Source organism: Parus major, chromosome 3 (genome assembly GCF_001522545.3).
Source record: "Parus major isolate Abel chromosome 3, Parus_major1.1, whole genome shotgun sequence".
NCBI classification, from domain to species: domain Eukaryota; kingdom Metazoa; phylum Chordata; class Aves; order Passeriformes; family Paridae; genus Parus; species Parus major.
This window is the reverse complement of record NC_031770.1, coordinates 50,372,864-50,444,952: the sequence shown is the minus strand read 5'-3', so window position 1 is coordinate 50,444,952 and position 72,089 is coordinate 50,372,864. Positions and strand designations below refer to the sequence as shown.

Here is a 72,089-nt window from a genome sequence, read left to right as displayed (position 1 = left end):
GAAGCTGTGTAAGCAGAAAATTAATCACAGCTTTTTGTTGGTTATAACTCCTTATCAGGTGACAGTGGGGTTGAATGAATGTCAGTGCTAGCACAAGAAAGTAGGCAGGAAAACCCTTTGACAGAGGGGAAGTAGAGAACTTTGTTCTAGAGCAATTGGATATTTTAGTTGAGACCTGGCATGGGGTTTGTGCTAGCTTAAACCTCTGGAAGATGGAACTGGCTCTGACTTTCCTGTGAACAGACAGTGAGCTGGTCCATGGAGCTTGTTCAGCCAAAAGTTAGAAGGTTTTGTCAAATGTAATTCTCACTCACCTCAGCTTGTGGCTCAGTTGCATGTGCATTGGTGTGTGTGCAAGCAGTGTGACGCAACAACATGAGTGATTCTGAGGAGCTGTCATCCACCGTATTTATGCACTTCAGGAGCTTCCCTTTGCTGGAGTTCCAGCCTGGTCCTGTGCTCTTGAGTGTTAGCTGAGATCCATTATGTGCCGTCCTAGGGTGTATCTTCTAGGTTAGCTTGATACAGAAGAAACGTAGTTACCTGTTCTGGAGTGGCTGCAGGGAGGAGTGTGCTCAGGGAAATTGCCTTCAAAGCCATGTTTCACATCTGACCTGAAACGCTCATGTATGTATGCTAATAAAGTCAGGTTTTGGTGTCTCTGCAGTGGTGTGGAAATTGCTTGTAAAAGGTACAGTTAGCCAAAATTTATATTGTGAAACTCATAACTTGTGCATGGAATGAATATAGTAGCTGTTCCATTTGTTTGATTTGTAGAATTCTTACTTAGGTGAGTTAATCATAGAGTGTTTTCTGAATTTGTACTCTTGATTATGAATCACAGCAACTTTACCAGACAAGAAGCAAGTCACTGGTGCATATGTTATTCATCTGAAATGAATGAGTCAAAGCATTTTGATTTTAAGTACAACATTACTATAAAACTATAAATATGTAGGCATGTATTGTCTCTAAAATGAATGAACTGTCATCTTCAGTGCTGCCATTGTACAGCAGTGTTACCTGACTTCTAATTTAGTGTTAAAAGTCTTTGACAGAAAAATCAAACAATTATGCCCAGTTACTTCAATTACAGCAGCCTTCCATTAGTCCAGTAAAAACCTAGTGAAAATCTGTTTTTGGCTCTTGTTAGCCACTTCAAGCTTTTTATTTATTTTTTAAGGAGTCTTTACAGACAAATTAGTTTTGCTTGTTCTTGTTTCATTGATGGAAAAAATTATGCTGTGGTTGTCTACCTCAACTCTCTTTCAGAGTTTGCTGCACTCACATCAAAAGTTGTAAGAAAGAGCGTACCTGTGATGCAGCTGCTTCACTGAGAAGTCCACAATGAGGTGCTGGCATGTGCTGCCTTCTGTTGTTCTTGGGGTGGTAGTTTTTGGCAGGTAGAGGGAACAGAAGATGCAGTGGTGGTTCTCTCAAATGCCAGAACTCATCTGCTGACAGGCAGCACAGTTATAAATAGAATTACAATCTATAGGCAGAACATGGCAAAATGAAATTGCAGATTCTTGATTTAAAACATTGGCTTCTTTGTTGGAAAATTAATGTAGAGAGGAAGGGATCTAAGAAAATTAGCAGCTTGTTCACAATTATTGTGTTGTTGCAGTTACTGTTTCAGTCACTTTTTCTACAGAAAGACTACCTGTTTTTCCAATCAGTAGAATCTACTAAATGCCAACTTTGAATGGAAGCTGAGCCAGTGTGTGCTTTGCTTAGGATTGCCTGTGTGGTGGAGACATGCAGAAGACTCAAACTCGTTTTGGTTAATTTGCTGAATTTACTATTCTTTCAGAACTGATGGGGTAAGAAATTAGAATTCCTTATACATGGCAAACTTCATGCCTTCCTTTCAGTCATACGAATTTGGACTTTTAGATCTTTAAAAAATGTGTGCTGTGTAAAAAGCTTTTTTCTCTAATATTGACCTATAACTAGTCTGTAACAAGCCCAAATGAAAAAAAATATCACTTTATTTAATCCAACTCTTATATTTTGGTGGGGTTTTTTGTTTTTTTGGAAATTATTATTATTTAAAATCTTTTATTAAAATGTAACATAGAAAAGATTTTAAAATTAGTTTAGATTTCTTCTCAGGCAATATTTGCCACAGGTCATTATCTAGGTATTCTTCCGGTGTAGATGCCTCTAACTATAGCAATTTTCTTTCTAATCTGTAGTATTTTTTCAGCCTGAGCACCATAAAATTTATGAATCTGTAGACTTATGGTTATAATGTTACCTAATTTATATATAATTTTTACATGTTTATATATTTTCATATAAAAGATGTTTGCACACATATATTATGCTGTATCCCAGTTCTCATTTAGTAAACAAGAGTTGTTAAAAACCTGTTGTAAGTGCCTGGATCTGCAGTTAAAAATATCTGATTTGTGAATCACCTATTTTTTCCCACTAAATGTCACTGTAATGGTGTATTCTTCTTTCAGCTGAGCAGTAGGTTAGCTTTGATTCCCTGTATTGATGAGGTACATAAGAGTGTACTTTCTGTTAGTGCCAGGAATGGCTTTTAATCTGTTGTTTGTCCTGTGAGTTATGCTTTAAGTTTCTGCAGAATTCTGGTAAAAATGTTTATTTAAGTGATGTTACTTTCACAGAGACTATAATGGGCTGAAAGTTAATTTCTTTTTACAATTAATTGTTGGAATGGTCTCATATGTCAGCAGCATTCAGGAAGAGAACAGTCACTGTTTTTTGAAACAAAAGACAGGAAGTTAATGGCAAAACTTCAGGACTTTAAATGAAGTCTATTAGACTTATATATGTTTTCAGTGGATTTATTGGTGTAATTGGTTTTGAGCCTTTGAAATTGGTATTTGTACTGTACAGTCACATAGCAAATAATTCTTTCATAATTCCGTATGCCAACACAGCACTCAGATAATTTCAAGTATCACAGCTCAGCTTAGTTTGAAAACAGTTTATTCTTTTCTTTTTAAACATGCTGTCAGATGACAGCAGGGGTGATTAATATCTTTTCTGACATAACTGGATATAATTCTAGAATCGGAAATTTCAGGGCCTTTGGCAAATGCAGCTGTCTTTGAATCATTGGCTGTACAAAATTATGGATTGTAAATTTGATCTTTTACCGGTAAAAGCAATTTCTTTTGTGTTAGAAATTTTAAGTACTTCACTGTGAAAAATGGCAAACATGCCTTCATCTTAGTCTAATCTTCAGTAAATGTTACTGCAGATACTGTGAAATTACAGGACTTTGCTGGCAGTCTCTGACTTTTCAATTGTATTTGCTAGCTTTCAAAATAATAGTACTTGCAGACAAGTTTCCTACCTATGCAGTCATAAATATTTACTGGTTTAGATTAGTCCTTCTTGTAGAATTCCTAGATGTCAGTTTGGAGTTCTGCTGTTCATTTAAATGAGTTTGAAGTCAGAAGTGAGTGTGAGAGAAATATGTTTACAATCAGATTTCTCTCACTGGAGTTCCAATAACGATTAATGTAAGAATATATTTCCCTCTTATTCTCTTTCCTTTAGCATTTTTGTTCAGCATAAGGTTATTCTCAAGCCAGCAATGTCATTCTTTCTAAATTAATGTACCAAGTTGATGATCATGACTTCCTTGTTTTTCTGCCTAGGGTTAAGAAGAGTTAAATTATCCCTACACTTGTTATACAAAAAATGCAGTATAACTTAGGCATGTCTGACTGTGTATAGGAACTGTGTTTTGAGAGGTTAAAAGACTTGGAAAAGATGACAGTCTGACCTGAATTTCTGGAATGATTGACTTCTGATGTCGAAAATGCTTCTGAAGTATAGTAACAGAGCAGTGAGTAGGCTCAGTTTTGAATACATCTTTCAACTTCCATAATCCTAGAAAAGCATGACCAGGAATGAGCCGTGTAAAATTTGGCATTAGGTACTGACATACTCCTACTGCAGACTAGTAGTTGGGAATTTTGTAGAGAAGTCTGTTGTTATTATTACAATAGTGTGAATGACTTGTTTTTTCTGATTTGAAGCATCTTAAATAATTTAAGACCTAATGTTAACAATGGAGTCTCAAGTGTAGCTCTGTAAATGTGCAGTATTTAGAACTTTAACCAAGGTTTGTTTAAACTTTGATAGACACATCGTTAAGGATTCTTGGCCTCAGTGGGAGAAGGAGAGCAGTGCAAAGCTAAGTAACTAATTAACAGTGCTCAGATTGATGCTCAGAGGAAAAAAGACTGGGATGGAAAGGAGTGTAAAGTAATGGACACAGTAGCTTCAGCTAAACTTACATGGATGTGCGCAGGATTAACAGGAACAGACCAGGACAATCCTATTTGTCCAGGCCACAGCATGACCATTAAAACTGGAATCAGAGAATGCCTTAATCTTTGTTTTACATTAGCAAAAAACCCAGAATTATGTGCTCATTCTTTGGGATTTTTCTCTGTTAGTATTGTTCTGGCATAATAATGGAAGGTGATGTGTGGGGAAAACGTTAAAACTGAAAAAGAAAGAAAATAATTAATAGCAAAGAGTATCAATCATTGGAATGCTTGAATTACAGAGAAGGTCTGAAAATAATGAAAATGTATAAATGATTCTCTCTTCAGCTTTTAGTATTAAAAAATACTAAAAATATATTCAATGCTGCATAGTATCCACAGAATATCTGTGAAGTATCTCTTCAGTGCCTGCTGAAGCTAGATGCTTTCTTGATAATTATATGCAAGTAATTCCATTCATTTGTTTATGCTAAGGGAGATAAATTCCATTTTGAAGATCAGTAGAGCTTCAGAAGCTATTTACTCACATAAACTTCAACCATAAGAACAAGCAAACAACATACAAAGTTAGGGCAAGCTTGGTTAGTCTTCATAAGTATTCAGTTGGACTTTTAATTATTGCAAGGATAAGACCAAGTGCCTCAAAAGATTACAGTCGAAGAATGTCATTCCATGTGTGCCAGATGGGGCCTGTTTGCCATTTCTGCTTCAGGCTTTGCTTGTCAAAAACATAAACTGCAAACCTTAAAACAAGTTCTAGCTATCTGATGTTGACGAGTGAGAGATGTATGCTACAAAATTCATTGTGGTTTGTTCATAAAAACTTGTACTACTTCTGTTGTAAGTAAAGCCTGTGAGTAAATAACTTCTGAAGCTCTGCTGAGGTGTTTGTTGGTTGTACAGTAGACAGATTCAGTTTAATAAAAGGGAAAATAATTAACACAGTAACTTCTTGTTGGCTTGCTGAGTGGGGTAATCACATTGTGTGACCAGACAGATAAGCAGCAGTTACTGCTCAGGGATGGAGAGCTGCAGCTGAGAGCAGAGGAGGGAAGAGCTTAAGCTAAATATGTAAAATTACATAGTAAGAGAACACAGGTATGTGGAATATTTCACTTTAAAAGAGCCTCTCTTTATGCATCAAAAATGAGAAATGGTTCTTGTAGTTCCCCAGGCTGTCTCTTGCTGTTTGAGATTTTATTTTTTTTTTAATTTCCAGTTCTTCTGGCTGCTTTATTACCATTTCTGCTTGTAAAGTGTCTTTCTCATGAACACATACTATGGCAAAAAAACAGCAGTAGAGAAAGTCTTAATAAAAGCAAAGAGCAACTCTGCCTGGAGGTCTTCCAGGTGTGACTTTTTACTTGGGAGGATGGTAGTTGCTTTCTAAGTGAGTGTTCATCTGGCTATCTGTATTTTCCTTTGTTGGTACTATGGAACATATCAGAAGGGTGTAAAATTCATTATTCTGCCATGTTTTTGAGGGCATATGACAGTATTTTCTTTGAGTTGTAGTCAAGTAGGGCAATCTGTTACTCTAGCTATTTGGAGAAGTGGTCTCCCTAAGTCATGGTCTTGTAGTTGCATGTAGGGTGCATTTGCCTCATCTTTGTGGATTGATGCGTGGTGGTTGCCATCATCATACCAAATCAGAAGGGAATTGCTGACCTCTGGAGAGCCATGGAGCTCTCCATGAGAGGCTCTGCAAGTCAGATTCATGTGTAGAGCTTTTGTAAAAGCTGTTAGTAAGACCACAAACTTTACAAATGGAAAAATCAAAGAAGCTACTCTACTGCATTAGGAAGTATCTTTAATATAGGAGTCTAATGCACTGTGAATCTGCATGCTACTAGGTACTGTTGCTAACTGCTTTTGGAATGGGTCAAGTTCTGGAATTACCTAAAGTATAACTGATTCAAAAAGCACCACCAGAAATAAAAGTTCTATGAGGTTTGTGTGTGTGTGGTGTTCTGTATATTCACTTGTGAAGAATTTATTATCTGTCATAAATCAGAGTTTTAAATTTCCAGTGCTTTTCACTACTTTTCTATTACAAAGTGAAAGCATGACTCCAAATCTGGCTACCCATACTCAGGGAGTGAGCATGCTTGTAAAACAGATCCCAGAGTACAGGGGCAGAATAATTCCTCTGAGCTTTAAAATACTGGGTCATTTTTTGAACAGCTAATTAGTTCTGATGTGATTAATTCTGAAATTTCATTTAACTGAAACAGATGTATGTTTGACCCTGAAATGACCTGTGGAATGGGAAATCTTAGAACTAAGTATCTATAGAGAATTAATTGTCCAAGCTGATGAGTAGCATTCCCGATGGCATTTTAGCGGGGTGCTTCCACTGTGGATCTGTGCAGTGTGAAAATCAAGGGCAGAGAAGTATTAGGAGAAGCTCAGACAATAAGAGACTCTAAATAGTTCACTCCCAGAGAGCATGTGTTGTCTTGGAAGTCCCTTCAGCACTATTGGTTTTATTTCAAAGCCTGTGTTCTGAAGCCAGGTTTGTGGAATTGACTGAGATATATCTTCGTGGAGCAATCAGTAAAACCTTACTATTTCTTATGCAGCAGAGAACAGAAATGTCCTAAATATACTCTGTTCCTTGGAATTCTTAGTATCAGTTGATTAACTGTATTTACTACAATGCCTAAATACCTAGTAAGATAAATGTATGTATTAGAGGTAATTTTATACTTGCTGTTCAGCAGCGTTTTTTGCTTCACACTGACTGAATATTAAATATAGCAGTATTCATTATCCTTCATAGATGCATTTTGCAGATGATCTTTGGATAGGTGTAAGAGTGTTTAAATGTTTGCAATGTGCTGAAATGTAGAATTCAGAGCAATACTTGGACTGTTTCTTTTAGTGGCATTCTTTTTTTATCTGTCTACAATTGTTTTTTTTATTTGTGTCCCACCTTGTGCCAAGCTTTGTGGAGCTGTGTGAAGAACTGGGTCAGAGACTCGACTTGGTTAAAAATAACTCATCAAAAGAAGCATCTTTGTCAGCTCTCTGTCTTGCTCCTGTTGCACAGTGCAACAACTGTTGCATCTCTGAAGCTACCTGTCAAGGGACATTTTTGAAGAGAAGTTAAAATTCTACTAATATTAGCAGACTAATCAGTATTGCTTTGTCCATTTGACAGTAGGTGAGAGACTGTAGTTGGAAAACTGTGCCAGGCTGTGGTCAGCAATTAGTGAGGTAGATTGAGATAAATGAAGTCACAGGAATTGATCTAACAGCAGCTGCAGAATAATGTGATTAGAAGATAACAAACTGGGAGGAAAGAAATGTATTCAAGCTAGGAAGAAGCAAGTGAAGGAGATTTTCATAGTTCTTAGGTGTTTAGGGGGATGGTGGGGTGTTTTCTGCTGCAATAGCAATGATTAGGAAACATTTTTTCAACTTGCGTTACACCTGAATCCCATTAGAGATGTGTCTAATTTTGGCTGTAGCTGTGGTGAGTGGAGTGCATGACTTCAGGAGAGTGTCGTTGGAGGACTGTTCTCCAACTCAGTTTGAGGTTGCATTCCAGTAAGCTTTTAGATTGGAAAATGTTCTGTCATGTGTTTTCAGTTTGAAGAGAACTTTAGACTTCTCATCAATGAACTACTGTGTATGAGATACAGAAATAATACTGTTAATATGATACATTTCAAAATTTTAAACCGTGAATTAAAATCAGTCCACATTTAAATTTTTATTAACTAACAAAACTGAAGCAAGTTATTATATTGAAAATTTTTTTTTTTATGTCTTAAGTAAACATTTTTTTAATGTAATGCCTGTTTTTCATTTGAAGGTTATTGTTAATATGTACAGTGAAACTCAAAATAATTTTTTTCTAAATTTTCTAAATATTGAAGCACAAGTATATTCATATGCTTTGGTTTAACTTTAAGTTTGTGTCAAATATATCTTGTTAAATGAATGTGAAAACTTGTTTTGTATTTCTGGTGCATGGTTTACATGGTATTGTTTGTGATCTTTGTTGAATTCCAACATAAGAGAAAACTTTGTTACTGTAAAGGTGATCACTCAAATAGGTTATCTAAGAGTGGGTTGTAGAGTTTCGCTACTTGGATATATATAGTCAAAATCCCAGCTGGACCCAGTCCAAAGCAACCTGCTGAGCCTGCTTTGAGCAGGGTGAGGTGGAGCAAATGATCTCCAGAAGGCCTTTCCAAGTTCAACTGTTCTGTGATTCTGTGTAGGGTTTCTTTGTGTTGAACAATTTTCATGTTTATATTCTTGGTGTAAGACTTCTTTTTTTTAATCAACAATGTCCTAGTTTGGATGAAATGATACAAAAGATCCTTCTTTAAGTAGGTTCACTCCCCCTCCCATTAGCACACAGCATGTATTTTGTAACTTCCAGCCTGCTGAAGTTGTCTTCAGGTCTTGCCTCTTGCCACCCTCTGGTATGGAACAGTAGGTACTTCAGTAACTCTCTTCAAGCAGATGAAATATTTTTATCTTTACTATGTAGGTGGCATGTATGTTGCTTCATTTATTGTTTTAGCCTTGAAGTCATCCCTGTTTAAATACTGTTGTACTTTTGCATGAATAATATTTACAGATAATGGGCTTCATTTGCCTTGTAGAAGAACCTGGGGGCAGGGAGACTCTGATATTCTGGAAGACTCTCCCTGGGAGATTTCCTGAGTTCTGGGAAGTGTGTTTCACTGCATTTGATAGAGAAATGATTTGTTCCACTTCATCTGGAATTTGTAAAGGTTCACAAACCTCTCCAAGTTCAAGACGCTCTTACTTGAAACCTGTAAGGGTTGTAGAAGGTATGTGCTTGAAACAGGGCCCTTCAACAACATAGTGCTTCCCAGCCATGTCTGGTTTGCCAACTCATGGTATTTCTGATGCTGTTGTTACATCTTTGCAGTATGATGACTGAGCATGAATTTAATAATTCACAGCTACTGCACTGAGGTGTGGTTTTGTGGGGTTTTTTGTTTGTTTGGGTTGGTGTTTTTTTTTGGGTTTTTTTGTTGTTGTTGGTTGGGGTTTTTTTTGCATCAACAGCTTTCAACATTTCTGGAGCTTTACAGAGTTGTTTGCCATACTCTAGTAAATTACAGTAGTGTTACCTCAGGTTCTTCATATCTAAGGAGATTAAAACAATTGTGAAGCATTTTATCTTGAAGATGGCTCTGCATTCCTTGAAGAGTTTAGGGAAATTCCTTATCCTCTCTCTTCTTAATGAGATGAAAGCCCTAAACTAAATCGCAGAGAAGAAATCCTTTGATTTTTTTTTTTTTATTATTATTCCCGTATTCAGTATAGCTTATTGCCTGTTTCATGCTTAAATCTTGCTTCAGGGAATTTCCAGGTACACTGTTTTGAGTATGTTTGGTCATGATGTCACTCAGCAGAGAAGTTTTGACTAGATGTTTGCATCTAATGATTTTTACTCAACCTTCAGTCATGTTTCTTATGAGGTTATATTCTGTATTTGAAACAGAGGACTTCTTTAGCTAGCTAGGAATGGACTTGACACCCCTTGTTCAGCAGCAGAAGAACATTCTTTTTGGGGGAGGATTGGGTGGGGGTTTTGTTTTTGGTTTTCTTTGGGTTTTGTTGGTTTGGTTTGGGTTTGGTTTTTTTTTTGTTTGGTTTTGTTTTTGTATCCTTATCTTTTTGCTTTTCTTAATACTTGCATCTGGTGTATTTATATATATTTCCTTTGAATACATGCTTGACTTTCCTTTCTCATACTTACCTGTCACAGTAGCTTAGTTATTAATTCAGTTTTTAAGGGAAGTTTTTTTTCTCTCTGGCAGTACTGCCAAGCTCCTACAAAAGGTAATTTGTAGTTCAGCACTGGCTTTGAAATTGCACAAAGCCATTACTGCCTAATGATTCCATAAGCTCAAAATGCCTCTATCATTGCTTCTTTTCTTAAGACTCATGAGAGTCTGGTTAACTCATCTGTTGGTGCTAGGCCACTGAATCCACAAGCTTTTTCTGTTTTGCTTGTAGTCAAGTATTTGGATGTTCCATCAATCTTCCGGCATACAGTACTTCAAAAATAATTACTTTTGCTGTCACACTGGTTTTGATTCCCAGCTGTCTCTAGAATCTCCACTGCTTTACCTCTGCTAGTTATTTAAACTTGGTGTATTTATTTTTGGCATTAGGTTGAGGTTGAGTAAAGGTTTAGATGTCGATGCCTCAGTTTTTATTTGAATTGTCATCTGTCAATTTACACTGTCATTTCTTTCCTGGTGGCACTTTTTGTAGTCCAGCCAACCTGTTGAAATTAGTGTGTTGCATTCAACTGGACTGAATTATTTTTTTATTCAATGGATTTTGGAAAATGCCCTGTGATCCACTGACTTCTCTCTGGACATCATGCTGCAGAAATACTACAATGGGAAAATAGAAATAACCGAGGAGCTGCGGACAACTGTGTCAAGTGTGATGCAGGCACAGACAACTGATCTAATGCAGTAGTTTTTGTCCAGCAGGATCTGAGCTGCATGTACAGCCCTAAACCTGCTGATCCTCTTGTGATTTATTTGTAACTGTTTGTCAGCTTCCCGCAGCTTCCCATGATAGCTTTTACAGCAGCTTATTGTCATGAGGTTCCAGAATCCTGGTGCATGGCAAAGTGATAACTAAGTAGCTCTTTGTTGAACTGTATCTGGCTCAGTTGTAGTCGATAAACTCATCTGATTAATTGGATGGAGTTACTGAAGTCTGTTTTCTGATCCAGTGGTGCTGAAGCACACAGGCTAACAGCTTGTGCATCGAGTGGCTCTGTTATTGTTATGTGAAAATATAGTTCACTTCTTCAGCTGGAACTTGATTGCAAGTAGGGCTTCTCTGCACTCTCAGTTGTGTTCTCTGAAAGCTGTGAAACCTTTCAGGACAACTTTCTCTAAGTCCGGTAATAGTACATCCCAGGAGTTAGGAAAATGAGCGGGTGTGACAAGAGACCAGGTTTGCCAACAAGGGAACATAACTGAGCTCAGGTGGGAGGGGTGAGGACAGAAATTAATGCCCATGGGTGTAGATTAGACTGAGATTCTCTGCACTGATGGTCTCTGCACTGATGGTCACAGGCAAAGTCTCATGGACTTCTGTGCCTGAGATGGAGAGAAACTAGTAGTATTAGAAAAATTATATTGGGTCTCTAGAGAAATATTAAATCCATTGGATTAGACGGGATTCTTCTGAGCATACTGAGAGAGCTAGCTAATGTTGCAAGCCATCTTTCTCTTCAAAAAGTTGTGGAGATTAGGGTTGCATCTCAATGACTGGAGAAAAATGTTACAGTCATCTTCAGGAATGTAAAGGAAGATTTAATTGTGGAACTGCATGCTGGTCAGCTGCAGTTTGGTCCCTGAGGAATTGTGAAGCCAGTCTGTTTAGGTGTCTGTTTAGATGGCATATGAAGGTGAAAACAGTAATTAGGAATACCAAGAATACTTGTCCACCAGATTTTCTGGAACTGTTGTTGGGAAGACTGAAGCTGTGATGCCGTCTACACTGACTATAACAAGTGTTTCACTGTGGTATTTCAGGGGCATCCTTGTGTCTCATTTAGAACATTGCAGTCTAGATGAGACTGCTCAGTAGATAAAAAGGCAGACTGGATCATTTGGCTTTGAGATCCTGATTTGGAATGTGTCATACTTAGTATCTTATCAGTGACCTGGCACAAACTGGAATGCCCTTGAATAAGATTGCGGGTCATCATTGTGGAGCAGGATGCAGTCAGTATGTTTAAAAACACAGCATGCTACTCTGAAATATATGAAATCTGTATAGCAGTTGTGTTTAAAATTTCTTTCTGTAAGTAACTGTGTTTCATTTCAGATTATGGAGCTCTGTGGTGCAACAAGACTTGGCTATTTCGGAAGAAGTCAATTTTACATTGCTTTGAAACTTGTTGCTGTGGCTCAATCTGGTCTCCCTCTAAGAGTGGAAAGCTTAAATACAGGTAAATCACAGGATGGGGGAGTGGGGATTGAGTTCGTGGTAGTTGGCTCACATATTCTTACAGAGTAACCTTGTAAATTAGTGTGATGTGTCTTGTTGCAAGGATGTACATGTTGCAAATTTAAAAAAGTGGAGAGACAGAGTGTTTTCTTACTGTGCAGTAAATATCAGTTGAAATTCTTCACTCATTGAAAAAGTATTGCATTCACTATGGGTCGAATGAACAACTTGTACCTACTACGTAGGAGCAAGTTGATTCTATAGATTACTGATGTGAGAAATTGTGTGCCATGTCCTCTGAGTAAAGTACTAAGAGGAGAATGTAAACTGGAAGAAGAATGCAGCATTTGCAGGCTTTTGTAGCTGCTGGGTTTCCAAAGCCTTGATTGTGACAAACGGAAGGTTATCTTTTCTAACATTACATTTCTTTGCACTTGGTTTGACAGTTTTTTCCCCGTCTAAGAACAGATATGAAGATTAGTTTAAGATTTTTTTTCTGAGTGAAAAGCCTTCCCAGAACTCAGCTAAAAGATCTAAAAAGTCTGTTACCAGCCAAATCACCTGTTACCCTACTTTTTAAAGGTCATCTGTGGTGTGGGTGGTGAAATAGGTGAAACAGGAGGAAGGCATCCAGGAAGATGGTTTAGAGCCACAGGAAGAGCTTTGATGTGAGGCTCTCCTGTTGCATTCTGAATAAGTAGCTCCATGTCCTTGTTGTTCTGTAAGATGAAAAGAGACTTAGGAAGATGAAGTAATGAGTTTTAAGACACTTTAGCCCTTGCATTATAATACATAACTCACAAGTTAAAAATATCTTTAGAGCACAGTTTTGCCTTAGAGTGACTTTCCTAGTAGATTTCATGTCTGTAGAATACTGGTATGATTTTTATATGCTAGTAAATAAAAGAAGTCTTAGGAGGTTTTTGTATCTAAAGGATATAGATTAAACAGCAGTTAAGGAGATTGTTAAAAACAATATGACTGAAGTGTTTGACAAAGCTATAAAAAAGAAAGGAATCACTGTGTATACATTCACAGTTGTGTTTATTCTAGGCTCATACAAACTGTTTATACTGCTTTCATGGGGTTTTGTAGCTTTTTGGAAAAGTGTATTGTATTAGTCATGTTTTGCTAGTATTCAAGTTCCTTTCTGTTTATAAGCCACTGTGTGTTTATAAACCATTTCCCTAGTTTTCCTGATGTGTTCCCTAATCTAAAGCTTTAGCAAGTTGTAGCAGAATGCCCTAAAATCAGAAGGCTGGAAGAAGAACTTCAACTCATAATACTGATAAAACTGGAACTTGATCAAACAATTACAGAATTTCTCATCAAATGCCTGTTGGAGAAGGGAAAGACATTTTTCTTGCCTGTATGTAGGCATTTTACAGGGATTTTATAAGCTTGGTGTTATTTTAATGCAAGGTGCCTTAATCAGAAAGAGCTTTTCTATTTTTATAAAAAGGAGAAATCACAATAATTTTGAAGGAAAGAAGTAAATGAAGGTACAGAGTTAACTTTAATTTCACATTGATAATTTCCTTGATTCATGACAGTATTAGAAATACTTGTAATGATTTCTGACCTTCTAGGAATAATTTTCTGTAACTGGTTCCAAGCCTACAAAATACACCAAGTACGATAGAGAGAACATTTATTTTTACCCTAACTGTTTTTAGCTATGGTCTGTTGCCTTGGTTGCAGTGGTTCCAGTCCTGTCTATGAATTTCCTGCTTCTAGAATGATTCAAGTGTTGTTGTAACAGCTAACTCAACAACTAAAATGCAGGAGGCTGATAAAATGATTCTGAGCTTTGCAAACTTAGTTCTACCCACATTACATCTCCAAGATGTTTTGAAGATGAACTGTTAGACTCCCAAACTAAGCTCTATATTCTTTCTCTCTTCAGACATTTTAAATTAGTTAAAGCTTATATTTTTGGACATCTACTTTTTAGCTCTCTGTTTTATGCATGTTTCATTGATTTTCTTAATTTTCTTCATTCATTTATCTTATCAATTTCTTTCACCTTCCTACTTGTTCTTTTTGCTTTTTCGTGTGTGTCTTGTCAGTAGACAAGAAATCTGCTTTATCTGAGTTGCTGAGTGGAAACTCAGTCAAATTTTGAATCCCAAGTCTGACATAAGTGCGGTCCAGCTGATTCTGAAGTGCTCTTTGGATTACTCAGATGGGCAGTAGAATTAGAATACTGGCATTAGTTATTATGCTACAAGCCTCCAAAGCTGTTGTTCCTTTGACCCAGAAAATCTTCCTTCCAGGAAGCTGAAAATTGAGACATGAATGAGCGGTGTCTATTTCAAAGCAATATATATTTTTTAAGTATGGAATGCAGGTTTTGGTAGAAATAAATATTAGGAAGGATGTGGGCATAAAAAGTACAGAGAACTCTTTAATATATTCAATATCAAGAGTTAGTTCCCTTCATGACAACTCTCACATTTATAATTGAGGGATTTCCGAATGGTAACAAATATTATAGTGTTGAAATGAGATTTTTCTGCTGTTACTGGAAAAAGTCAGGAGAGAGGTAAAAATAGAAGGTTAGTCATGTAGGAAGTTAGAAACAAACCTATATTTATCTAGTCTTGCTTTTAAAGAAGACAGTAGGGTATTTTGTGTTTCTTTTGAGTCCTCTATTATTTTGTGACTCGTGCTGGCACAGCCGATTGCACAGACTTCCCCTGTGTCAGTTGGATCATCTGGTGTCTGTATTTTCCTGGTTTTGCAGACATACACATTTTTGCTTGTAGGCAATGGCTTTTTCACTTTTTGCCTGGCTGTGGTTTGCTGTTTAGTTATGTTACTTTCCTGCTGCAGCATGGGGTACTATTCTCATGCAATAAACAGTATGCAATTTCATCTCGTATTTTAATATAGTTGTAGTACCACTGACTCATTCTCAGTACCAGGAGTAATTTACGTAAGCAGTCAGCAAGAGAAATTAAATTTGAGCCATGCTTGTAATTTTGTGTTGGAGACATAATTTCCAAGTAAGCTGTACAGCACATTCACAATTTATGTTTATTCACAGTGGAGCATGAAGAAGATTGCAGTTGGGAGAAAAATGGTAGAAACCTTGAAGTGGGAAATTGAAGGTTTACATAGTCTCATTTCTGTGTTGGGCTACTCTGAGCCACTGTACATAAAGCTAATGGGCTTCCTAGCATTTTGTAGAAACTTCGCATTTCAGTTGTTCATATCAAAGTGAGGTGACATTAAAATATTTGCAGTTGTATTTCTAGTATTCCCAATTAGCTAATTCAGCTTTTGTTGTAGAAGAGTATGCATAGGTGTGTTTAAGCAACAGTCACGCTCTGTGTTATTACTAGATTATATTATCTGTTGTAAATATGAACATGACATTATCTCACCAAAAGATGATGCTGAATATTCTGCAGTACTTTAGCATTTGTTTTGCTGGTAAACCATTCTATATGAATATTCTTTTTACGTGCTAGAAATAGTAGATAAATTTTGAAAATCATGCTTCAGTAATGAAATTACAAAACTAACAAAAAATAAGCTAAATCCAGGTTATCTGGTTTCTGCTGCATTTGATGCACTGTTGTGGTGCAAAGCTGTAATGGAGCAATGTGAAGCCACCTTGGTGTACTAAAGTCAGAACTTGGGTAGCAGAATCTAGTGCAGAATAGATATTTGCTTTTTCCAGCTGCCAGGTGTTGGCTTGACTATTGCAGAAGTCTCAGTGTGTAAGGAATTGACTCACATGTGAAATTTTAGCTTCAAAATAGAATAGTGTTCTTATTTTTAATTATCATGTATAGTAAATGTCCTGCTTTATTTTTTTAACAGTAAAGGACCTCCCTCTTCCCAGATTTGTTGTGTCAAAAAATGAACAAGAGTCAAGACACACAGCCTTGTATTCTTCAGATGCTGAAAACCCAGCTTCATATTCAGGTGTGATTCCTCCTCCTCCACCTGGCAGGATACAAGGCAAAAAAGGCTCTGTGAGCCATGATGCAGTTCAGCAGCGTACATCAACTGATCAACAGGTAAATTAACTTAAAAGATTAAATGGAATTCTTAATCACTACTTTGCTGTGTGGATGTCAGTTTGATAGCGCTTCTAAGCTAGTCTACTTTCAATATAGTTTCTTAAAAAATTATACTGATATATATTATACACAAAGACCATATCTGCCTCTGAAATACTTGCATGTAGAAGACATTTTTTTATGAAGTCTTAAAATCTGTGTTTAAAATATTGGCAGTAATGGACAAAGAATTGAGAGAGAAAAGAAAGTCAGTGCGTAAATTAGGATGGCAAATATATAGTTGTAGTCATTATGGTATTAATAGCTCAATTATTAAATAGTTCCCATCAGTTTCCTGGTCATTGGAACAAGTATACTGAGTGCCATGGAAGACTGAATTTCTAGTCCTTCAATATGCTCCAGTATGTGTGAATCTGAAATATTGCATTTAGGAAAAATTCTGTAAATTTTCACCATTGCTTTTCTCTGCCTTACATTTTGTTGTTCAGTGGTTTAACTCTTAAGGAGAGACAATGACAACCAGAAAAACAGACTGAAGTTTTCAAATAGCTTTTTCTTATGTTTTAATAATGAGAAACTGTTTACTTTTTTGTTCACTGGTTCTTTCATCTTCAGTGACAAGATGTCTGAATTAATGAAAACTGTAAAGACTAATAACTCTGTGCCTTCTCATGCATAACTCCTTGGTTTTACAGTCTTGATGCTTTTTTTCTGTGGGGAAATCCTTTCTGATTGTCTTCTCTACAAACAAGAGCTGAGTACAAATACTGAATTTTGCTGGATATATGTATTGAATGACCTGTTTTCTTCCCCATGGTATGCTTTTTTTCTGGGCTTATTTTGTAAAGAATCGAGGAACTTGCAAATGCCCCATAGTCACTGTGGGAATCAAGAAATCACTCATAAACATTTATTAGTCTCTATAGAAATAGCCCAGACTGATCCAGTATAAAGGAAAAGTAAATTAGTTGCGGAAATTCATAATCAGTGTTTGGCTGCCACTTCCTTTCTTCCAAAGGGGAGCTGGGGAATATAATGATGAAAGAGCTAGAATTAGGTCTCAAGATAGCTTTTTGCTCTCTAGTTTTATGTAGATGTATTTGAGAGAGCTACCAAGCCCTTTGCACATTGCAGATTTCCTACATCTGATTGTGAGGTTTTAGTTGGCTTGAAACTCTATTTTATATGCTTCCATAATGATGTTGAGTTTATTTGGTGAACATTTGTAATTTGATACCAGGAATCTGTAGTGGCATAATGTTAAAAAACAAAAAGAAAAATCTGGTGTTTGAGGTCTTCAAGTTCAGAATAAAGAAGCCACATATTCACAAAAGTGTATGTGCATCCCAATTAAATTTCTCTATCTTGGCTGATAAAAACAACTTGGTATCTCTCTTTTACACAAGTCTGTCTGGGATCATCAGAATAATGAAACTCTTTATCTAAGTAATTTGAGAGATCTGGCCCAGAAAGCAGACTTGGAAAAAATGTAACAGCACAGCGTTGAATCCAGCAGTTCTAAGTTGTATTCATGGTCTAGAATGTCCGGGAAGTATTGTCTAATTTTGCACCCTGTTGTAAAACTGACCATTCTATGGCTGATGCTACATTTCTGACTGTACAATGAACCCATTCAAGCACCCTGCTTGTCCCAGTCTAATACTTAGTGATTCAGATACCAGGCTGGAAATCGACTGAGAAAGGTGCTTGATCCCAGGTTTCTCACTTAACCATATAAATACTCTAATTGGGTACAGCTTTTATCCATGTTTCCATGGAAATTGCTGGTTTAGTTGTCTTCACCTGAAGATACCATTCAGATTTATAGAATCTAGGAAGAGTTTCAGATTCTGAATTCTCATGCCACCTTTTTGAGCAATGAGTATTCAAAGAGATGAAGCCTGACAAGTAAATCACAATCTTCCTAGGGATCACTTTTCTTTCTGGAGGAATATGTCAGTTAAGCTTGGATATTTCACTCATGGAGCTTATCATGTACTTGTTAGATAACTCCATTAGCAAATTTGGGATTTTGTTTTTTCTTAAACTTTTGAGGCTTTGAGAATGTAACCAGCGCTTGAAAATACTTTGATTTCTTAAAATGCTATGGCTGAAATATTATTTATATGAAGTCATAAGGTATCTTAGTCTTCATCTTTAAAAACTGGTTCATTTATATGTAGCTTTCCCTATTGGTTAGATTTGTCATGCATAGTATATCATAATCACAAATAATTTTCATAGAAGAGTTTTACTCAGTACATATTCTACTCAAATGTCCTAGCTAAAACTATTTATTTATCAATGCATTATTTCAGCAGTTCTCTCAATGAACTTGGAAGCAGGGAATCAGGAAATAGCAGTCAGGTTGTGTTTCCAAAGAGTAGCTACAAATGACTTTGTGGTAGCTTTTGTAGTTTATAAATATAGCACTGGGCAGAAATTTTTGTCTTTTAATATTGTTAGATGACTGAAGTCATGCCCAGCTGTCATGGAAGCTGCAGAAGTGATTTTAGGAGTCTAGCTGAGTAATGAAAGATGCTGTCACTCCCTGGACATCATGTTAACTGCGCATCCTAGTGGAGACAAAACACTGGGTGAAAATATTTTTTTGTTCTTCTGACAGAATTTCTTATTTCTCTGAAAGAGAGGCTAAGTAGATTTGTGCACTTCTACTGACAGTGTGACATCTATATGAGCACTCTGGTGACATAGGTATGCTACGACAGTGTATATACGTATCTTTACCTTGATAGTAGCAACTACGTTACTAAGTGTTAGTGTACTGAAGACTTTTTTAGAAGAAACAGCAATGTTGAAATTAGGAAGAATTTTGTGTCTTCTGAAAGTAGCTCATGAGTGACTAAATGTTCTCAGTGTTGGAAATGTTTTGTGTTTTGCTGTTAAAGCCAAAAAAATAACCAAACTTTTCTCAGTTTTGTTAACTATGATCTGATGTTGATCAGGTACTGCTTTAGGATACTTTTACCTCTTTTCCAGGAAAGGGGGCAAGCTTTCTAGCTTGAATATCTATTCAATAGATATTCAGACTTTAACATCTGACAAACACATATCTGACAAATGCTTACATTTGCTATATCCAGGTGAAAATAAAAGATGAAGCTGGCAGTACTTCTCTGCCCATGGGTGCATTAAGCATATTACTGGCACTCCAGATCATATTGATTTAGTGCTATGTCAGTGCAGACTTAGGAAGAGCAGCTCAAATTTGATACCTGTAGCAGCCAGAATTTTATCATTTCAGTTCTTTCAACTGTATGAAAACTAGTGTGAGTTTATTTCAAGGTTTTGCCAGTAGTTCATTTCTGTGGGCTTCTGTTTTGTAGATTGAACAGGTAATTTCAGATAAAACATACCTGGTATGAAATGGTTTACGTGCACAGAACTGGAAAAGATCTCATGTCATTTGCATCTAACCTTTTATTATTTTAAGAAGTTTTACTGGATGAATTTTAAAAAGATCAGAGTTCTCTCTTGAAAACTGTGAAGCCTTTTATTCCGCACTGGCTTTGTTGGGGAAAACTATTCCAGGGCCTTAGTAGGAATATTCATGGGAATATGGTGGGAATTCCCACTTAGCTCAGTCTGTTAATTTAACAACTTGGTCATTAGTATTTGCTGTAGGGCACTACCAGTATTTACTGGAAAACTATTGCATTCCACTTTGGCTCTGTTTTGCTTGACAAAATAATCCATAGTCTCATTTTCATTTCATAAAGTAGTTACCACTAATCCTTAATCCTTCTCTGTCTGTGATCTAATTTGAATTCACGCTTACTGAAAATATTTTGCTACATTTGTGTTTCTTGTTCCAAGTGATATTTCACCAGTACTAATACCATTCTGTAGGGTTCTTTCCTGGTTTTGCTTGATATGTCTCACCTTGTAGACTTTGGCAGCTGTGAATAAAGCAAATCTGTCATACTTGAGGGGTCTGATATTTGACCTGTGCATCCAGTCTTCTCTTTATGGGCCTTGGTATTAACATTCATTATACAAGAAAACCTGTATTTTGCATTTTAAAATTTGATAGCTGACTGCTTCTTATGTTCTGAAAGGGATCCATCTGTCTGCTGCCTTACGTTTGTTGTCACAATTCATAAGCAGGCTATGTAGTGTGCATAATCAGTTACCTAAATTATCAAATGAGGTTATTATCCAAATCAGTCATTCAAGAGCATTATTAGAAACTTCCCTTCAATCTTGTAATTCCCATTCTAATACAATCCAGTTTTGTCCCTTCTATAGCCCGTACTTTTACACCGTAGATACTTGTATTCATTTCCACATTGTGTTGGAACTGTCTTGCATGACACCCTGCTGAGGTATGCTCAGCTTCAGGTTAAATGTAGTGCAGTTCCTTTGTTGAGGGACTCACAAAGATGCAGTACCATATCTCATGTTATGATTGATCTCTTTTTCATTTGTCTCTGGTTTAATGATTACTTTCCTCAATTGGCTGAACCACCTTGAAAAATGTGTAGTGCTCCAAGTGGAAGTTCTCATTGAACCTTGGGCTGTTTTGTTCTTTGGTATGAAGGGCAGTTGATTACAGAAACATGGGCTCTGCCATGCAATTGCCATCCCTACATAAATCTTTTTTCACAATGGATCTGTTGACTAACTCATAAGCAGCCTGGGTGGTATCAGGACCTGGGTCACAACACCTTTAGAGCTACTCTTCAGATACCATGTCTGGCTTCATTGCCTCTAGAATTCTCCTTAGGAGGTTTTTTTCTGACCTGATGTGTGAGACCCATGAAAATTTATAATGTCATTTGTCTCATGAATGCTTATAAAATGCCCTTTTAAGGCTGAGATCTCTCTGGACAGTATTGTCCCTTTAGCACATTTTTGGGTTGCCTTATGCCAGTTTGACTTGTCTTCACGAAGGCTCTTCCTTTAGAGTCATATATTATATCACCTTTTTTAATTAACATGCTATTTTTAGTAAGTAATTGTCAGTTCAAAAATATCCAAGTTACAAGTACATCAAGTCTCAGTTTTGTAATTCCAGTCTGACAGAAATAATGCTTTTTTGTAATGTTTTTAAATGAGAATTATTTTTTTTTCTTAAGTAATATGTACTACTTAATTTTTGCCTGGTAGCTATAACTTTATTATTTAATTAGTTATTGACAAAGATGTCCTCATATGTTTGATTTAATATGAAAACGTTAACCATTTATGTCAACATGCTTTTATTTAGATATTTTCTGGAATAATTTAAAGAGCTGAAATAAGCCTAACATAGTAAAAAACAGAATGGTGTAATTGCTTTGATTTTTATTGAGATTTGTCTGGAGGGAAAATGAATGGTAGTGGTTTAAATATTTAAATATAATTGCATTGAAAATACTAAAAAAAAATTATAAAAATAAGATTTTTATAGTAGCTGATCTGATAAACATCTACTACAGTGTGCAGATGCTGAGTAAAATTTCAAAGAGATTAGGTGGGTAACTTCAAATGATTGAGCTACCAAGTAAGCTAAATAATTCAAACTGTTCTTACATGCTACACTTTGTACACTTAAGCATAAGTTAGGTTCTGTGTCCTAATTATCTTTAAAAAATCTGATTCTGGATGTTTCAGGCTTTGAAACTTAATTTCTTTTATAGTGATAGATGGGACAGGTGAAAGCAAACTTGCTGAGTTGTAACATGTTCATCAACTCTCAAAACACTTCATGTGAATGTGGCAGCTGAGGATCAGAGCTGGTTCTGATAAAACTACTCTGTCTCTGCTCACTAAAGTGTGAAGCTCTAGACAAAACTGAAGTGGAAACTGTAAAACTAACCATGTTTTCTAGGTAAAATTGTTCACTTTTTATCTAGTGTAAAGGCAGATACATAGTTAATAACCCGTATACAGGGGGTAAATGAACCTGTATGTAATTGCTGTTTCAGTAAATCACTACTCATTGTGTTTTCCCATAACTGCTTTTGAATGGGAGTCAGTATCTCTACTGTCCTGCCTCCTCCCCAGCCTTATTTTGGCTTTCATCTTCCTTCTTTACACTTGCATCCAGCCATAGTATTTTGGCCAAGATATTTGATATGTATGCACATATTTTTGTGTATAGATAAATGTGTTAGAACAACTGAGGGTTTTAGCTCTCTTAAGATTCTAGTAAGCTAGGTGAATGAATGCCATGAGTGGTATTTGTGAGTGATTAGGACTGCACAAGGGAAAGATGAGGCCACAGTAATGCTGTCTAAATTTGGTTTAAACTGGTTTGGGAATGTGTGCCTTATACTGACAGTAAAACCAAAAATGTGGATTGTCCCCCTTCCAGAAGTTTTTTTGACAGCAGATCTGGTGACATGCATTTGCTGTGTAGTAATTTTGGAGTCTCTAAGCTCCAAATCAGTGGTGGGAAATCTGTAAATGTTCAGAATTCTGATAAAATGTTGTTTTGCACACTGAGAACAAAGTTGATTATTTCCTACGTTTGTGCATCTGATGATCTGATTACTGTTACTACATGCTTTACAGAATCACACAAACCACATGCAAAGATTTAGAAGAATTGGAGTTGGGGATCATATTTACAATTTTGTCCTGTGCCAGCAGCATAAGACCAGCTGTTAGGCAGAGGCTTACTGAAGAGTGGCAGGGCTGCTTTATGGTGACTGTGTGTCAGGTTTTAATGTTCACATGCAGTTACTGGAAATAGTGAGTAGTTTCCTCTAGGTAGACTATCATACATTTGTGTGCCTCATTTTCTTCTGTGTCTTTATGGACCATCTGATTTGTAAGAGTACTGGATAAAATGAACAATATCTGTGTTCAAGCATAGCTTTCTCTACATTTACTCCATGATGCTTTGTCTAAAAATTGAAACATCCTTCAAATGTTTGGTAAAAGGTAGCTTGTATAAAAGCCAATGAAAAGCCAAGCTTTTCATTCAAGTGTCATGGTTTTCCTGTCAGCTGTTGCACAATGCTAAGCACAGTCCCCATTCAACTTCAGTTCCATTTTCCAGCCTGCAAGTGGCACTCCGGAAACCCTGACTCCTTCCCTTCTTGTCCCCATGTACCAGTGAAGATAAGAACGCCCTGCCATTGAAAATAAATCTGTCAACTAAATGCAGCAAGGGGAAATCTTCAGGCAAATTTCAGAAAGACATGTAGCTGCAACCAAAAAATAGTATCTTGAGTTGGAGGTACTGTGGAGGAGCAGTAGCAGACTGTGCAGTCAGCTGATCCCTCAGTTCGAAGCTGAAGTGAATTAGTATTGCTCCCAGCCATTCTGTAAAACTCTTTGCAAGTATGTATAAGCATGATCTAAATACTTGCAATGAAAAGTTTGAGCTCTTGTGGCCTAGAAACTTAGCTGAGGAAATCTGACTTGATGATCAGAACTTCCAGGAAATACCTCATCTGCAGGATCAGCCTAGGTGGCTTCACTTCACAAAGAACAGGAAAATCAGAGGACCGAAAAAAGGCAAATGTTTACATTAACACATTGTAAATTAACAGTCATTGTGGCTCTAAAGCTTTTTTGTTATATACCTTGCTTAGAGAAAATATACCTTGCTTAGAGAATATACCTTGCTTAGAGAAAAGCTTGTTAATGGCACTTTCTTTTTAAAAGAGACTTTAAGACTTTCATAGGTGTAATATTGTTTTAAAAGATTAATGGTCTTTGAATATTAGGCAAAGTAAATCAGTTTGAGTAGTTTTGGGGAAGCCTACAATCAATCTGTCTGTTGGTACCTGATAGTATGTTAACACCTATGTAAAGTACCAAATTTTCTGGTACTGCTGAAACAGAATTTGAAGTTTTTGGCTTTGTTATTACTTTTCAGGATATTTGGAGTTCAAGATTTACTTTATTTTACTTGTTTTCACTAATACAGTTCAGCTCAAACTGGGAGAACTGGCAAACAAGAATTTCAAAAGATAAAGATATAGGGAAGAAATTACTTTCTACTACATGAATACTTTGTACAATATAAATTACTTTTCCTTTGTATTTTATTTGAAATGAAATAAAGTGGTAATCTGAATGTCTTATGAGAACTGATTCCATGTAGAAATTGCACATGAGATTTTTGCCACCTGTTCAGGATGACTGTAGTACAGTATGCAATTAAAGAGAAGTATGAGTCTTAGCATCATGGCAACATTACCTTGTACAGCACAGAAGTTTATCCTGGCTGGCATCATTATTTTTTTAAAATTGCATCTATGTTTTTGCATACTAAAAAAACAAATGTCCTATTTGGTGAATTTTTCTTCCACCAATCCTTTATTCTGGTTTGTTTTAAATGAAAGTAAATAACTGTGAATCATTTGATTAACATTTGGTACGATAATAAATTGCACAGTAAGTATTTATTTTGAGACCTGGTTTCAAATGTAACTTTTATCACAAGTGAAAGTGAGTCTTATAATCTAGTTTCCTTTGTTGCTAAGTCACTTAACTCAGCATTGCTGTTGCTTTAAGAATGCCAAGTTAAAAATATATTAGATTACACTGTTTGATGTAAATGTGTTCAGTCCTAGTTATGCTGTTACTGACTTCTCCTGTTCTCTCATTTTAATAAGTACTAAAATTTTCACTCTCTAAAATGAGAGTTTAACTGCAGTGAAGGTTGTTTCTAGAAATAATGGTTTTAGATAGGCTTTTATGTATTTAGTTATGTAGTAAAAAACTTAAAAGATTGCTTTGTTTTATTAGGAGTCCACATCTCCAATTGTTTCACCACAGCAATCCCCACCAACCTCTCCACATACATGGAGGAAGCACAACCGCCATCCCAGCGGAGGGAATAATGAGCGACCTCTTGCTGGACCTGGGCCTTTTTGGGCTCCATTTAGTGAAGTACAACCAGGTATAAATGTCTTGTTATGCTTCAGTGGTAACCCAAAGTTGTGGAATTCTTAAATAAGTGTAATAAATGAGTTTGGGCAGTTTATCTTGGTGTTTTCCAGTCCTGGAAATTTTCTTGCAGATGCAAGTGTCTGTGTTGATAGCAGCACTGTAGAATCTGTGGTCTTGCGTATGGCAGATCCATTTGTTAGTGTCACATGGGAAGTGCTAAGGGTCTTGAAGGGAGGGAAAGAGTGTTTAAATTTTCCAGTGGAAAGTTTTTAAAAACAAAACTGATAATCCTGTTGAAATTGTGCAGAAGCTGTCAGTATACCTGAAAATGGGGGGACCTCAAGGGAAAGCAGCAGATAATATATTTTTTGCTTGAATTATATTTCTGGTAGATTAGCTGAATTGACAGAACAATTAATTCGATTTCTTTAAAGTTTATGTAAACAACTTTTTCTGCATTTCCAATCTGTCAAGGTAGAACCACTTGTTTCAGTGAAGCTTTTCATCCTTTTATAGTCTTCATTTAATATGAAGACCTTCCCAGTTATTGTATCACTGTATTCAGATTTAAAAGCTGTCCCCCTTAATATGTCTTACCTGAAAAAATTCTATTTTCTTTTCTGATACCTGGCAGTCTTAATAAATTTAGGAACAGTTGTAATTCAGGTTTTGATTTTGGTGGTAATGCTAAATAATATGTTGCATTTTGTAAGCTGTAGTTTGAGATTGAACTGTGATTGCTTGGTTTATTTCAGTTATAGACCAATTTTGGAATATCATTACCTTTCAATTATTGTCATTCTGTAATTATAATATCCATGAAGGAGCAGAGATTCTATTAAAATTGGTTTGATAAGAAAATAAAACTTTAGAAGTGAAGTGGGTTGTAGGCAGAGGTTTACACCAGTGTCATGAATGTAGTTTGCTAGTAAGTCCCAGTCAATATACAATTAAAAAAAAAAATAAAAAATTAGTCTGCTCATTACTTATATAATCCCTTCTAAGGGTTCAGTCCAAGCACTGTCAGCACTCAATTTCTCAACATTTTTTCTCCTGTAGTTCAGTTGACTTGTGTTTCTCTAAAGCTGAAATACATGTCTGATTTCTAACTTGTGAAGCTTTTCTAACTTAAAAAGTCACGGACTCCAGGACCGTATGCAAACTGTTCCTAGCATTCAAGAGTTCAATATTTCCATCTTAAAAATAAAGTTGTAATACCATGTTAATATTTCAGTTTGGTAATTGTTTCCCTGTGATGTTTAATGGGTAGATTTTTCAGAAGTTGTCTGAGCATATTTCTGAACTAGCTCAGTATTCCCTGATTTTTATATTCCATTCTGAAAGATATTCGTAATTTATTTTAAGGAATTTGAAGTTGCTATTATAGAAGGATTGTCAGTTCTGGCAATGCTAAAGATAAAAGTGGTTTTTCATATATTACTTTAAGAAAAATTGTCAGCATAATTTACTGTGGATGATCCTTTTGCACTGCAGATATTAATTATTGCTTTGAATTTCAGCTGTTGTAGGCAGTTCATAGTTTCCCCCCTACCTTGATCCTATACTTTTAATGACAGTGTTTATGAAAAAACAGTGTTTATAAAAAAATTATGTTTTCATGACATTTAGAACAAGATAGACAGTTGGTTAGTTTTCTTAAGATCAATACTACAAGCTCATCTTGATTCTAGTGCAAGATGCTTTTGAGAAACCAGGTGAAGTGTTATAGTTTCAATAGGGCTGTGCCATTTCACTTGTGATCCAAGCAAAATGAGAACCCAGGTCTCTCTGCTTGCATTTCACTTTATTCTCAGACATTATTGCACATAATGAGGTTGTCAGCTGTAATCTTGGAACCTTAAGTGTGAAAATGCTTCTGGCGGATCAGATATTAAACAGCATGTTGCTTAAACCAGCAGGGCAAAAATAAAACCTAATTTGAAAAAGATGTATTTAAACAGGAAGATTCTGACTTGCACATAGTAAACTTTCCATTGTATCCTCATACTCCCACCATGAAAAAAGTTAAACAGTGGATTGTGAACTCTATTGAATTGGGCTGTAGAGTAATTATTAGGTAATAAGTCAATTGTTGGTTTTAAAAATCTTACACGTTGTCTTGCATTAGAAATCTAATGACTTGTAGCTGTAGTTATGAATTTCTTGGAAGAAAAGGAAGTAAACGTGTTCTCATCTCAACAGAGCAAAAGAATTTGGATTTCACAATTTTTTGTCACTGTGTTGTCCAGTAATTCAGTTAGGATAGTGTTAACACTTCATATGTATATCACTGGTTTCAGAGGCACTGTCACACTAGCTCAATTTGCTTACAAATATGAAATCAGAAGCCCAAGGCTTGTTACCATCTCTCTTCAAGATTTTTTGTAAAGAGAGCCCCAAAGGATGCATTTATTTTACTTTAATATCAGGAATTAAAAGTCAGTGACAGACATTGATTACCTGTGTAGAATATTTATAGTCAGCTCAGGTCTCATCCTGAAATGTCAGAGTCAGGTCTGTTAAAACCTGAGTCTCTCAAGTCTCTCAGGTTCCTTTGATTTAGCAGTTTAAGATAAGATCATGATTTTTTAATAGCTTTATGTCCTTGCTCTGGCTTGTATCTCCAGTCTGGAAAAGTCTTCACAGAATAATCCAGTGGATGACTGAACACCTTGTAGGAAACAGAACTGTATATGAGATAAGGCCTTCCTGTTCCTATAGTTCCTGTTCCTATAGTTACAAGAGAGCAAAACCTAATAGACTATACCTTTTCATCATTTTGCACTACAATCCAACTGCTAGCACATTGCTGATGTTAACAAACTTGGGAGAAAGAACCCTTCCCTACTTCAAATGATAATTGAGTGGCATGTCAGAATGAAAAATATTTTTTATTACATTGTAGGCTGTTGGAACCGGAAGCAAAACTGAATATTTATGTTGGTAGTATCCAAATAATGTTCTAAAACAAGTTTAAAAAATCTGAGATCTTCTGTTCTGTCCTAGGATATTTGTTAGCTTTCTGTGGCATGACATCAGCGTTTTGTGTTGATATCTGGATATGTATGAGAAATTCCTGCCCTAAGCCACCGTTCTTTCTTTTTTCTTTGGGAGGGTTTTGTAGCAGTTTGAGAACACTTCAGGGACAGAAGTGGAACATGTCTACTGTGCTAACAGGTCTTTTGCATCTTCAGGGCCCTAAGAGATTTACTGGGCTTGCAGGGAACTGAATAGTCCTTTGTCCCCCAGTTAATGCTTCAATAACTGATGATAATTGGCCTTGTTATTTCCTATGGAATAATCTTACCTGGGCATAAAAGCTCTCCAGCATTTTATCTTATTGTCAGAATTGTATTCAGCTTCTGGTTTTGTTTCACTACAGACCGATGATAAGGAAAGCTCTTACTTTACAGAGTTAATTGAAAATTTAGTTCTAATAAACCCGTATGAAGTAAAAGTACATGTTAACTAGATAGAATATTTCTTACATTTCCATTTATATCTCAATATAAAGGGGGTATTATTCCACAGGAAATGAGATAATTTTCCAAAAGGTATCAATGTGTTGGTAAGATACTCAAGCTAGAGAAAGATATAGAGCAGCTACAGGAATTTGTTAGGACTTTGTACTAAACAGAGAATTAGACTTCAGCTTGTTCAAATCTGATAAATTGTCTTAGGCCTGTTCTCCATCTAAAGTGGTGTTGCAGGTGTTTTCACTGATGAATATGCACAGAGATGACAGAAGGTTTTCTTCACTGGGTTACAAATCATAAAATAAACATAGACCGATGACTTTGAATCTTCTCTGTGACACAGTTTTCTTCCAATTTCACTTCCACCTCTCTGTTTCCAGAGGTTGGAAGAGAGGTTTTTTTGTTTTTGTCAAATTGAGTTATTGGCTGGTGGCAGTCCATGAGTGTGTGTGTAGATCCAGGTCTTTGTGGTTACTGGTAATCTTTCTCCAGTGTTCTCCAGCCATCCCATCCTGTGTCCTAAAATGTTGCACTGGAGAGTAAATAACAAGAACAGTAAAGCAAGAACGTTCTTGCAGGTATTGATTGAACAGGGGAGAAAGGAAACAATTCTTGCAATACCTGTAAAGTATTCTGAAGGTATCACAATTGGATGCTACTGGCATTTCCATTGCTGTCAAAGTACTGCTTTGGAGCAGATACTGTGCTCAGTGGGATATGAATTGAATTGTACCAAGATTAGTTATTAGGAGAAGTGAAGGAGGAGTAAACATATATGAGGTTAATGGTAATAGTGTCAGTGTCTGAGAAGCAGAGAAGGAGAAAGTCAGTGTATCAAAAATAAAATTTGAGTGTCACATATCAAAAGGACTGATGGGAAGGTCTCATCTGCTTCTGACTGTTAGTCCTGATAGAGACAAAGGGGAAAGAGACTGAGCTTTTTCTCTTGAGTTTCTTTCTGGTGTTTGAGAGTTAGGTGAACTACTGAAGAAAAACCTTGAAGCAAATAAAGCATTGTCAGATGCCTTACCTTTATTCTCAGCGCTTTTGGATAAAGTTACTAGAAGCTCCAGGCCACATCAGGAGCTTCCAAAAGTAGAGGATGAATTTTAAACAAAATGAGTAGTTAATAGTGCCTTTTGATCATATTAAAGCTAACTTAGAAAGAAAAATCCTCCATAAAAAATAATTTGATTAAATTCTCCTCCTGCAAATACTGCTTTTTACTTATGCAAAGATTAAATGTGTTCTCCACAATTAAGACTACTGTATGTAGTCACAGAGCAAAGATAAACTGGTTCTAAGCATTTTTCTTATTACTTTTTGTTTATGGAATGAAAGGGTGATTGCATTTTGCCAGGTATTAGATAGCAGTATTGTATACTAACAATTATACTGTCACTTAAGATGTGTCATAAAGCCTTCAAGAACCTGAAATTGTTGATCATCAGCTTGATAAATTGATTACTTGTATATGAATGCACTTGTCATAGCAGGGTTTTTAGTCAGCATCATGACAAGACATTCACGGTTTTTATTTCTTGAAATGAAATCTTACTAGCAGGATTAAATTTATGACGTCTGTGTCCTATTTCTTGTTGTGTGGGGGGCTTACAGAAATTCACAAGAAGCTGACCTGTCTTTTAAAAGGAAATCTGTTTCTGCCTACAAGGCAAGATTCTAATCTAAGTATGACTTTATTTGGCATATTTCAAGAGAAAGTATTTAGTTGTGCAAGAAGAGTAGGTTGATCAGTTGCACAAGTGTTGTTTTGATTTAAGGAGTTCAGCATTTCTTTCAGGAATCGCGGAGTAGAAGGGAGTCCTGGGATTCTAGACTTGTTCGAAATGGTTTGTGTTCTCTCTGATCTGAGTTCCTTAAATTTTGAATTTGCAACTGCAACTTTAAAGAATTTTGATGTTTTTGTATGTGGAGCAGCAGATGGCCATATTTTTCTGCAGCTGCTTCATGGTTATTTTAATATTAAGATATTGAACATTGGCAATTGTTCAGAAGTAGATTATAGCAGGGCATTGGGTGAATCTTAACTGTTGTGTTCCAGATAGTTAATATATAGCAGATATAAGCATTCTGTATGGAAGCTTTTTATTATTCTTGGCAAAGTTTTTAAGCAACTGAGTTAAGTTAGTGTAGAAATGATGTAGAGGAAAAAGATTCTGTGCCAAAAACCCAGATTCTTAAAAGGAATTTCCAAGACTTTGTTCTTTGAATGGCAAACTGAAATGTGAAGAGAAAAGTTTAATGTTGATAATGAAGTCAAATGCTAATATCACATGCCACTTTTAAATAGTATTTGTCCATACAAGTGTTGCTTATTTCAATTAAATGAAAATGTGGAGTGTTTATTAACTCATCCAAAACCCATTAAATGGGTAAAATCCAATTTACATTTTGCATGTGTTGCAATAAGCTCAGTCCTCACTTCTGTCTTTTTAGTGCAGATTGAAGCTAGAATAATGTAAAAATTCACTACAGGAGTGAATGTCAGTAGGTGAACTCTGTCACCTTGGTGCACTTTGGTTTTCATTTTTCTCATTCGATAATATATCTCCCTGACAGGAGATATTTCCATATCCACAGTTCTTTCTCAGTTTACAAGGTTGTCTTTTGAAAAGGAAATGTTTCTTCTAATTTCAGGCTCATCCACTTCTAGTGATCCCATATGGTCTGGCCATTCACCACCACCCCATCAAGAAAATTGGGTCAGTTTTGCAGATACCCCACCAACCAGTGCTCTTTTAGCCATGCATCCTGCTTCTGTCCAGGTGTGACACTTTATTGGTATTTGATTTGCCTCATTCAAATTGATGTTGCAATCCTTGGGGTTGTTTTTTTTTTCTTTCATAATTTTCATTGCAGATGTTTACTGTGTATCTGTGCTGTAGTCTTTTCAGTGCTATTTGCCCAACAGATACTTGTTCTGTTGAGTTGCCTTAATTTGGAATGATTAAATGAAATCTACTAATTTTTAAAATGTCAACAATGTTTTATGACTTTAAAACATTTGTATTTAGCTTTTTATGCATATGTGCCATATTTTTTTTTTTCTGCTTACATACCTGCGGTCATTCCATATTGTATCAGTGTGCAAAAATACCGTCATTATCCTGGAGATGCCATCTGCTGATGGTTTCCTGCAGTTTTTAAACTACTCTGAGTTTTAACTATGCTTTGTTTTGAAGGCAAAAAGTTGAGAATTCATAGAAGCATTTTAGGTAGATAATACTGAGGAAAAATATTTCATTTCAGGACCAGACAACAGTACGAACTGTAGCATCAGCTACAACAGCAAATGAAATTCGTAGGCAATCAAGTAGTTATGATGACCCCTGGAAAATAACTGATGAACAAAGGCAGTATTATGTTAATCAGTTTAAAACCATTCAACCTGATCTAAATGGATTTATACCAGGTAAGTTATTCTTTACAAAATATAATTGTGGGTGCATCAATTCTGCTACGAAGACTTTGTTTTGTACTTAGGTTTGCATACTATTTTGAAGGAAATTCTGCATTTTACTGATCACATTCTAATATGATATATTAGATCATATTCTAATATGATATCTAATATAATAGTTCAATGTAATTTAAGAAAGACTAGAAACCAGTTTGCCTTTTTCCTTCATTTAACCCTAGTGATTAGTGCCGTTTTTCCCACAACCTTTGCTAAATAACTTACCACCTTTACAGTAGGTCTGAGTCTTCTAATGATTTCACTTGCCTTAAATATTAAAAATGATTGTTGCAATATTTTAGGATCTGCAGCTAAAGAATTTTTCACTAAGTCAAAACTACCTATTCTTGAACTTTCTCATATTTGGTAAGTGTGATGATTATTTAAAATAATTATTAATTATAAATGTTTAGAAGTATGACAGCTGTCTGATAGACATTTAATAATTACTTACTAGAAAGTGTTAAATAAAATTTCACTACTACACTAGTATGTTCAGTCCTGCTCATATTTATGCCAGTATTACTTTAGTTGGTTTTAGTGGGTCTGGGCTGGTACTATTTACAAGACACCTTGAGTAAATGTCAAACTCTTCAGAGTTAGAAGCAATTTATTTGATATTTTCATTTTTTAAAATGCATTTAAATTTAAATAATTATTTCTTTATCTATATTTATTTATTAATTTATGTCTAAGTAAATTTAAATGAAATGTATGCATTCACACTGACAAATTCAGCTTTGAGTTTGTGCAAATCTTCTATTTCATTGTATTCTGGAATTTGTACTGCATCATTGCATGCTGTCATTAAATGGTTTACCTTGTCAGGTGCTATCTTTCAGTGTAATGATTTCTGTTTCAGGTGTTTTCCCATTTAAAATAAATCATATTGTACTATAATTTCAGTAGTATACTTTGCCAAAAACCTCAGGCAAATAATTTTGTGTAGTACTGTCTTAAATGGGTTAAAAACTGGGAGAGATAAAAGTAACTTTAAATGATCTGTAAGCTGTTATTAATGAAGGCACATCATCTTGAAGAGTACAGCATGTAGCACTAATATGAAGTGTTTAGTAAGATAAAGTGAACAGGGAACTTTGCTCATCCAAGTAGCAAAATGGAAGCCTGTCTTTTGGAAATAAAATAACCTTTAGAAATTTTATTTATGCTAAGTTTTCCTTCTTAGGGAACTGTCAGATTTTGATAAAGATGGTGCACTGACATTGGACGAGTTCTGTGCTGCATTTCATCTGGTAGTTGCTAGGAAGAATGGGTATGATTTGCCAGAAAAGTTACCTGAAAGTTTAATGCCCAAACTGATTGATTTGGAAGACTCAACGGGTAAGATATGGGTTCAACATAAATGTCACTATTTAAAAATTGCAGTCAAATTGTTACAGCAGATACTTGTTCTTATGAGCAGAAAGCATGCTCAAAGCTAATTTGAGCATGTACATATTTCTGTAGAGGGCAGTTATTTAGGAACAGTAGACATGCACTGTTACATTTGGAAATACTGACTGTGTCCTGTAAAGGTTAAGGAAAACAAAATTGTCACAGTATGGATTTTATTCATGACCAGCTATTGTATTTCAATTTCCCAATCCAGCTATATTTTAGACTTGCTTTCAAATGAGTATGCTTTCTGTTCACCCTCATTTGTGAAAATATCAGTTTCTAAGTATCAAAGGTACTTGAAAAATATTCCCAGATTCAATGCCAAGGGCAGGATAGGTATTTAAAAATGCAGGATCAGTACCACAGACCTTTTTTTTTTTCAAAAATTCACCTCCTGGCTGGAAAGCAGGTTTATCCTTCATTGTGTTGGCACCTAGTTGTTCTGTGCATGGTCTTTTACCTTTTAGAACTCCCAGAAAAAACCACTGCATGTATAAGTTCTGCTTGTTAATATGTGCCAAAAACTCAGTCCCATAACTGAAAAAGAAGCTACTGTTCCATGTTCAATTCATGTTCAAAAACAGGATGTCTGTGGCCATCTTATTTTTTCTATTTTAAAATAGATAAAGGAAATGGTATTTTAAAGCTGCTTTAGATTTCTTTGTAATGAGCAGACTTTGCTTGGAAAGTCACGTTATATTCTGAGTGCATAGGTACTATGATTTGCTAGAATTTTATTTATTTTCACTAAATACTTCAAGGAGACTCTCTTCATACTGTGTTTGTAGGTTGTCAGAGACTTTAATCTCAAAACTATTGATGAGTTCTTAAACTATATTGTGTTTAACTAAACTGTGTTTCTTATTATCTCTGCTTTAATAATGAACCCATTTTCTGTGGGAGTAGGTTGGCTCTTCAAAGAGCTGCTGCTGAAGTGTTTTCAGTATGAGTAAGCATTTTGCTGTGATGAAGACGTTTGTAAGAAATAGCTGCAGATAACAGGGATAATACCTAGCAAATGTCTAAAACCTTCCCATTCTCTCCATTTTTATGTTAAAGTGGTGATCAAGCAAAAACCTTGGTGGGAAGTGACATAACATTTATTTGTATAAATAGTTGTTACTAAAAAAACAAAACTAAACACCAAAAAAAACCTCAAAAAACTCCACACCCAACAACTATATTTGTCTTGATCTTCTATTGCCATTATTGGTAAGTAGATTTCAACTAAAGTTGTCTGGAAACTTTATACATCAGACACTAAACCAGAAAGTGTTATGTGTATGTGTATTGTTCTTATTTTACAGGCAACTTCGTTAATACAAAACTTCTGACTTATTTTCATGAGGTACAAAGTGGTCTTTAAATCTGAGGGAAAACGGCTTTTAAAAGTGTTTTCCTCTGGTATTAAAGGGAAGTTACCCTGTTCTAGCAAATGTTAAAAGGTTACCTTGCTATGTAAGCTGCATATGTCAGTAGCATTGGAAATAGCTCATCTTATCTATCACATAACATGATTTATTGCTGAAACTTCTATATTGAATAAAGTATTTTAGACTAAGTTATTGATGTGGCTATAGTTTTATGTTTAGTTACAACAGTCCAAATCTCCAGCATATATTTACTAATTTAAAAGTTAGTGATAGGTTTGTCTAGTGGACATGATGAATTACAGGAGTTCATGTTAAGAACTGTAAATCAGCCTAGAAAGGTGAATCAGTTAAATTTTGGTAATAATTTTTCATTTTGGTTCCTATAAAAGTTGTATTTCAAGAAAGCTTTCTTCCAAAATTGTCTTAGAAATAGAAACTATAAAGTATGACACTTTTTGAGTGCACTTTTTGCATGGGATAAAACTTTCTCAAAGAAAGAAATGGTTGATGGTCTGCTGATATGCCTCAGTATGAATAATGTACAGTCAAACTGTTGAGGAAGATGAATTGCTTGAATGCCTTTTAAACCAATGTGCAAGATGGCAAATTTTATTTCAAAAGCGTTAACAGTGCCATTATTAGTCCTGTTCTTTTTTTACATTTTCCCATTAATCTTCTGCACTTCTCCTCTGCACTTGAAAAGTGCTGCTTTTTTCCATTTTGACTTCTGAACTAGCGGGCAGCAGGAGGAGGAGTAACAGAGGGCTCCTTGCACCCTCTGGCTGGACAGGAAAGGATGAAGTCTTGTGAGCTTCTCTGTCAGCCTCTCCCTCATCAGCTCCTGTGAATCCTGTGTGTGACCAGCTGCAGGTGTTCAGACCTGTTTGAAATATGGTCTTGCTTTCCATCTGGTTTCATAAGTAGAGATACATATTTCTCTCACATGGCACAGACTTACTGTATAATTAAGCATTTGTATAGTTGGTCATTTTTACCTCAGTTAGTAAAAGCTACAAACCTTTACAAAAAAAAAGTTGAAAAGCAAATTTTGCTTTTCTGTGAATTTTTGTTTGGATAGGTGCCACAATGCCATTTCTTTCTAAGAAGCAATCTGCCATGCCTTATGTCTTATACAATTACTTTACCCTTAAAATTTTCCATAGAATGTCATATGCATGTTTCATGTAGGTATTTGCAGAATTCTTTTGAGTTACAGGTAGCTATGAAGTCTATCCACAGTAATTTTCAGCCTTATCTTTTGACTTTGTGTTTAACACTGGAAGTTAGTTCAGTTATTTAGAGTACTATCAGTGAAATGAGAATTTTTAGGTTTTTTACTTAGTAGAAATTTTTTATTCTTATTACAATTCAGAGCAGTTAACATACATATATATTTCCAAAACATTGCCACTGGCATATTATTTTGTTTACAATGACCACAGCATGTCAGCTTGACTACTTGGTGACTTTGACACCTCAATGTAACCTATTTTTATTGCTTTCCCTAAAGGAAAACAGTTCAAGATGCTAGATGTTGGACATAATTTTGGAAACATTATGGAAACAGCCTCATGTCTGGTTATTTAAAGGAAGTTTACATGACTTTTGAAACTCTGATGAGTTACTGGTTTCTGTGTGTGTTTTTTTTCATTTTAGTACTATCTCAGTTGCCCCTGACCTCAAGCTGGCACAATTAATTTCTTTTTGGACTTGAGTGTTTTGGCTATGCCTTTTGCTGTCCCTGGCAGCTCTTTGGAGACAATAATGGGTTGTTACTTTTCAGAAGTATTGGTGGTCACCACTGACTACTCAAGTATTCAAGTGTTCTCAGTTCAGTCTGACATTGGATTTGTTACTAGCTTCTTCTGAATGAAAATTAGCAGGCAGAATATTGACTTGTCTTGGTTCAGCTCTTTAGGAGCCCAGTCTGTTTTATAATTTTTATAATTTTTTATAAACTTCAAATAAGTTTTGGTGCAACATACACTTGTGGCAGTCATCTTCAATCAATCATATATCCATGAAGGAGTCTTTCTTAATAATAATTTAATTAATTTTTTGGTTTGTTTTTTGTTTGTCTGTTTGTGGGGTCTTTTTTTGTTTTTTGGGGTTTTGTGGGGTGTTTTTGTCTTGTTTAGTATTTTGTCTTGTTCAGAGTTTTAATTATGTGGATTGTTGACATGTTAATATGTCTAGCTACTTATCAGTCATTCTTTCAGCTGTTGCTGTTACTTATATACTGTACAGTTGTAATCTGAACTTTCAGTATTTTTGAGGCTCTTCATGCCTGGATTTAGCTTGAATTGTGATCAGATTTACTTCAAAAGAAAACTCAACACTGCCAAAGGACAGTGTCAGTGTGCCAGCTATTAGACTTACTCAATTTACAAAATGTGAATGGAAACACCACTGTTTTAGTAAGGAGGCTTGAAACTAATATTCTTTGGGGACTAATCTAAGGGAATAGTTTTCTTAATTTGTTGTCATATTTTTTTGTGTTTGCACTGAGATACTGGTTTTGCTCTGACCTTACTGGTGTGAAGTTATTTTCTCATGCTGTAAGAAAAACTGTTTAATTCTATATGTAATCAAAATCTTAAAAAGCTACTTAAAGGCTAAGTACTGGGAAGATAGGATGGTACAGAGTAATCTTCAAAGTCTGATTTTCAGAAACATCCTTAAAACAAGAGTAGTACCTGATAAACAGTATATTTAACTTAATGACAGTTCTTGGGTTTTTTTGGGTTTGTCTGCTGCTAAGTATTTACTTGAAAAAGATGAAAAGAAAAGGTACTTTGCACTTTCCATGAAATGTGAGCAACATTTTAAAAATAAACTGAATTTATTATTTTTGTTCATAGTGATTCCTGTCGTTTCAGAAGTTGGGGAACAGACTGGTGAGGTAGGTTACTCTGGCTCTCCAGCAGAAGCACCTCCAAGCAAGTCTCCATCAATGCCATCCCTAAACCAGACCTGGCCAGAATTGAATCAGAGTAGTGAGGTTAGCGCTTTTATATAAGAATTATTTCACTTCCATTCAATAAGTAAATTGTGTATGCATCCATAATTTGTCATAAGTGAATTGCTGATCATGAAACAGCAGGATAATAGACACAAGAAGGTTCTGTGTTAAAATACAAAATTAAAAAATAAAGAAAAAAGTTTTCATTCTGGTTTTTCTATCTCATTGTGAGATACTATTTAAAATTTTGTCATTAATGGTAATTAAGCTTTATATTAATCACAAAATTTATCTCATAGCATGTTCATAATTTTTTGAATTAATTCCTGATTTTTTTCATTTAGGGCATGTTTTTGCTTGGTGTTTTTTGTTATTTCTGAAGACCTTTTTTAGTAGACGCTTTTGCTAAACTACAGAGTAAGTTTCTGACAGATCTGGACACTGAGGCTTATTTCTGGAGGTGATTTTAGCATGAAATATCACATAGAGAAGTCATGACCCTGTTGCAGAAGCAGGGACTCAGAGCTAATTTGAAGCCAGCCATTGGCTAAAATTATTTAAATCTTAAATTTTTACTGTTATGTACTTCTGCCTCATCATCCTTAAGCATATCTATTTGCTATATAAAGCAAAAGACTGCTACCACAGTCTTCTGTGGTAGAGCTGTATTTTCTCAGAATTTGAAAGTGAAGTTAGCGAGCATTATTTTTATATTACTTTTTTCCAATAAATATCCTTTGCTTAAAAAGTCTGTAATGGATTGATTCCTAGATTTTTCTGGTTGTTCTGTTTTAACATTTTTGTCTCTAACTTAAGAATAAACAAATGTTTCAAGACCTACTTCAGATTCACAAATTAGTTTCTGACTGCAGCCATATACAAAGATGATGTAGGCTTGCTTTTCATTTTGAGAGGGGGAAAAAAGAATGAAATTATTTTTGGAAAACTATTTTTGATTATCTGTGACTCAATAACAATTGAAAACTTGTTTTTAACATGTAGGATAGTTCTGTCAGTAGCTGAGTATTGCCTTTGATTAAAGGAGCTTTCTGTGGCTCTTTTTCTTTCTTCATTAGACTTGCCAGTGAATAGAAAATTGATAGTAAAAGATTTAGACAAACCAAGGAAAGTCAGCATGAAGCAGAAAATAAGCGCATTTTTAGGATTAAAGTTAGGAGCAGAGGAAACTTCATTTCTCGGGAGGGAAGGACTTGATAAAGTCGGCTGTTCCTTGTAAGGGCAAATGCTAGCCTCATAGTCACATCCTTACAAAATTTTAAAATGCTGGAAATTATTTAGTGATTCTTAGTTGTTCTATTTGACAAAGTGACTCAGTGTTGGTAGGAAGCTATGTTTTAAGAGGGAGTTGGAGCAGATATTCATTCAGTTGTTGATAAAAAGATGTAAATGTCTGCATCTGTATTAAAATTTGCACAGACACATTCCATTGTGTTTGCAATAAAGATTTAATCAGCTAATCATTTGGTAACCTGCATGATAATTGAAAAGCTTCCTTTAGTGTCTAATGCAACTCAAACCAATTGAATAGGGTGAATTACAAAGTGAATTACAGTTCTGTCAGCCAGAATCTTGATTTATGAAACTGACTATCTATTCACATAAAGTGGTATTTTCTTTTTGAACGTCTACTAAAACTTAAGAGATTTGGAAAAGTTCACACAGAGTAGCTATACTACTGGATACTAACTATACTAAAATAAGAGTTGAACTAAATGTTTAGTTTTTTGTTTTGTGTTTAATACAAAGGAATTTCTGATTTTTCAGATGTGTTGCTGCGCATGTTTCTTTCTTCTCAGCACTTTCTTTTCAGCATGAGTCAGGTCAAAGTCCTCAAGGTTTTAATTCCATGAAAAAATTTCTGGTATTGCTGCAGGCACCAGTCTAATTGTTTCCTCTTTCAGCCTCTTATAAGTGTCACCAGCAAATGAATTGCTTGTAAAAGCTCTGCATCTTTATATTATCTGTCATTCCAGACAGTCTCATCCTGTTAGTCTCAAAGCAGATGGTTACTCTGTTCTTTCTAGCTCATAGTTGATTTATAGAATACAGTTGCCAGGCCCAGTTACTGGAGGCTCCCAAGTATAGACCAAGGCATCAGTTTAAAACTTCAGAATAAAGAGCACCATGAAAATCTTCCTTACTTAGGACATATGACATGGCTTCACATTCTCATCTCTTCACTCATCACTTCTTTCTTGCTTCAGATGTCTCTTCCATCCAAGTCTCAAGGCCAAGCATTTAGTTTTCAAAGCTTAAAAGAATAGAAAAGCCAGTAGGCTTTTCAAATCTTTTCTTGAAAACTGCCTAGTGTCTTGCTGTAGTCATAGTAGCTTTAACACAGATATGGAGATTTGCTTTTAAATTCACAACTGTTACACCTTGTTTCAAATGTCTTGGCGTTCTATTCCTAATGGTTCAGGTTGCTGTGAGTTTTAGTTTCAAGTAATTAAACTTTTAAGAGTAATTTTAAAACATTTTTGCAATTCTACAAGTCAAATACTTCAGCTTTAGCTAGCATGAGTTTTACCCTGTCAATGCTTTTAAATTTTGCAGTGTTTGAGATGCAGTCCAGTAGATTCCTAATATATTTAGCTTTCTGTTAGCTGGGGAATTAGCAGTAGCAGGCTTCTGGTAGTATTTCAGGCTGGAGCACAACAGCATTTTTGCTAGAGCAGTCAGGAGATGTTGGGGTTTATCTGTCTTGTGTCTAGCTAGGGAGCCCAAGGACAAGTAATAAAGGTACCTGCAGTTTGGCTTCAGAGCAGGGCAGTAAGATAAAGCATCCATCTATAACAAATAATATTTTACCATTTATCTTAACTATAAGTGCTGTGTGCCCGATGGAATTTTTTTAAAAATTAACAATATTTCTGTAATCAAATGGTCTGTTTGACAGTGTTACTAGTAACTGGGAAGCCACTGGCCAAATCAAGTTTAAAAGGGTAGTGGCAGACCTAAAATAAATGTTTATATGTTTCATGAAAATGTGACTGTGCAAATACAGGAGGCCAAATCAGGAGAAATACTCTGGCTGAATTTGGCACTTCAGTTTCTGACTTAGTAAAAACTGGCTCACTAACAGGTTTGTATAGCTCCAAACTGCTTTCAATGCTGCCTCTTCATGAAGGGGTGGAGTAACTTACAGACAAACTGTTAAATACAGGGAGTGTTAAACAGAGCAGTTGGGAATCCTTACTAAAAAGGTTCTGTTAGATTCTGTCCATGAAGTGGGTAATTTTCTATGTTAAAAACAAATACAAACAAACAAAATCCTTAAACCAACAGAAAACCACAACAAAAAACAACCAGAAAAAGTGCCCACCCCCATGTGAATAGAATTCCATAATGTTTGCCTTCATAAGGCTCTTTCTCTACAAGAAGTTTTACCACACATGATGGGAATTACAAATTTAGTTAATATTTTTCTGAATTTCATTTCATCTGATTGTAAACAGTTATATAGGAATTTCCATAAGCAGTTACTGAAGTTACTGAAATAACTGTTTTAGACTTGGTTCACATACGGGCTGTTCACTGAATATAGTTTGGTGTAGGGGAGAACATGAGATTAGGTTGACCAATACCACATGTCTTATGTCTTCTGGGATCCTTTTGAGTGATTTAGCTATAGACATGGGACAAGAATATCACACACAATATCCTGAGTTGGAAAGGACCCACAAGGGCCATAGAGTCCAACACCCAAGTTGTTTCCACAACTGTAACGAACATAATTTTTGTCATCTTCTGAGCACTAAAAATTTTGTATTTTTAATTTTTGAAACTTGTATTTGTAGTGTTTGAATCTTGCTTAATATTTACTTGTTATTTTACCAAAATATAACAAGTTTATCATTCTTGTTGTGATTTTTCTATCTGGTTTCTGGATCACAGACCAATTTTATGTACTTTGATGCTTTGTTGATCCAGTTGTGGCTGTAACTTGAATCAGTTTACATGAGGATTCTTGACAGCCATGTATTGATACAGCAAGCCCATATCTTCTAAAATTGTTCAGAGATTGACTTATTTGCTTTTAGCAATCAACAGCATATTTGAATTTAATTCTTTGCCTTGTCAGTGATTTAGACTTTTGAAAATGCTCTTTTACAGTGTAGAATCACTTCTCGGGGGTTGCACTGGCAAGCTAAAGTGGTGTGATTTGAGTACTCTGCTCAATGTTCATTGGCCTGGGATTTTGTAAGAAAATGAGCATTTACTAAATAGGTTTGAAACTTGGCAGCTACAAAGCTGAGTAACCTTTCTGTGGGTTTTATGACTACAAATGCACCACATGTCTCTGATTTTTATCTTTAAATTGTATGAATGGCTTAACCAGTTCTTTTACTTATATGATGCTCATAGGCAGGCATGAACTCTGAAGGTACTTTTTCGGTTGCCTGTGCACCTGTATCTTCATTATAAAATGTGAATAAAAAGATTGACAGATAACAAACTTGGTTCCATAACAATCTGACTGAAATAGAAATACTTAATGTATATTAGTGTGCTTCCCAAGTGAAGTACTCTCCTGTGCAAATATAGTTCTTTCCAGTGCAACCTCTGAACTACTATGCTAAATCTCCTCAGTGATCTTTTACTCCCATCTTCCTCATCATGCTGACTTCTCTCCTCTGTCTGTTCAGCAGTGGGAGACATTTAGCGAACGCTCTTCAAGCTCACAAACTCTGACCCAATTTGATTCTAACATTGCACCAGCTGATCCTGTAAGTCAATCACTTAGCTTGCTTGTTTGAAATTAATTTTATTAACACTGAATTTCCATTCATTGTATTTAGCTATTATGCATGATTCCATGGACTGCTTTTTGGGGAATGGTGGCAAATAGCTTGTTTGCTTATTTTCAGAATATGAATTTTCTAGTACTGCTCACATTTAATCTCTGATTGCAAAGAATGCTTTTTCCTGTTGATTTTGACCTAATACAACACTTCTGTCAAAATCTGTTGTATACAAAGAATTTAAACACAATGCGTTTTTTTGAAAAAATGTGTAAGTTGATGCAAGGGCCACTCCCTATGATAAGCTCTGACAAACAAGTTCTGTTGTAGACTTTGTCTTTGGTGTTTTGGTTTTTTTTGAGTTGCAGAGCCTGATTTGCACAAAAACAGTGCCAGCTTCTGTGAAAGAAAGCTACTAGGCTTCAATGGGTGTGGTATTTCATATTCCAAATGTTTTTACCAAGTTACTAATTAATAAGACTTTTAGTATCTTTCCAGTTAAACCTGTGGTGTTCTAAGGCTTTACTCAGTGAGGAGTGCTCTGAAGGATTATGTAGTTAAATATCTTGCCAAGTTTGGGAGCCAGAAATACACTACAGTGTTTCAGGTTCTGCTGGTTTTAAGCTTTACAGCATGTGACATTAAAGCAGTTCTGAAAGGCATTATGAATGCAGTATTTAGCTGCTGCTTTCATCCTGCTTTTTTTTACAGAATTAATTAGTGCCAAGTGTCCATTTTAATTTAATTAATTACAGTGTCAGTGTCCATTTGATTGTGTAACAAAATATAATAGGTGTGCATAATACGCATTTAACTGCTTTTAGTATTACATCTGTCATTTCTGAAAAAATAGAATACATAAATATACATAAATTTTCAATACATCAGCACTCCAGTCTCAAATTTAACACTAATTTTCACGTAGAAATAGTATTTCTAGATGCTGAAAGCTAGAATTCAAACTGCACTGTTCCCTATGCTCAGAATTAACCTTTAATAAACCTTCAAAACAAGTGAAAATGTCCTACTTAAAGCAAAACCCACCCCTCTTTCATCTGAGATTGTTTTTGTTTTAAATATACTGGTATTTTAAGTTTTAATGAGGTAAACATGATGTAAATTAGTTTATAGTTGTTACTTGTGTATAATTGCGTGACAGTAAAGAGCTATCACTGTCTTTTTTCTGCAATAAGACAGTAATTTATTTTTACATAATTAGCAGATGACAGAAATCTGAAGTTTGAATTTATTCATCTGCTGATAAACTAAAAAGTAGAGCAGTGATCGTATATGAAAGATAGAGTATATGTTTGTGTGTATGTATAAGGAGAAATTCACTAGGAAGACAAAATTTTTAAGGCTGATCAGATTCCTGAGTCCTTTTCTTTAAATGCTTATGCTTTAGAAAAGAATGGTGAGAATCTTTGATACTTGCTAAGGTAACAGACTTTGAGGTTAGAGTCTTTGTTTTCCATATTAGAATAAGAACAAATGATGACAAATTTTCAGTTAGCTGAAGGCAGACTTTTTGTTTTAGCAGTTTCAGTAGTGATATAGAGGAATGATTTATGGAACAACTGGTTCCCCAGAGGAGAGAAAATCAGCTTCATTGAGAAGTTGCTAATAACTATCTAAAGAGTAAATTCACAGACCTGATCTTTCCTAGTTGGAAAAGCAGCTGCTTTGGAGGTAAAATGTAACTGGAAAGAGTAAAACAGTACATCTATCCCTTAGTATGCCTTAGCCTTTTGTAAGTCAAAGTTGGTAACGTCTTGTTTTATGTAAAATTAGGTTAATGATGTAAATTAATGCATTATATACAATCCATTTAACTATTTGAGGCATAACTTCTGTACAGCTGTACATTAGAGTACTGAAGGTAGAGGTCTGAAGCAGCCACAGTTAAAGTGATCTTTGCATGATAATCTCATTACAGAGGGAAGAAAAAGCAGTATATTTTAAAGTGGTAACAATTCCTAAAAGCTTCCTGCAAAGGGAATGTTTGAGCCAGGACTAGTAAGTGGTTTTGCTTGCAACAAGGGTAGTGCAAGTCATTGAAATAGTTTCAGAAAGTACCAATATATTACATCTAGTGAAATTGATTTACTTGAGTAGTCAGAACAGATTAAATTTGTGATATGAAGGTAGTTTTGAAACTTCTTGTTATTTCTAGGATAGAACATAATATAATCTGGGGTGTTCTTGTGCTGTCATTGGCTCACCCATTTGTATATTCTGAATATGGATGACAGTAAAAAATCTCAGGCAGCCATGTCCATATTTTAAGCTGCTTCTGAGTTTTGAGATTATTTTTTAAGCTGTCTGCAGTCAGTCTCCAAACCAAATGGAAAGGATTGTCTATAAAGTACTTTAAATGGAGCCCCTTGTCTGAACGACTAATGCCTAAGCATAAGGCCAATGTCTGTCTAGAGTTATATTCCATAAGGCTTATTATACTGAAGCATAGAAGATTTTTGTTATTTTAAAGACTCCAGAAAATATCTGAAATTACTACAAAGTACCTATTTCATTGAGCATTACTTATACTATTTAGAGAGGCCATTTTTTTTGAGTCATTATAAATAAAGCTAAGGAGCCAGGGTTTAAAGTGTAATATTTTTTTTTTTTTGGAGATGTGCTCAAAGGACCATATGTCTGATATGCCAGAAATGGTGGAAAGCTGGTAAAAGTCAGGTCTTTCTTGCAGTTATCTATAGAAACATATTCTATTGCCCTTTTAAGTAGCTAAGTTAACATTACAGAGACTACAGCTTAGAGAACTTAGGTTTTTTGGGTATATTCAATTCCCTGGCACTGTGCAAATAAACTAAATCTACAAAATTTTGTGTAGAATCAACATTGCACATGGTGTCAGAGACTCTTCTAAGAGTGATTTAAACTAGGTTAACATAACTGTGATGTCTTCCACAGGACACTGCAATTGTGCACCCAGTTCCTATAAGAATGACGCCAAGCAAAATCCACATGCAGGAAATGGAGCTTAAAAGAACTGGAAGTGGTAGGATATTTTCTCTTGCTAATTGGAAAGTTTTATACAGTTAGAGTTGGCCTTACTTTCTTGAAGATACTTTTTTTCCTTCACCAAGGATGAATAAATGAGTTGTAATGAGCATCATTACTGAGTTAAGAATTGCTGTTCAGATAAGTGCAGAGCTTGAATTGGCCATTTGCTATAGTGAGGATTTTACCATCTCTAGCAGAATGGTTCTTGGAGAGTAGTTCGGGAGCATCTTGGTAAAGATTGGATTTGGGCCTGCAAGTGAATGAATGTCTAGATTTCCTTGTTAAACACTGAAGGAAACTGAACATGGAGGTCATAACCTGCATTCATAAAGCAGGTTCTGTTCTTCTGTGGTCAGAAATACTGCATTTATTATTTTAAAATTTGAAAGCATTTGGGAATATTGGCAGGTTTTTTTTAATACTGTGGTCAATAATAAGTAAGGTGGTTTGATAAATTTTCTTAAAATAGAGGGGTCTTAGTTTTCAGTAGTGTGTCAGTGTTTCCTAAAATTATGGAACTCATGCAGAGTCTTCAGCATAGGATAATAAATAGTATTGACAACATATTTCTTTTAAAATTTCTTTGGCCTTATAAATAGCTGAAAATTCACAGCTCTTAATGCTGAAAAACTGGTGTTTTACATTGTAATAGTGTTATTTCTGAGTTAAAAATACACCAGTTTTAATATTGACTGCAGCAGTTAGGTAAGGGCAGAAAACCAATGTAAAGTGCCAGAAATAAAGGCTAGTTTGAAGAAGTTCATTTATCTAGATTTGTTTCTCCATCCAGATCATGCTAACCCTACTAGTCCACTACTTGTGAAACCATCAGATCTCCCAGAAGAAAATAAAATGGGTTCATCTGTAAAATTTACATCTGGAAATACAGTTAGTAAGTATCAAAGTGCTTTCTGGTATCATTTCTTACATTACACAAAATGTGGATCTGATATATCCCTCAGTGAATGAAAACTGGCTGGATAATAGGAGCTCTTAAATGAGACAAACTTGTCCTAAGAACAGAAACATGTCTGATAAAAAGTATTAGAAACAGTAATTAATAAAGTTCTACTGATGTCACTGAAATTGTTATCCTACCCAATGTGCTCAAGAGAGTTCATTTTTGTCAGCTCTTTTCTATCCTCCTCTTTTCTCTTTGAATCGTAGAATGAAAAATTCAATGTACATGAAGTGGAATTCACTAAGTAGCATTTGATTGATCTTCCTCAGAACCATGTAACATATTTTCTAAAGAGTGAAAATGTGTTGACCACAAAATTTCCAGGCAATTCTCATCTGGTTTAGCTACTAAGAAAATGCAACAGACTCCATTTTTAGTGGAACAGCTCTTCAACTCTTTATTTCCTTCTAATAGCCTTTTCAATTTCCAATATGCCCTGTGTCCAAAGCATATTGCATTTTTTTGATTTTGTTTGATTAGTCCACTTCTCTAATATTGAGAGAGGTCCAACATTATATGTAGGCTGAATGAATCTCTGGAGTCTTTCTGAGAGTCTCTTTTTGTTTTCTTCAAGTTGGGAAGTTTTCTTCAGTAAAAATAAAATTTCAAGAACTCACTATTTTAAATCCTTTGTAATATTAAGACCAGAAGTATTTTGACTGGTTTGTAATACAGGAGGAATTCAGAAAGTACCCTCTTGCAATGTGTTTTGCTTTTCTCGTGATCTCTGTTTCAGTGGCACTCTTCGTTCTGACCAGTGTCCTGACCACGTCTAAGTTTTACTTTTTAAGTAGAGTTCTGTTTTTACTAAGAAGTTTTCTGATGCAAAAGAAAGAATGAGCAGACTTTTTTTAATGTGGAACTATTACTGTATGCAGGATCTAAGTTCAAGAGCCTTTTGGTGCTCCCTTTTCCTTATCTGAGTGTAGCTTTATCTTTTATGAAGTGTTTTTCCCTCAGATGAGGAAGATAGTGAAATAAAACAAATCACATTGTAGTGTAAGATATAAGCACTGTGTAGTACCTGCAGTGTTAAGGAGAAAAGGTATAAAAAATGTAACATGTTAACAATGTGCCTTGCTGATCAGGAAAGTCATCTCTGCAGGATTTTTATTTCTGAGATCTCCTTGATGTGTCTTACCACTTTTGAAAACTCCAGTGTCCTAGGTGATTAAAGTAATCCTTTGAGAGCAGGTAATTCAGAAGAATCTTGGTGGTTTTGAGTAGAATTTTCCTCTTCACTGGTAACAAATCATTTGAGTTCCTTTGCTCCAGTGACTTCCACCTTGAACTTTGATTTACCTGGTGCTCTAGAATAATTCCTCGTGATAAATTTTTCTGAGGTCAAATTTTCTATACATTTATTCCATATAAATCTTGTGATTTTTGTGAGGCTCCTCATTTCTGGGGAAGAAACCCTCAAGCTTTGCAGTTTTTAAGGGTAAGGGTGTCTTTAAGAATCTGTCTATGATGCTTTAATAGCATCTTTTATTTCTGTAGGTTTCCTTAATCAAATGCTGAAAGTTTTAAAAAAGATTCAATCTAAAACAAGGTTTACCATCAGCCTCGGTGGTACAGAAGTTACAATAGGTAGCAAAGTGACTGTGTTCATCTGTGTACTGTGCATACCCTTTCCTTTTTCTGATTTCTAAGGTTGGTGACAATCCTTCAGCACTTGTAAAATTAGGCATGTTGCTTTTTTTACCTTGCTTTTTTTACCTTGGATGTCCCTTACTCTTCACAAGATTGTTGAAGTGATAGAATGTCAGGTGTTTAAAAATTACTGTTTATAAAACTTAAGTTTTGTATTTTAAATACAACATTACTGTCATTGTTTATTCTTCAGTTCATGCCACAGGTAACCAACAACTGATGGTGTTGGTTGAGTGAAGTTGGTTTGTATTGCATCCCTCAATTATTCAGACTCGATGATTTTGAACCCTAACCAGATTATACCTTACAGGGAAGCAATACATGGACATACTTTTTTTTTTAACAAAAGAAATTGGATAGTTGGAATTATTTGTTTCTTCTGTCTGTTAGAGTATGCTAATGATGCAAAGCAATATGAAACTGTACTTTCTTTTCCCAGCAGATGGTTACAGCAGTTCGGACTCTTACACTTCAGATCCAGAGCAAATCGGAAATGCTGTAACACGGCAACGGTCAGTAGAGTAGCAACTGAAAAAACACAAGTAAAAGGTGTTTAAAGAAGCCTATTCTCAGCTCCTGGCTATTTGACACCTAGCTTATAAAATGGTGGCAAAATAGATTCCTAACTTGAACACTCAGGAATCCGAAAGCAGTCTGTTTTCTAATGCATTAACAATGTATTTTGCTTTTGTTAGTGTGTAAAGTAAAAATTAAAAAAGGAAAGCTGTCTAAAAATTTGTTTGAGATTGGCCAATCAAGTGTTCCATGTGAAGCTCCATGTTCAGTTGGAATCTTAATACCTTCCCCTTAAACACAAGGGAATGTAAGCACACGAGACCAGGCTGTTACTTGAAAGCAATTTTTTGTATTTTTAAAAATACCCATTAGGCATTATTGGAGAAGAACCTTATGACACCATAGCCTAAAAGAAGAATTAAGCACAAATTAGGAATGCCATGGCAGTAATGCAATCTCTTTTAATAGTGGACTTATATAGAATAAAGGGCAGTCATAGGCCCAGTGTAAATTAAGGGATTGGAGAAAGCTATGCAAGCACAAAACCAACAATTGCATAATTTCACTCCAGAGAATGTGCTGTACTAGCTGGTGCTAATTGTTCCCGTTAAATCTGCCTGAATAGGATTAAAACCAGCTACGCCATTAACCATCTTACAATCAGTTTCAGAGGTAAGTTTCAAAACAAATAATTAGAGTGACTTCAGTAACAAAGAAAGATTTCCATTTGCCTGTCAGTACAGCAACTTGAAAGATTCTTTCCTCTATTGTTACTTAATGGAAAATGTGATTCTGTCGTGCTTTTATGTATGTTTTTGCACTATCGACATGATGATTTCAACATGTTCTTTTACTCTTTGACTTTAGGTTAGGTTCTCTTGCTGAACTGGTGTAGATGAATGAAGCTTTCTGTTAAGTTCCCATATCATGGCACAGGGAGCTTCTGTCCTTACCTGGTAGTTGTGGCAGTATGCACACAGGAAATTTATTGTCCCACTTACTCTTTTACTTCCTTCCACTGGCATCACTTCTACCAATTGGAATTTTGTATAGAGATGACATTGGCCTTAATCCTACCATTAGTCAAGACAACTTTTATGTATTTTCAAAAAGCAAAAACTGACAAGGCTGTGTCAGATAATGATACTTCGGAATTCTTAAAATATTTTTTTCCATTTTTAATTATTCTTGTGGTTTTTTGATTATACTAGCTGGAGGGATGACCCAAGGAGTCAGTATAATTAGATTTTAATTTCATCAGCTGGAGAGTTACAGTGTTAAAGAAGCATTGCCATAGAGAATATATTAAGAAAACAAACTTTTCTATTGTGATAACTCAGTTTTCTGTCTGGACTTAAGCATTCAGGAATTCCAGGTTTTCTGTGAAACTTGGGTACCCTTTACCTCTCCAAGTTGACATCTTAGGATAGTTATAGAAGAATGTTGCAGAGGTCAGTCAGAGAAAAGATTTTATCACAAGTTGAATAAAAAAGCAGCTGTATTCATGTCAGTGATTCAGTAAATTTGTCCTGTTCAAATTAGACAAATTAGGAAGCTTCTGCAAACTGAAGTTTTAAAAAGTTCTATATACAATAAATCTCACTTGAATGGCACTTAGTGCAATAATTTATCCTTGTCCTTTCTGCGTGTGCTCTCCATGAATTTGCAACAGGTATCCACTAGATGGTGATCCTACCTAAGAATGAGTCAAAATTTCTGAAGATTCTGCCAAGTGTATAGATTTGGAAGATTTCAGTCAGAGAATTCAATTGCTATCTCATAAACTGAGATACTTCTTGAGCTCAGTATGCGCAGAGACAGGCCCAACAAAAACCCAGTATTCTTCTTTAATGAAACAGGATGTTGACTACACCTTAAAAATTATAGTGACTACCATCTGAATGGAATTACCATATTTAGCATTCTCTGTTCCTGAACTATCATTGTTGGGGGTATGCATCAAGCTCTTGGTTTCATAAAGATGAATTACATGTGATAATTTTAGAATAATTTGAATAAGGGATATTTAAGTAAATGAAAATACAAAAACAATTGTAAAATCAAAGAATACTGGAAGTTTAATTTGGCAATCTTGAAAATCAATGTCAATCAGGAGTTTTTACCTCTGTCAAACTTGTTTTTTTAATTGCATGCTTTGAAGAACTTTTGATTTTAGTTCTGTTGTAGCCACCTAAAATCACTACAGAAGCTTATGTGTTTTGCAGATCACATTCAGGAACATCTCCAGATAACACTGCACCACCACCACCCCCTCCAAGGCCTCATGCTTCTCATTCTCGGTCCTCATCTTTAGATATGAACAGATCCTTTTCAGTTACCCCAGGTACAAATATGCTGTGTTCTGAGTGCGTATTATTTTTCAGCACAGGTATTCCTGAAGCAGACAGTGCTTTTTTTCTATGAGGAATGATTTAGAATGTTGGTTTATAAAGCACCACTTCCGAGTAAAAGAAGTCGCAAATGTCCTTCTTACTGTATTCTTTGTATTAAAATTTATATTGCACTTTACTTAATTAGCTAATCTAAAAGTCAGTTCTGAATTCTGGCATTGTAGTTTTTTGCATGAATGTGGGAAGCAAAGTCAGGAAAGAATATTCTGGCTGTATACCCATCTCCAATAAATTGCATCTGCCAGTAAATTTTCAAGGGGAGTATTTTTTAATGTATTAAAGATGGGTTAGTATTTGACTTCAGAGGAAACGATTAAAGGTCACTTCTGCTGTTCTGCTTAAGGAGTTTTATCGGACTTCTGACTTGTCATTACTTTTAAATTCAGGATCACAAAGGATTTAAAAGTACTAAGTGCTTAGAATGAGGGAAAAAAAAACCCCAAAGACCAGGATACTAGAACCAGTAGAGTATGACCATGTCTATACAAGATCCATGTTCTGATTAATCCTGTTTTTTTCTGTTTGCCAGTTTGAAAGGATGTGACACTAGAATTATGAGCCCAAATATGACAGGTTAATATGTGGCAAAATGGTTTCTTCATGTTGATAGTTAAGAAAATTTGGTATCACTGAAATGTACAAAGTAACAATCTTGGCCAAATGTGGTGTGTCTTTTACAGGACAGCAACAGGCTGGAGTTGTTGCCTATCCCCCTGCAGTGCCTCCAAGACCACAGCCTTCACAGGTGATGTTGCTTCTGAAAAATCATAATAATGCACTCAGTGCATTATTTTTATATAACTCTCTATATATCTCTACAATGTACTATTCTTGATATATTTTTGACAGCCCCAGGATGTGAATGCAAAACCTAGATTATAGCCAAATGCTAGTATTTCCTGAACAAAAAAATACTTTTAGTCGAACCATGGGTAGGGGATTAAGGTAGATATTGAGGACGAATGAATGGCTCTGGAGCTCTGAATTGTGGGAAAGAAAGAAAAGTTATCCTTTCACATTTCATTATCTATTCCTGTAGAGTCCATAGGCCATAACAAAGACTGTGAGAGCCATTTTCCAGTTTTGCAAAATAACGGTTTGTCTTCCATTTGTCTGGCACAGGGTAGAGCTTTACATAATATGTCTGCCCCTAAAAGGAGTGATTCCACTTCTTCACTTGGCACAGATTTGCTGGTCTTTTCAGTTGCAGTCTTAGTGATACCACTTAGCTGATTTGGTAGAAAGCACATCTTGAAAAAGTTTTTTTCATTGTGTCAGCCAGCTGAATCCTTCAACTGCTGTGCAAATCTGACATGGGATAGATAAAATTGCTTTTCAGTTGTTTCTCACCAGTAGCTACTTGTTAGAATCTCAGTTACCAGCAATTGGAGTCAGTCAGTGATTCAGAAATTATCTGAAGGGATAATGGGAGTGTACAAGGACAGACTTATTCCACACAGTGATTACATAAGCATGTTTCCCTATGAAACTAGACTAAAAGTCTTCATCAGGGCCCCAGAGCCCAAGTGTCTCTGTCACAGCAGAAATATCTATTGTTCAGTGAGTCTGGCTAGTGCTATATTACATCCCTCTTTGGTCTTATTCCCTAGATAATAGCATATCTGAACTTCCTTTCCTTGAAATATTTCTGCATTCATGTCTTGCATGAGATGCACATTGTCCTATTGATAGGAAATAAATTTTTGTCCACTAAAAAGGCAAATAATCCTTAACATTCTGTCCCTTGATATTTTTGTTATTTTATTGCAGGGCACAGGTCCTCATGTGCATCGCTCAGTGGATGCTGATGGCCTAATAGCTCATACCAGTACCTCACCTCAACAAATACCAGAGCAGCCAAATTTTGCAGACTTCAGCCAGTTTGAGGCATTTGCCGTTTCAGGTGTAAACAAAGAGGAAGAAGACGAAATTGAAACACACCCAGAAGTCTTGCAGGTGAGCAGAAAGGAAGATCTTGTCAATTGCTTTAATACCACCAACAGTTATGAGACTTGGTTAAAACCTATTTCTGCTGTTCTCTGTCAGTGGTGTGTTGTTTGTTGGGATTTTTTTGTTCCGTTTTGTTTTTTATGATGTCTCAATCCATTGCTAGAAAGCAATGACATTGTGCAGGGCTGCACTTATTTAGTAATTGCCAAACACCTACGCAGAAGGAATTCTTTTCGTCTCAGCTCTTGATTGTAATTTAAAAGATTTTTGTGCTTATTAGCATACATGGGCACAAACATAATTGTGTTGGTGCATTTGAGACTTAGCACAAGCAAAACTTTTCTTCTACTCATTCTTGCCAGACTTCCAAATGACTTGCTAGTAATTTTTAAATCATGTCTTAAAGACATGCCTTAATAAAGGAGATGCCTGTCATGTATTGTAAACATCTGCTAAAATTCCATTAATTTGCTTTTATTCAAAGTCAGCAGAGAAACAGCTAAAGTGAATAGAGATCTGGCATCTTTCTGTCATTAAATATGTTTACAAAAACTTGTTTCCTACTAGACATAGGACTTGAAAGTTGGGAATCCTTAGTATTAATGTCATAGCTAGCTGCTGTTGTAGAAACTACTTCATGTTCTCCTTTGATAATTTGTAGCTCTTATTCAGATTATAAATTCTCTGGGACATTCCTGCATCCTCACTTGCAAAAGTCCCTATGGTGCTTTAAAGTTCTCTCAGCTGTCAGCAGCATGCTCTTACTTCACTTGTTCAGGAAGGGCAGTGACACAGACCCATCTGAGCACTCTCCATGTACCTCATTGCAAAACCAGCTATGGTAGCCACTGGAAACTGCTTACGTTGAGCTTGCTGATTGTTTTACACTGAGGTGGATGGGGAACAGTCCCATTGTGTTCCACTGGAGGGATTAACCTCTGGCAGTGACAAATAGGTAAGTGGTGGTACCGTAATAGCAGGAACAGCTACAGCAGTTTGTTATCAGGCCAGAGTCTCTTTTGTGCTATACAGTGCCTCATGACATTGGACTTGTGTTTCTAAATGAGAAGTGAACTAGAATTTTAGGTGTTAACTGTATTCATGTGGCAGAACACAGCATACTTGGTTTTATCCCAGTTGTTGCCAAATGAAGTATATGTTAATATACTTATATGTATATATTTCTAAATGCAATTTATATTCCTTTAGGTTGAGAAGCCCTCTGATTCTGCAAGTTCTCTTAGAGTTGCCAAAGCAGATGGAAGAGTTGAAGACAAAGCACCTGCAAATGTCCCCAGTAGTGCGGTATGCAAAGCACCCTTGGAACAAAGCACAGTTGTCTGATGTAGATAAAATTGAATGTTTGTTTTGATTTGCAGTAGCAGCTTGGTAAGTGTCCACTGGTTTTCTTAGACCCAGTGGGTGCTTTGAATAGGCATGTGTATGGTGAATTTTTGCAGCAGCAGATGATGATTAAATTTTCTTGAGACAGCAGAAAAGATACTTAAAAGTTTTCAAATTTTTGAAACAAATCAAACTGTTAAGGGCAGAATTTGATTAAAAGTAGATTTTTATTTGGTTTCAGACATATAATTACCGGGGGGAAGTGTGCTCTGCATTGCTGTGTGCTTACAGTATGCATTTGTACTGTGGTGTTTCTGCTTGCACAGTTCTTTGACAGTGTGTAGCAACTTACTAGCTTTTCACCACATGGTAGGATTTAGTACTTCAGGTTTTTTCCAAATGAGAATGCAGCTAGATGTCCAGCAGAAAATACTTGGTGGGTTGTAAATTCAGTTGCCTCAGTAACTGAGCTGAATATGAATCACAAGCTACCAAGTTATAATCCAAATGTTAGTTCCAGAGAATTAATAGGCTGTGTTTTCCTCTTCAGGGTAAAGGCACTACCCCACTTGCTCCACCACCGAAGCCTATTCGTAGAAGATTAAAATCAGAAGATGAGCTAAGACCTGAAGCTGAGGAACATACACAGAAAACAGGTGTCATAGCTGCTGTTCTTGCTTCACAGCCATCTATTCCTAGGTAACCCAAGAAGTATATAAATACATCTGTTACTGGAAAGTTTACATTTAAACAGCATACACACTTTCTGTTCCAGGAGTTGCAAACAATTGCAGTGTGTTTAATTTAGATTAATTCAACAATTTAAGAAGTTTTTGGGTTAAAAAAAGGTCATCCCAAAGGCTTTACTACTGGGAGACTTTTAAGGGTTTTTGAATTTTAAAGTGGGAACTCTTTTTAGCTTCTCCAAGGATGTTGGAAATAAGTGGTGGAATTATTAAAATGTAGTGTTTAATTTTAAATGGTTGCTGTGAACAGTCCAAAATGTGCAGTCTGTGTGTCCTAGCATGAAAATAGTCTATTGCAGTAGTCACTTTGAGGTAAATGAATGTGGTTTGCTGTGTTGGGCCTTCAGAAAGTTGATAATGACAAGTTTTTAAAATGTGCTGTGTGCTCTTTGATTGAAACAAACTATGTGTGCATATATTAAATGTATATATCTGTGTTTCCACACAAACAAATATGGTTAATCAAGCCAGACAGAAGCGGGAAAATTTAACAGTGTAACAAGTAAAAAGTTCTGAAAATAGGATTCTCCTCCCTTAAAGAAGGGGGATAATAAGTGAGGTGTTCAACTAAGTGGCAAAATCACTTATTACAGTATTTCTAACATATTCTCAGATCAGTGGGGAAAGACAAGAAGGCAATTCAGGCATCAATCAGACGTAACAAGGAAACCAACACTGTTTTGGCCAGATTGAACAGTGAACTACAGCAGCAACTAAAGGTAATTCTTTAGTCTTTGTCTGTGTAAGAGGAGAGCTTCTGAGAGCAAGATGTTAGTGATGCACAGTAACAACCATCTCTGCATTCCAATGATAAATGTAGTAGAGGATATTGATATGAAATATTTAGCTATTCTTGTAGATCATAGAATATACCTATTTGTGGCAAGCTGTGTGAGATTACAAATCACACTTTTGCTATTACAATGCATATTTTTCAATGTATTGATTTGATTTTAGCTACACTAAAATTTTACTTCACGTCACTAATACTAAGTTACCTGTTGTGGTCGTCACATACTTTAAAAGCAGTAACAAGAAGAGCAGCTGAGGTGGTTGTGTTCTTCTGAAGGAAAAAGCAAACCTTAAAGTCTTTAATTAATTTAATTAAGTTATTAAAGTTTAATAATTAGTGCAACATCAGTAATTCATCTGGTCAGGTATCATTGTTTTGGAGCTATCTGTAGGCATCAGCTTAATGTCTTTTGCCTGCTGTCTTTCTTACCTAAGGTATCTAATTTGAACTATCAAGATAATTTAAAAAAATATCTTAAATGAAAACATGAATTAATAACATACTGTCTAGAATGGAAGTTGGGTTATTTGAAAAACTCAGGCCAGAATTTCACTTGTTAGTGTTTATGAGAGTCAGGGTGCGTAAAATTCACATAAGAGGAAAAACTGGGGAAGAAAATTGTGAGTTTCTAGTATTCTTAATTCAGGTGAGAACTTACTCCCTTAACATTTTAGACTGCATTTGAAAATAGTGTTATACTTGGTTTTGTTTCTGGTTACAAATTTGGGTTTGGGTGATTTGAAAGAAAGGAAAAAATAGAAAATGGCATCTGCTTGGAGCAAAGTACTGATTTTCAATGATAAATAATTACCAGCCAACCAGTCTTCTATTCAGCTTCTGGAAGGAGTTACCAAGATTCTAGAATATAAGTTAGTCCTCAGACTGAAGCAGATTTTGATCGCATGAGGAAGTTTTCAGTACTCATTCTCTGTGGACTGTCAGTAGAAAATCTTTCTTTTGTAGGATGTTCTTGAAGAGAGAATCTCCCTGGAAGTCCAACTGGAACAACTTCGACCCTTCTCTCACCTCTAAGCCTACTGCCGTTAACTGTGAATTTACTAATTTTGAAAGGGGTATTGGTTTCAAGGCCTATTTAAATATCCATGCATCTAGCTCAGTGCACTCTATTCTGCATTAAATGTTGTGGTTCTGTTTTGTCAATTTGTCCACTTTTGTATTTTAAGTATTTTAATTTCAGTACAGAGAGAAAAAAACAAACAAACTACTTTTTCCTTGAATGTGACACTGCCTCTCACATCTTTTTCTGTGGGCATCCGTGATCTTTGTTGGACTTCAGTTTGCAGAGTTTGTCGCCAAAATTTCCAACTGGAATTTTTTTTTTTTTTTTCCTGTTGAAACATCTTTGCAGATGAGGGTTGCTAATCAGTTGATTTTAACCTTTAAGCATATAAACTCTTCATTCACTATGGCATTTATTTTGTTGTACCAGAAAAGAGACAAACTACTAATCTGTCATCAGCCAATGTTACTTCCCAAGCTGCCTTTGACAATTGGAAAGTTGTTCACAATTCTAGAAAGCCTGCCTCTTTGCAATTCCCCAGCTTAGTCAGGTTGGGAGAGTTCTTGCAGGCTGTTTGCCATATCAACTGGATTGAATTTTGTGATTTTTGTTGCATACATTATAGAGTATGTAACCACAGATTGCCAGGTGTTCACATTTTATCCATTCACAATCCTGATTCAGCCATATGCGTAGAAACACTTATGGCACAATTGGTAGTCTATCAAACAAGTTTTCTTTAGTTCTCCCTTTTGTGAAGAAGTTGAGTGTAGGTCCCAAACATTCATTGCACATTATCTAAGCACCACCTGTAATTGCATGTCTCACATGTTACCTTTTAATAGCAGATCACATCCACCAGTCTTCACTATAACAAATTGTATTGTCAAGTAATGTGTCAATACCTCTATAAACTTCTAATTCCCAGCAAAAAAAAAAAAATATATATAAAAAAAAAATCAACAGTTTTGCTTTTTAGGAATTCTGGGGTACCTTCTGTCATCTTGTTTCCAGGCCTTACTTCTCTGGCATATAGACAGGCTTCACTATTAACAGAGTTCCTTGAGTGTATCTTGCTCTTCAGGTTGATGTACTGTATTAGGATTTGTTGTATATTGTACGATACACACATTTTGATCTCATATGTAAATTTGCATTAATTGCTGACTAACAGCAGATATTCTATTTAATGGCTTCTTCTGGCTGTGGGATCATAGATGTTTAACTGCATGGATGTATCTCTGCAGAATCAGAACTAGCAGTTGTGTGATTTTTACACCAATAAAACAGCACAATATTTTAATTTTGTTGATTCATCTTTACCTGGGAATTGAAACTCATTCAAATAAGGGGGAGGGTTTTATTGCAGGTTTGCAGATAATTTTTTATAATTTTGTGGCATGTACAAGAAGTGATTGATCGTAATCCTTTGGCCATTTTCTTCCCTCATTTTTACCTGTTGATCAGAAGTGATTCTCTTGGTAATCTGTGGCTATACTTCTTTTGTATCCTTCTATAAGCAAATTTAATACAAATGTAGTTTCTAAAAAGTAAATGTTAGTATTGACTTGGGTCAAATATATTTCTAGTTCTTTAGGCTTAATATCTGGTTTGATTTCCTCAGAAATTCCTTTAAAAATTAAAGATAAATCATCCTCTGTTAGCAGTCCTTAACATCACTGTCTCACTTCTGTGCATAAATGAAATTCTTTTAACATCTGCTTCCCTTCCAAAAGGATAGGTCAAGTCACATTTACCACTGGTTATGCTGTTACGGTGAAAAACAAGTGTTTCTCTTTCTGGTTATCATAAACAGACTGGATAATTGGGGTGAATTTTTACTACTATAACTATTCCAACATTTTTTCAAACGTCATGGAAGTGTTAGAAATGGTTTATGTATATAATCAAAAGCAAAATTCTCTGGTATGAATGGATGTCACAGTTGCATGAAAGATGGTAGTTTCTGTTTGCATGTAAAGAGATTAAGAAATGATAGCTAAATGGGCACAAAGGTGACATATAAATTTATATATAAAGTGCAAGACTTCAGAAAATTATATGTGAATAGGGAAATGGGAAGAAAAACCCTGCTAAAGAAATTACCCCCTTCCCCCCAAAGTAAAGGAAAAAAACTTTAAAGTTGATGGACTGATCACTTCTATTATTAACGGACAAGTAGCAGGAACAGAGTGGAAAGGTGGTTCCCTTTTTTAAAAAGTGGGACGAATGAGTCACTGCAGTTAAAGAATGTTGATCTTTTGAACCAACCATATCTTGTCCATAGTTTATTTTAAAGTTTAAAATACATTTTTAAAATAGCACTATTTTCATATTAATATTTAAGTATTAAGCCTGTGTTTATAACAACAGGATTCTTAAATCAGAATTAAACATTTTAAGCTTAAATGTAAAAAGTCTTTTACATTCAAATGTTACATGTACATACGGATTTCTCTAACATCCATATCTTCCTAGTAGAATGACAAGTTAGTGTCTCAAGTGAAGAACTTCAGCATTCTGAACCTTTTTGTGTCTTGCCAACAAGTCTATTTTTAAGAATTTTTGTGGATTACTTTTAATGCATCATTCTGTACATTTTAAACCAGTTTTTCATGATCAGAAGACCTTCTAACTGAAAAACTACTTAATGTCTTAAGAACATCACTGCCAATGATGTTCAGAAGTTACCTCACTTAGTAATGTAACCCAACTTTAATCCCTTATAAAATTATCTCCCTGTCTTCTCCATTTCTTTGATCTTGATCCAGCTACTTGATGCATTCTTTTTTATGAACTTAGATTGTAAGCTCTTTGGGGCAAGGAATTATGTACAGTACAAAAGAGGTGCTCTCTCTATTGCAAGTGTAAATGTAGACTACTAAATAGTATGGAGTGTGATTCATATACCCAGCTGAGATGGATGGACAGCAGCAGGCCTTTCTGAAACACCTGGAAAACGTTTCTCTCTGGACTTTGTCATTGAAAGAGTGTTTCTTCTCCTTTGATTTGCGTTTCTTTTGTGTCTCCTAATAATGTGCCTCTTTCTTCATTCCACCTGCTTTGGAGTTGCTTTTTTCTCCATTCATTACCTATCTTTGGACTGCAGAGAAGATTTCCAAAATGCCAAGGTAAAAAGCTGAAAAGCCGCTTTGTTTTGAGCAGTATTCAAAGTCTGTCTAATGTAAACGAGTATTTTCAATTCGTTTGTACTTCACATGCACCTAATTTTCCATGCAATTGTGATGAACTAGATGATCTCGTATTACTGAAAATGTCTTATGTGGGATAAACAAAGTTGAGGTTATAAAAACTTAAAACTAAAGAAAATAAATTTGCAGCATTGTTTCTTGTGTGACATGTCTCTGTCCCTTATGGATAAGGGTGTGTTGTGTTTCTCTATGTTTAGAGCAGAGTTGAGAATTACTCTTCTGGTTTCAGCTGTGCAGTTTGTCTCTAAATGTCACTTTACGGGTGGCCTAGCCTTAATCACTTTCTTTCTAAAATGGTAAAAAATAGTAAATCATTGTTTCCTGACTCCCAGCTCATTCTAGTCTTAGTTTCTAGTGGAATGTAGTTTCATGAAATTGTAATGTGTTGCAAAAGCACATTACTTCCAAGTTAGTAATAACAATGCAATTCTTACTCTGTGGGGAAGATGAAAAAATAACTTGTGTATTTTGAATATATTTGGATGCTTATGCAGCATGCTTGTCTTGCTGTGTATATTGATGTACCAGTCATTTATCATACAGCTGTCTAGAGGAAAACACATGAAAACCAAGGATTTTATTAGCATTTAATTTTTTTTTTTTTTTGCTATTAGATATGTTCTCATAACAAACTAGGGATTGTATAGGGAAGATGTTAATAATGTCTATATACCAATAACCAAATAAGACAATACAGGGTTGTCCTGATAGTTAATACACAAGCAAAATACAAACTTCATAGGAGTCTTTGAATCAATTGCTTTTGTTTGGCAATGTGGAGGGGGGGAAAGTTGAATACTGCATAATTTTCTTTCCGTAAAATATTAGTTTAAATTGGCAAAATGGGCTTTAAAGGTGCAATTTCTGCTTTAAAGGTAGATTGTACATTATTTGTACCTAGAGCATATACTGATTATACACTAGTTGTACCTGGTTGTACGCTATTAGTGTGTTTCACAGTGATTTCACACTACTTTTTTCCAGCCTACCATTATGTAGGTATTCATTGTCTTGCATTTAAAACATTTGCATTTAAAATAGCCTTTGTTTAGTTATAATACTAAAAAATTTGGAATTGTGACTCTATGAAGTAAGAAATTTGTGATCTCACAGCTTAAATCCAAAGCTTTAAGAAGACTCTTTTAGTACAGTTTATCACACTTCACCAGCATAATGACCTACAAAAAGCTAGATGAATTCTGTTTCATCTCTGGTAGAATATATTCTTGACACTTTTACAGATATTGATGCATTTGATCTGGAAGCAGCTGAAATTACTCTGCTGTTTTGACTGGTCTTGTTTACGAGAGGCCTACAAAATTAACAAAACATAAATAGTAAAAGCGATTTAAGCTGACTTTCAGTGGTATGTTGACGGAGACCCAAATTGTGGCAATACTCCTGTTGAACCATATGTGGCTATATTGTTTCCCAGTCTGTGGAGGAGCTCACAGAGATGGGAGATGCATCATACTCTGCAGGGCACGTACACTCTTCGGTGTATCCCTTAGAGCTGCAGTGATGCCTTTTGCTCTCTGTCACTTAACCTCAGAGGTCTGACTGAATTTCATTCTTTGGCTCAAGTAAGGCTGCATTTAAACTGACAGGAAAGGGGATGGTCCATGGGGTGGAATGTGTCTGTTGTAAGAAACTGCACTCCAGATCAGGGCTGTCTTCTGCAAGGAGCCTGTGGTTATTGGTATCCAACCAAAAGGCAAGTAAGGAACACTAGCATTTGAAAGATTGATTCCATATTGAGAAAATAAATTGATTTCATATTGAAAATCAATTATTTTCCTGACAGCTGGGGGAACAGAAAGTGGAATAAGCATTACAACAGGTACTGTGAACACTCACCTAAGGGCTTCTGAAGGCCCAGCATCCCTGACTGGCTGTGTCAGATTTAACAAGAAATTTATGTATAATAAGGAGCTTCAGCAATATATGATCTCCCTGTAGAAGTCAAAGGAAATACTTTGGGAATCCCTGTAACTTAGTTGTGTGTTTCATTAAAATGCTGTGAAATTCAGCACTCTACTAAGTGCTTTTGTGCCTTATTTTGCATAGCTTGAGCTAATAGAAAGCTTGAGTTAGTTAAGGTGTGGAAATACAGAGTGTATTTCAAGAAAAAGAGGAAAAGAATTTTGTAGGCAGTTGTGATTTCTTGTATTCTATCAGAAAATGCAGAAGTGCCGAGCCTCAAGAATGTCACTTTTTTTTTTCTGTTACATATCCTGCCTTTGGAAGAAGAGTGGTTCAGTTTATAACAAACCTTTCTTCTAGAGCTTCAATCCATTGTCTTTCACTGCTCTCATGAAGGAACTTGGTCACCTGCCTACTCATCAGAAGGAACCAAGAGATCATAGAAGAATCAAGAGGTCTTTTTGCTGTAGAAGGGTACCTAAAAGGAACAGTTCCCTGGTTTACTCTGCACTTCATCTTTCAGGATAAAGTAGCATTAAAGCAAGAACATTCCTGTGAAAAAGCAGTAATTACTCACATGTAATATTTTTCAAAATTAGGAGGCTGGTAATTTTGATGGATTATATGGTTTTTACCATATGCTTCCATAGTGAACTTGCTGACCAAAAAAACATTAAAACACTAAAATTGATAACATCTCAGAACTTTCCATATCAAAAGTACCAATTTTGTCAGTGTTTTTAATGCTTTTTTCTTGTAGCTTTTTAGAACGTGGATTTTCTTTTAGATTTTAAAACTTCATTTTTGCAAATACCTCTTCATGTAGATTTTTTTTCTCTTGGGGAAAATAATTTTACATATTGATTTAAGTGGGTTTGCATCTCAGCTGTCACAGCTCAAAACTGCCCTGATCTGAATTAATCCAAATGGAGTACTGTCTAAAATTGAAAGTAGATGTAATTTGGATTATAAACTAGGATTTGGGGTTTAAAATTTTCATGAAGATGGCATAGATTTTTGTCCTAACATACACCTATTTTCTTTCACATATACATTGCAATTTTTAGAGTTCTGTATAAATACTTCTTGTATTAGCACTTGCTTAACTGTTAGACTCTATCTGTTCTAGTATTTTGGCTTGATGCTGCAATATTGCATTGATCAGGGTGATCAGATAACTTGCAAACTACTCATTCATTCATTCATTCTGGTCCCAGCCTCTCAATTCGTGAGGAATTGTTATTGGTTATTTCATGTTCAGGTTTTTGTTGGCTTAATATGATTAAAGAGCTGTAAGTTGGGGGTCTTACATAAATCTTAGCACTTCTAAATAGTGGAGAAATTATGGTATATCACAATGACTCATTTTTAAGATTCAAAATTTATATCTAACATCAACTACTAAAAACATATGGATTTATTTATTTATTTTTACTTAGGGGAGAGAGATGTACAACTCTTGTGAATGTGTGCCACAAGTCTCTTTGTAAAGCTTTATTTCAGCAAAGTTTGGTGCTGATTCAGAAATCTATAATGTTTAGTCTCATTGCAGAATGAATCCTTCACAAAGGAGCACTCCTTATTTTCTTTGACATGTTTCCTCCTTGGGTCTTCCTGTTGGCTTCTGCTACCAGATGAGTCCCTGGGACTGCAGGTGTGCTCCAGTGTGGCCAGCACAGCTGGGAGTGGCAAAGGACCTTTGCATCTCATGCCACATCTTGCCAGGGACAAGCCTGGTACTGTCCCAATCTCCCATCCCATCTACTGTAAAGCTCTGCCAGTGAGCCCTGCTCCTTCCTGAGCAAAGACACTCCTCCCTCACTGAGAAGGATGAATCCCATCTGATGCCAGCAGGCTGGTGCTGCATAGGCCACTGCATTGTCAAAACCCCAAAATTTCGGCAGTGACACCAGGCATTAAGCCATATATTAACACACTCAGCCCATCTGTTTATTCCAGTGTTGTTGCCTTGAACTGGAAGCATAGAGGAAAATGTAAGCTGTGTCCCAGATTCCCCACAGCGATGCAGCAAAGAGCACCTTCTTCCAAACACCAAGACCCATTTATCAGTCTGAGTTTTTAAACAACAACACTGGCCTAAACTCACACTGGTAAATATATTAAACTTTTAATACACTTCAATCTCCATAAACAGCTCTTCAGGAAACAACAGAAAAGGAGCTCATTTTCTGCAGCCACTTACATACTTTTATAATTACAAAAGACTTTCCACAAATACATTACTGTAGATTTTTCTTCTTTCCCTGCAGGAGCCTAGAACTGTGATTAGTTCATTACCACATAAAAGAGTTCAGTATCTCAAAAGTCTTGCTACAAAATTTTCTTGTATGAATCCAGAAGTTAATAAACACCTGCCATTAATGGACTGTATCAAAGACACAAAGTTGTATCCAGGAGGAGGTAAGGGAAAAAGAATTCCTTAATTTCTCAATTATTTACAATTAATGCATTCTTTGTGACTTGTAATTGCCCATGGGTTTAAAGCAATTGAAGGAAAAGGGGCTAATTTTTGTATAATTCTAAACAGCTGCTTGAGAAAGGTATGTTCTTATTACTATGTCTGTATCTGAAATTAGACGTTATGTCTTTGCATAAATTGCTACAGAAATGAGATCAAGACATCCAACACATTTCTAAGTGATTTGAAATGTGTTTGAAATAGTAAGCCTAAGCAGGTTGATGTCAAGAGCCCAGAAATGGGAAAGATCTGCCTCTAATACAGAATATTTGAACTCTGATATTAAAAGTGTGCTTTGGGACGAGTGTGCATTACCATGCTGTGATACACTGCACTTGCTGGCAATAAGCTGCTAGTAAGCAGAGAGCTCTGCTCCAGCATCCAAATGAGCTGCAAGAATACAACTTTGTTTGTAACTGCAGCTCTTTTTGCCACACCTGGTATGAGGCACAAAGCTAAAAGATACTGCATTTTTACTTGTTGTTCAGAAGTCTGCCCAGAAACAAGTGCATAGTGCTGATGTGAGAAGGTTCTGTGATAATTGCTCAATTATTGGTCAGAGGTGTGTATAAGGAGAACAAACACCACCCTTGGCTTCACTTTGTGAGAAGCTTGTCATATTCTAGTTCTCTTCAGCTGACTTCAGCTCACAGGTATGTACCCAGCTACAGGCAGAAACTCCAAGGTACCTTTACCAGCATGCAAACTCCTAGAGAATCTTGGCAACAAAGGAGATAAATTGTATAAAGAACAGGAACAACCTGAGGGGACAACCACTGGGATCCCTGCTGCTTTGTAAATCATGGAGATTTACATGATGGGTGAGGCAGGGAATTTGAGGCTGAATCTGCAAGCCAGAGCACTCAGTGCTGATTAAATGATCCTTCTGTCCCCAGCATGCTGCACAATCCAAAACTACATCTTATGGCTGAAGAAGCTGCTCCTCCAAAGATGCCAGACAAAAGGAAGCTTCTGTTCCCTGGCCACACACCCACTCTGGGCTGATGAAAAGCTTTGCGCTCACATAGAAGGATAAAGATTCCACTCCTTGTTCAGTAAGTGTAAAATCTGTGGAATCTGAATGTGTTACCTAAAATCTGGATATAAAATAAATCTAGAACCAAAGGCATGGTTTGATGGACCAAGATAGAAATTTTGGATCTAAAACCAGCCTGATTTTACACTAAACTAATACAGACTTTTTTCTCTGACTGTGCATAGAAAGATGATACCAATTAATAGCAACATCAGAGTAACTACAAAATTGAATATGCTGGATTTATTGAACAGTAACTACCCAATTTTGGAATTTCACAATACTTAATTTATGTGGACTGCTAACATGGCAGTTTTAATCTGGTGACGTTTTATTACTATGCATAGTAATGGAAAAATGTAAACTCTGCAAACATTTGGACAGTGCTAAAACTTGTCTTCCTAACACAGCCAAACCAATAGCAGCTTCTGCAAATGAAACATGTATTTAAAACTTCATTTTATTAACAGTAAATTAATCTGTGGCATCACCAATCAACAAAACACTAAAGTGAGCAGATTGTCTATGTAATAATCAGAAAGGCAACATTATCACTATCTTCACAAAAACTGGAGAAATGCCAATGAACTTATATACATACACTATTTGCAACCATATGAACGCTAAGCAGAAGAAATATATTTCCAAGTTTCTCCAATTTTTCTGTTAAGTAAGGCAATAATAGAAAGCATGGCATCACAATTAATTACAACTCTAGGTACTGTGCCCTGACATAATGCAGTGCCCAAAGGAATGTGCAAAATAAACACCTGGATTTGCACTTTGATTCTTTGATGTGTAAAATTAAAAACAAACAACACAAAGTCACAACTCTTCTTGATTCCATTGTCTGGAAAAACAAAAGCAAATCTGGGAGAATCCAGATTGACAAAGATGTTCTCTGTCAGCCTGTAGTACCATTTGGAATATCTTGAGCATCTGCTAAATGTAGTTTTTGGCTGAAGTAAATCATTAAGGAGTAACACTTTCACATACACATGCATGATATAAACAAGACAGCAGTGTTACATGAAACTCAGCTTACTCTGGGGTATGCACTGGTCCAGACAAACTCTGTTCTGGTGAACAGAGTTCCCCACCAGTAGATTCATATTTCTCAATGAGACTTGAACATTACATACCTCCAGCATTAGCTTGTGGATCAAGTGCAATGGCAGATTATTGTTATCACTATTACATATTATTATCACATTCCATTCATCCTCTTTATGAAGTCTGCCTAAAACAGCTTTCTTCAGCTATGCAGGGAATGTAGATACCAGTGCAAAAGCCCCAAAACCTAGAGCCTCACCTCCTCAATGCATTCAACACGTGTAACAACAGAAATAACCAGACTGCAGAGTAAACTGTGTGCTACATCCTCCACTGTCATCCTGGCTTAGCAAAAGCACAGTGTAAAAGACAAGCTGAGACATACAGCTTTATCTTCTCTAAGAGCACACATTTGTTCAGTTACCTAAGCTCTGCTGAAGTATCCGACCCTAGAAATAAAAAATTAGGTCAGTTCACTCTCCACAGTCAGTGATAAATGACCCCATATGGTTCTAGAAAAAAGCCTAAAAGATAATAGAATTCACCTATCAGTGGGACAGATGTCTCTGAACACTGTTGAAGAAATATTACTATGGATGTTTGTTCCAGAATGTCTCAATAATATGCATGAAGCAAGACCCTGCTGCTGCTGGGCTTTGCCACTGACAGCACATTGTGGTACACAAGTGGTACATGGTAGCTAAATAAATCATTGGATAAAAAAATAACCTGTAATTAGATGTGTTAAGATACAGTCACTTATGTACTGGAAGAACCTAAAAAATCAATGCTGTATTGTAGCACTAATTTAAAAGCACAGCATCACAATTAATTACAACTCTAGGTACTGAGCCCTGACATAATGCAGTGCTCAGAGGAACATACAAAATAAACACCTGGATTTGCACTTTGGTTCCTTGTTGTACAAAATTAAAAAACAACACAAAGGCATTACTGAAGCAATTTGACTCTTGTAAAGACATCAGTTACTACGGAAACACACTGCAATTTGACTACAGTTAGTAAATAAACATTTTAGGAAAAGGATACATAGATGAATTTAGTTCTTCTAGCTGCAATATAAATGTAGAAATTATGAGAAATGGAACTTCTGTTAGTCACAGAAATGTAACAATTATGCTGGTATGCTGAAATAAATACATTAAAACAATGAAGGAAATAACTAATAGTTTGGGCTGAAATGTATGATTTATTACAAAAATCAAATCAAACCTACACTGAATTCCATATGATGAGCTAAGTTCCAGATTAAGTTTAAATCTGTTGATCTCAAGAAATTTAAAGAAATTTTAACAGTTCTGGTTTTTATGGAAATACACGAGACAAAGTGCAGAATATTCAGATCTATATTCCTTATTACGTGTCACCTTCCCCAGATGTAGGGGGATGGACTGCAGGGAAAGTGGTCATAGTTCCCTAGTACATTGGGCTGTCCCTAAGCAGGCTGACATGCTCCCCTCCCCAAAGCAACCTGCACCTGTAACAAATGAAAACAACTCCTGTGCTTTCTCAAAACCAAGAGGAGGGCAGGGCGCATCTTAGGTCACTGAAGAGCTACATTCTCCTCAACTGTAAATTACTATGCACACAGGACTGGTGTTTTCCTGAACTGAGCTTTGCTGTGGGCTAAGTTCCATGATTTCTGCCTTCCCAGTACTTACATCTGACAGCAGTCTATCCAGGTTGGAATCACTGGCTAGTTTTCTTTTGTCTTCAGGGAGTTCTTCCATCTCCCCATAGAGCTCCAGATTGAGGCGAGCAAGTTTCTCCTGCATACTCCGCACGTGCTCCATCTGCTCAATGGAACATTCATTTCCTAAAAGGATAAACACAAACTTTACATAAAGAAACCCAAGAGAGAAAATGAAGGTGTGAAGATGCAGCTTTTTGCATCAGAGAATTTAAACATCAAATTTACAAGTAAATTTGCTTTCTTGATGATTTCTTACTGTTTCACTGTTGAAGTTTCTGTCATCCCATTAGATGTTGTATTGTGCTGAATTTACAGTGGCTATTCCATGTCCCAAGGGTTTTTTCTATACTATTGAATTTTTCTCTGATTCAGAAAGGCCCTGGTTTTTAACTGAAAATACGATCAAAATAAACCTTCTTTCCAATTCTGATTTATCTGAGGGTTGCTTATAAAAGGTTTATGTAATACAAACTTCTCAGGTTCTTTTGTGAAATCAGTGTGGACTTAACACTAAACTTGAAAAAGTACACGTGTATTTTTCTACTTAGTACAGGGGAGACAAGAAACCAAAAATGTGTAATGTTTCTTCTAAAACCTCCATCAACTGTAAAGGCTTTAAAAACACTAAGAAGCTTAAGACAGAAGAGTAACCTGGGTAAAATGCAGGTTGCATTGAATTTCATAAAAATTGTTACCAATAATCTTAAATGTTCATATGCAACAAAACTGGATGCTAAATACAGTTACTTCTTCCTACACTATCATGAGTAAGTGGCTTTAAACTGGATATCTTAAGTGAAGGTGCTTCTGTGCTGGAAGGAATAATGAAATGGCATATAAATAATCTCACAACACAGGCAACCTGACAACAGGACTGTAATTTAAAAATGCAGTAAGATGTTTTAATTATGTTGATTTCATGCAGCAGAGTCCCAACTGACAGCTGGCAGTCTGTCCATGCAGCACACTTGTTTGCAAATGTTAACACTGTACAGCTATAAAAAACAAGTGTTGTACACACACAGTTCATGCACTTACCAAATGCTTGAAGTTTGCCAGAGTGGAAATCATTCAAGAGACTCAGAAGTCCCCTTTCCATTTCCTGGACATCTGATACATCTGTGAGAAAAGAATGCTGGATTGGTGCTGCCTGTGCCCCTTTTGCTTCACCTCCTGGGGGTTTGGCTTTCTCTTTGATCACACTAAAAAAGAAAAAAAAATTGAACAAAACAAATATTACTTCCTGCTTTCCATTTCACTGTAAATTTGAAATGTAAGGAAGTGTACATCTGAGCTATGAAAATTAAATGGTAACTAGATAGTGCATGTTTCAGTCACTGCTTTTAAGATAAACACTGGGCCACCAGATTGTTTTAAAATAAAGAACATCGCTATCTCAACATTTGATACTGCAAAATTATGGGTTCCAACAATCTGCTTTCCTGCTAATAGCAGGAACCATCAGTGGACCACACATCTGTGATGGCCATCTCAGTAATCTACAGTGGGTCAGTATTACCCAGCAGTGACGTAGGGCATTAGCACAGAACATTAACCTAGCACAGCCATGTTCACCACTAACCCACATGCCCAAGTGCCACACTCACGTTTTTTTAACATTTCCAAGGATAGTGATTCCACCACTTCCCCAGGCAAACACTGTCTATAAGAAATCACCCAAAAAGCATCTGCAGGCCAGAGACAAACCCCCTCAAAAATCATACTGTCCTCTTGTCACAAACGTCTGTAGACTGCAACCCATGTGGAAAAAAGCTGGTTATAAGTTATGGAAGGTGACCTGACCTCCACATAAATTTTCCTAGAGCTCTTTCTTTCACCCCACAAATAATCTCCTAATTTTGTAAATCTCACCATCAAAACCACTCTCCCACTACTCTAATGTATCAAATTAAACTAGTCCATGCCCAAACATCAAATTGCTAAAAATTCTCTATAGCACTTCCTGCAAGAAAACCATCAAAATTCCTGGATCCCATACACTTCTCTCTAGACATAGCATTTATTCAGAGTGCCCACAGAAACTACATGGATGAAAATTTATAACCATAAATCCCCATGAACACACAACCAATATGGAAACTAAACAGCTACCAGTGAGAAGCAGAATGTTCCATCTCTGACCCAGAGACAGACAGGCTGCATCCTAATACAGTTTAGCTAGGAGGCTGTCATGCAGCCTTATGATGAATCTGTTCAGAACCCAATCCAGTGAAAAAATCTGAGCCTAAAAAATTTAGAATACTATGGGATATTTAAAAAAAAAATAAACCATGGATTTAAAAAAGAGGCTTTATTTAATTAGTGAAGATAATTTGGTTTAAAGCATAGTAAGCCCTACAAGTCATAAATTCTCTCTTTCTTATGGGAAATACTAATTCTTTGTCCAGCCCAAGAGCTTTTGTAGTCTGTAAACATCATATAGACTATATGCATCAGAAACAATCAGCAGTCCAACAACCACCATATCCACTCCAACTCAGAGCAGGACATCTCAATTTAGGTTCTGCTTCAATTTCAGACTTAATGGTTTGTACAACGTATAGGTCACCCATTTTTTCCACCCTGATTCTGATGTTTAATAAAATATACTATTGGTCTTTGAAAACTTGCTTCATTGGATTCTTGCAGATGAAGTGAAAATTAACTTCACTTAGTAAAAATACTCTTACTCCATTATCAGCAGTTCATCCTCACATTATTATGTCAATTACCTCTTCTTTTTGGAAAGTTCAAACAATTGTATTAGCACTGCTTTGTAAGTTTAACAATTTTGCAAGAATGGCCAGAACTTAAAGCAAAAAGGCATTTCCTTCTCCAGACAATCTTGTGGCTTGCAAGAAATTAATTTCTAGTAAATCCCAGGAGAATGCTGAGACTTGAGTAGACTGTTCAGTCAACAGAACTGGTGCAGAAGTCACCAATTTATAGCACAATAGTATTTACTTATATTTCCCTCTAAGTATTAACACATTTTTCCTGAAAAATAATGTACAGACTTTACATTGCAGAAATTCATTATTCATCAGGCCAATACTGCATCCTTCAAACAGACTCTCTGTGCTGATGCTGACAGTTCTGTATTTAATCTTCAGCTAAAACTCAGGTCAGTAGATTCTGCTGCCTCTCTCCAGCTAACATTTAATTTTAAAATTCCTCTTCATTTATTTATGCTACCATGTCTGCCACAGCCAAGAAACATATTTTCTAACATGCAGGGAAATAAATGTTCTCAAACTGAAAGAGATGTGTCATCAAGAAAACAAAGTATTCTGACGTGGTCTTCTCTGAAGAACTGATTGTCTCTACTTAAGACACCAACTAAGAGGTTCCCAATCACAAAACACCTGGAAATTCCAGTTTTAGCTCATCCTGTTCAATTTATGTCCTTCATTTCCTGCTGTACTTGTGAGTTCTGACATTGCAGTCATTTAATATTTTATTTGTTGCTCACAGCTGTACATCTGGGCCCCTACTATCTCCCATAAGATGCCCAAATCTGACCACCCAACTCATGTCTTTCACCAGTGACATCAGGCTATGCTCTGCTTCAGCTAAACTGCTGTCAGTATGAGTCTACAGCATTGTGTGACATTTCATTAAGCTTACAAGAGTGTAAAATGTGTTCCTTTGCTGTAAAA

The 72,089-nt window shown here is 35.8% G+C and overlaps 2 protein-coding genes across 7 annotated transcripts in view; one reads left to right on the top strand and one right to left on the bottom strand.

Annotated features, from left to right (window-relative positions):
* Positions 1-12,115: 12,115 nt before the first annotated feature.
* On the top strand, positions 12,116-60,366 carry REPS1 (RALBP1 associated Eps domain containing 1). 3 transcript variants are annotated; one of them, XM_015621382.2, is made up of 19 exons: positions 12,116-12,258; positions 16,089-16,288; positions 25,001-25,154; positions 31,279-31,406; positions 31,891-32,053; positions 32,401-32,464; positions 33,285-33,439; positions 37,749-37,870; positions 42,499-42,579; positions 45,526-45,613; positions 46,409-46,510; positions 48,675-48,744; positions 50,974-51,092; positions 51,840-51,904; positions 52,930-53,115; positions 54,319-54,414; positions 55,004-55,152; positions 55,813-55,918; positions 56,956-60,366. In XM_015621382.2, the coding sequence occupies exons 1-19, from the start codon at positions 12,138-12,140 to the stop codon at positions 57,022-57,024; spliced, it is 2,238 nt and encodes a 745-aa protein (XP_015476868.1). In that variant the 5' UTR covers positions 12,116-12,137; the 3' UTR covers positions 57,025-60,366. The 3 variants fall into 3 exon arrangements, with proteins under 3 accessions (XP_015476868.1, XP_033368606.1, XP_015476869.1); XM_033512715.1 differs by having other exon boundaries at positions 37,731-37,870; positions 48,672-48,744; XM_015621383.2 differs by having other exon boundaries at positions 12,138-12,258; positions 37,752-37,870; positions 48,672-48,744.
* A 3,261-nt stretch (positions 60,367-63,627) lies between these two features.
* CCDC28A (coiled-coil domain containing 28A) overlaps positions 63,628-72,089 on the bottom strand; it is a 9,808-nt gene continuing 1,346 nt past the window's right edge. For 2 of the 4 annotated variants that reach the window (XM_015621384.3, XM_015621385.3), the window contains exons 3-4: positions 69,469-69,632; positions 67,919-68,553 (exon numbers count right to left, since the gene is read on the bottom strand). In XM_015621384.3, the coding sequence (XP_015476870.1) occupies positions 68,303-68,553; positions 69,469-69,632 (415 nt within the window). In that variant the 3' untranslated portion in view covers positions 67,919-68,302. Of the gene's footprint in view, positions 66,623-67,766; positions 67,790-67,819; positions 67,865-67,918; positions 68,554-69,468; positions 69,633-72,089 lie in introns of those variants that run through there. The other 2 variants (XM_015621387.3, XM_015621388.3) reach the window with 2 other exon arrangements.

What these genes read in the sequence shown, in the direction of transcription:
- REPS1 (XM_033512715.1), top strand. Translation starts at nt 12,138, where the DNA reads ATGGAGCTCTGTGGTGCAACAAGACTTGGCTATTTCGGAAGAAGTCAA. An exon ending in AGTGGAAAGCTTAAATACAG is followed by an intron (nt 12,259 to 16,088) that starts GTAAATCACAGG and finishes TTTTTTTAACAG; the next exon opens with TAAAGGACCTCCCTCTTCCC. An exon ending in ACATTGCACCAGCTGATCCT is followed by an intron (nt 42,580 to 45,525) that starts GTAAGTCAATCA and finishes TGTCTTCCACAG; the next exon opens with GACACTGCAATTGTGCACCC.